The 72089-nt window shown below is 42.1% G+C and overlaps 3 long non-coding RNA genes across 3 annotated transcripts; 2 read left to right on the top strand and 1 right to left on the bottom strand.

Annotated features, from left to right (window-relative positions):
• Window positions 1-27814: 27814 nt before the first annotated feature.
• LOC139356729 (uncharacterized) lies at window positions 27815-49721 on the top strand. Its single transcript, XR_011609087.1, has 3 exons — window positions 27815-28136; window positions 46591-46731; window positions 49469-49721. It is a non-coding gene; the product is annotated as an uncharacterized lncRNA (long non-coding RNA).
• Window positions 49722-54435: 4714 nt separating this feature from the next.
• Window positions 54436-59059, bottom strand: LOC105479016 (uncharacterized). The gene is made up of 3 exons (XR_985637.3): window positions 58664-59059; window positions 56737-56890; window positions 54436-55651 (listed from the first exon to the last, which is right to left on the bottom strand). It is a non-coding gene; the product is annotated as an uncharacterized lncRNA (long non-coding RNA).
• A 635-nt stretch (window positions 59060-59694) lies between these two features.
• LOC139356726 (uncharacterized) lies at window positions 59695-62426 on the top strand. The gene is made up of 3 exons (XR_011609080.1): window positions 59695-60704; window positions 61050-61267; window positions 61899-62426. It is a non-coding gene; the product is annotated as an uncharacterized lncRNA (long non-coding RNA).
• The last annotated feature ends 9663 nt before the right edge of the window (window positions 62427-72089 follow it).

Here is a 72089-nt window from a genome sequence, read left to right as displayed (position 1 = left end):
CTTTTCTTTAAGAATGTTGAATATTGGCCCCCACTCTCTTCTGGCTTGGAGAGTTTCTGCCAAGAGATCTGCTGTTAGTCTGATGGGCTTCCCTTTGTGGGTAACCCAACCTTCCTCTCTGGCTGCCCTTAAGATTTTTTCCTTCATTTCAACTTTGTTGAATCTGGCAATTATGTGTCTTGGAGTTGCTCTTCTCCAGGAGTATCTTTGTGGTGTTCTCTGTATTTCCTGGATTTGAATGTTGGCCTGCCCTACTATGTTGGGGAAGTTCTCCTGGATGATATCCTGAAGAGTGTTTTCCAACTTGGTTCCATTTTCCCCCTCACTTTCAGTCACCCCAATCAGACGAAGATTTGGTCTTTTTACATAATCCCATACTTCTTGCAGGCTTTGTTAATTTCTTTTTCTTCTTTTTTCTTTTGGTTTCTCTTCTTGCTTCATTTCATTCATTTGATCCTCAATCGCTGATACTCTTTCTTCCAGTTGATCGAGTCGGTTACTGAAGCTTGTGCATTTGTCACGTATTTCTCGTGTCATGGTTTTCATCTCTGTCATTTTGTTTATGACCTTCTCTGCATTAATTACTCTAGCTATCAATTCTTCCACTTTTTTTTTTCAAGATTTTTAGTTTCTTTGCGCTGGGTATGTAATTCCTCCTTTAGCTCTGAGAAGTTTGATGGACTGAAGCCTTCTTCTCTCATCTCCTCAAAGTCATTCTCCATCCAGCTTTGATCCATTGCTGGTGATGAGCTGCGCTCCTTTGCAGGGGGAGATGCGCTCTTATTTTTTTGAATTTCCAGCTTTTCTGCCCTGCTTTTTCCCCATCTTTGTGGTTTTATCTGCATCTGGTCTTTGATGATGGTGATGTACTGATGGGGTTTTGGTGTAGGTGTCCTTCCTGTTTGATAGTTTTCCTTCTAACAGTCAGGACCCTCAGCTGTAGGTCTGTTGGAGATTGCTTGAGGTCCACTCCAGACCCTGTTTGCCTGGGTATCAGCAGCAGAGGCTGCAGAAGATAGAATATTGCTGAACAGCGAGTGTACCTGTCTGATTCTTACTTTGGAAGCTTCCTCTCAGGGGTGTACTCCACCCTGTGAGGTGTGGGGTGTCAGTCTGCCTCTAGTGAGGGATGTCTCCCAGTTAGGCTACTCAGGGGTCAGGGACCCACTTGAGCAGGCAGTCTGTCCCTTCTCAGATCTCAACCTCCGTGTTGGGAGATCCACTGCTCTCTTCAAAGCTGTCAGACAGAGTCGTTTGCGTCTGCAGAGGTTTCTGCTTTTTTGTTGTTGTTGTTGTTGTTGTTGTTGTTTAGCTGTGCCCTGTCCCCAGAGGTGGAGTCTACAAAGACAGGCAGGACTCTTTGAGCTGCTGTGAGCTCCACCCAGTTAGAGCTTCTCAACGGCTTTGTTTGTCTACTTAAGCCTCAGCAATGGCAGGCGCCCATCCCCCAGCCTGGCTGCTGCCTTGGAGCGAGATCGCAGACTACTGTGCTAGCAATGAGGGAGGCTCCGTGGGCATGGGACCCTCCCGGCCAGGTGTGGGATATAATCTCCTGGTGTGCCCGTTTCCAGGTGTTGTGTGTCTCAGTTCCCCTGGCTAGGAAAAGGGATTCCCCTCCCCTTTGCGCTTCTCAGGTGAGGGGATGCCTCGCCCTGCTTCAGCTCTCGCTGGTCAGGCTGCAGCAGCTGACCAGCACCAATTGTCCGGCACTCCCTAGTGAGATGAACCCAGTACCTCAGTTGAAAATGCAGAAATCACCGGTCTTGTGTGTCGTTCACGCTGGGAGTTGGAGACTGGAGCTATTCCTATTCGGCCATCTTGCTCCACGCCCCCCAAGCCAATTTCATAATATTTTGTAATTTTCTATATATTTTTTGGTTTACTGTTTATTTCTAGTTTAATTCCATTGTGGTCAGAAATATACTTTATATTATTTAAATAATTTTGTATTTATCAAGACTTATTTTACAGTCCAGTATAAGGTCAATTTTGGGAGAAATCAATGAAATAGAAAACTAAATGCTGAAAGTTTATTCTTTGAAAATATTTTCCGACTCATTCTTCTTGTCTTTTTTTCTTTAACTTCTTAGATTCCGTGAAAAATTTCTAGAGTGCTATGTGCATTCAAAACAATTGTTTATCCCATAGTTATTCAGTGTCACCCTCTATAAATATCAATTAGCAGAGGTAGGTTAATTGCATTGTTGAAATCTTCAACAAAATGATGGGTTTGTCTATACCTCCTTTTAGTCTATTAATTTTTGCTTCATGTAGTTTGAAACTAGGTCATTAGGTGCATAAACGTTTCTTAAATATAGTCCCATATTTATATTTTAAAGAAGTCAGGTATTTTTGTTTGTTTTTTGAAACACAATCTCACTCTTGTCACCCAGGCTGGAGTGCAGTGGCGCGATCTCGGCTCACTGCAACCTCCACCTCCCGGGTTCACGCCATTCTCCTGCCTCAGCCTCCGGATTAGCTGGGACTACAGGTGCCGACCACCACGCCCAGCTAATTTCTTGTACTTTTAGTAGAGACAGGGTTTCACCGTGTTAGCCAGGATGGTCTCGATCTCCTGACCTCGTGATCTGCCCGCCTCAGACTCCCAAAGTGCTGGTATTACAGGTGTGAGCCATCGCACCCAGCTAGGGTTCAAGTTTTAAAGGATGTGTTAGACAATATAATATTTCTAGTAGAATCTGTATCATTTGATGTGATTTTTAAACAGTTTTATTGAAACATAACTCACACAATAAAATTCGCCCTTTTAAATTGTATAATTCAATGCTCTTTAATAAATTTACAGAGCTGTGCAAATATCACCAAACCCAACATTACCAACCTTTTCATCAGTTCAAAAAGATTTCTAATTTCCACTTGCAGTCAGTCCCCATTTCTATTTCCAGCCCCAAGCAACCACTAATCCATGTTCTGTGTCTATAAATTTGCCTATTCTGGACAATTCATGTAAAATGAATGATATAATATGTGGCCTTTTGTGTCTGACCTATTTCGCTTAGCATAATGTTTTCAAGGTTCATCCACACTGTAGTATATATCAGTACTTAATTCCTTTTTATTGCCCAATAATATTCCATTGTATGTGTACACCTCACTTTATTTATCCATTCAGCAGCTATTGGACGTTTGGATTACTTGCACTTTGAAGCAAGTATGAATGATGCTGCTATTAACATGTATGTGCCAGTTTTTGTTTGAACATGTTTTTATTTCTTAGGAACATACCTGGAAGTGGGATTTCCGGGTCATTTCCTTTTGAAGAACTGCCAGGCTATTTTCCAAAGCAGCTATACCATTTTGCACCCCCAAAACAATGCATGAGGATCCCAATTCTCTCCCATCCTTACCAATGTTAATTAGTTCTCTTTTATATTAGAGCTACCCTACTATGTATGAAGGGATATTTCATTGTGGTTTTGTTTTGCTGTTCTCTGATGACTCAGGATGTTGAGCGTGTTTTCATGTGCTTATTGGCCATTTATGTGTCTTCTTTTTAACTTTTATTTTAGGTTTGGGGGTACATGTGAAGGTTCATTAGAGAGGTAAACTCATGTCATGGGGGTTTGCTGTATAGATTATTTTATCGCCCAGGAATTAAGCCTAGTACACAATCATTATCTTTTCTGCTTCTCTCCCTCCTCCCACCCTCCACCCTCAAGTAGACCCCAGAGTCTGTTGTTTCCTTCTTTGTGTTCATAAGTTCTCATCATTTAGCTCCCACTAATAAGTGAGAACATGCAGTATTTGTTTTTCCTGTTTCCGCATTAGTTTGCTAAGGATAATGGCCTCCAGCTCCATCCATGTTACCCCAAAAGACATGATCTCATTCTTTTTTATGGCTACATAGTATTCCATGGTGTATATGTGCCACATTTTCTTTTTACAATCTGTCATTGATAGGCATTTAGGTTGAGTCCACATCTTTGCTATTGTGACTAATGCCACAATAAACATTCACATAAATGTGTCTTTATAGTAACGGTAGAATGATTTCCATTCCTCTGAGTATATACTCAGTAATGGGATTGCGGGGTCAAATGGTAGTTCTGCTTTTAGCTCTTTGAGAAAACCACTGCTTTCCACAATGGTTGAGCTAATTTACAGTCCTACCAACAGTGTATAAGTATTTCATTTTCTGTGCAACTTCGCCAGCATCTATTATTTTTTGTTTTTTTAATAATAGTCATTCTGACTAGTGTGAGATAGTATCTCATTGTGGTTTTGATTTTAATTTCTCTAATGATGAGTAATATTGAGCTTTTTTTCATATGCTTCTTGGCCACAAACTATGTCTTCTTTTGAAAAGTATCTGTTCAACAAAGTCCTTTGCCCACTTTTCATTGGTGGTGTTTTTCTCTTGTAGATATGTTTAAGTTTCTCATAGATGCTGGATATCAGACCTTTGTCAGATGCACACTTTGCAAAATGTTCTCCAATTGTGTAGGATGTCTGTTTTCTCTGTTGATGGTTTCTTCTGCTATGCAGAAGCTCTTAAATTTAATTAGATTCCATTTGTTAATTTTTGCTTTTGTTGAGGTTGCTCTTGCTATCTTTATCATGAAATCTTTGCCCATTCCTATGTCCAGGATATTATTGCCTAGATTGTCTTCCAGGGTTTTTATGGTTTGGGGTTGTACATTTAAGTCTTTAATCCATCTTGTGTTGATTTTTGTATACAGTGTAAGAAAGGGGTCCAGCTTCAGTCTTCTGCAAACGGCTAGCCAGTTATCCCAGCACCAATTATTGAATAGAGATAGTCTTTTCCCCATTATTTGTTTTTGTTAGCTTTGTCAAAGATCAGGTGGTCATAGGTGTGCAACCTTATTTTTGGGCTCTCTATTCTGTTCCATTGGTCTATGTGTCTATTTTTGTGCTAGTATCATGTTGTTTTGGTTACTGTAGCCCTGTAGTATAGTTTGAATTCTGGTAATGTGATGCCTCTAGTTTTGTTCTTTTTGCTTAGGATTGCCTCGGCTATTCGGGCTCTTTTTTGGTTCCATATAAATTTTTAAATTGTTTTTTCTAGTTTTGTGAAGAATGTTTTTGGTGGTTCGATAGGAATAACATAGAATCTGTAAATTGCTTTGGGCAGTATGGCCATTTTACTGATATTTTGTCTTACTATCCATGAGCATAAAATGTTTTTCCATTTGTTTGTGTCTTCTCTGGTTTCTCTGAGTAGTGTTTTGTAAATCTCATTATAGAGATCTTTCACTTCCCTGGTTAGCTGTATTCCTAGCTATTTTATTATTTTTGTTGCAATTGTGAATGAGATTGCCTTTCTGATTTGGCTCTCAGCATGGCTGTTTTTGGTGTACAGGAATGCTAATTTATGTATATTGATTTTGTATTCTGAAACTTTGCTGAAGTTGTTTATCAGCTGAAGGAGTTTTTGGGCAGAGACTGGGTTTTTTAAGATATATAATCATGTTGTCTGCAAATAGCAATAGCTTGACTTCCTCTCTTCCAACTTGGATGCCCTTTCTTTCTTTCTCTTGCCTGATTGTTCTGGCTAGGATTTCCTATGTTGAATAGGAATAGTGACAGACAACATCCTTGCCTTGTACTGGTTTTCAAGGGAAATGCTTCCAGCTTTTGCCCATTCAATATGATGTTGGCTGTGGGTTTGCCGTAGACGGTTTTTATTATTTTGAGGTAAGTTCCTTCAATGCCTAGTTTCTTGAGAGCTTTTAACATAAAAGGGTGTTGAATTTTATTGAAAGCCTTTTATGTGTCTATTGATATAATCATATGGTTTTTGCCTTTATTTCTGTTTATGTGATGAACCACATTTATTCATTTGTGTATGCTGAACAAACCTTGCATCCCAGAGATGAAGCCTACTTGATTGTGATGGATTTACTTTTGATGTGCTGCTGGATTTGGTTTGCAAGTATTTTATTGAGAATTTTGTCATCAATGTTCATTGAGGATAATGGCCTGAAGTTTTATTTTTTGTTGTGTCTCTGCCAGGTTTTGGCATCAGGATGATTCTGGCCTCATAGAATGGGTTGAGGAGGAGTACCCCATCCTCGATTTTTTGGAATAGTTTCTGTAAGAATGCTACCAGCTCTTCTTTGTACATCTGGTAGAATTTGGCTGTAAATCCATCTGGTTCTGGGCCTTTTTTGGTTGTTAGGCTATTTATTACTGATTCAATTTCAGTGAGTGTTATTGGTCTGTTTAGAAAATGAATTCCTTCCTGGTTCACTCTTCGGAGGGTGCATATGTCCAGGAATTCACCCATCTCTTCTAGATTTTTCCAGTTTGTATGCATAGAGGTGTTCATAGTAGTTTCTACCAGTTATTTCTATTTCTGAGGGATCTGTGGTAACATTCACTTCATTATTTCTAATTATGTTTGTTTGGATCTTCTCCTTTATTAGTTGTTTTCATTGTTTTTTATTAGTTTTTTTATTTCATTAGTTTTTCATAGTTCTTTATTGTTTTTTGAAAAAAAAAAAAACAACTCCTGGATTCACTGATCTTCTGAATGGTTTTTCATGTTTTAATTTCCTTCAGTTCAGTTTTGACTTTGGTTTTTTCTTGTCTTCTGCTAGCTTTGGGGTTGATTTGTTTTTGATTCTCTAAATCTTTGTGTTTTGATGTTGTTAATTTGAGATATTTCTAAGTTTTTGATGTGGGCATTTAGTGCTATGAATTTCTCTCTTAATACTGTCCTAGCTGTGTCCCAGAGACTCTGGCATATTGTGTCTTGGTTCTCATTAGTTTCAAATCTGCCTTATGTTATTTACCCAAAGTCATTCAGGAGCATGTTGCTTAATTTCCATGTAATTATATGGTTTTGAGCAATTTTCTTATTCTTTACTTCTATTTTTATTGCACAGTGGTCCAAGAGTGTGCTTGGTATGATTTCAGTTCTTTTGCATTTGTTGAGGATTGTTCTATGTCCAAGTAAGTGGTCAATTTTAGAGTATGAGACATGTGGCAATGAGAAGAATGTATATTCTTTTATTTTGGGGTGGAGAGTTGTATAGAGGTCTGTCAGATCCATCAGGTCCAATGTTGAGTTCAGATCTTGAATGTGTTTGTTAATTTTCTGCCTCAATGATCTAATACTGTCAGTGGAGTGTTGAAGTCTCCTACTGGTATTGTGTTGAAGTCTATGTCTCTTCATAGGTGTCTAAGAACTTCCTTTATGAATCCAGGTGCTCCTGTGTTGGGTGCATAAATATCTAAAACAGTTAGGTCTTGTTGAATTGAACCCTTTACCATTATGTAATGCCCTTCTTTGTCTTTTTCTCATCTTTGTTGGTTTGAAGTCTGTTTTACCTGAAATTAGGATTGCAACCTCTGCTTTTTTCTGACTTCCATTTGCTTAGTAGATTTTCTTCCATCCTTTAATTTTGAGTCTATGGGTGTCACTTCATGTGAAATGTGTCTCTTGAAGACAGCATACCATTGGTTTTTGCTTTTTTATCCAGCTTGCCACTCTGTACCTTTTAAGTTGGGGGCAGTTAGCTCATTTACATTGAAGATTAGTATTGACAGATGTGAATTTGATCCTGTCATTGTGTTGTTAGGTGGTTATGTTGACTTGTTTGTGTGGTTGCTTTACAGTGACATTGGTCTATGTATTTAAGACTGTTTTTGTATTAGTTGGTAGCAATCTTTCATTTCTATGTTTAATGCTCCTTTCAAAATCTCTTGTAATGCAGGTCTGGTGGTAATGAATTTTCTCAACATATGCTTATTTGAAAAGGATCTTATTTCTTCTTTGCTCAGAAAACTTAGTTTGGCTATATATGAAATTTTTGGTTGAAGATTTTTTTCTTTAAAAATGTTGAATATAGGCCCCCCAATCTCGTCTGGCTAATAGGGTTTCAGCTAAAAGATCTGCTGTTAGCCTGACAGTGTTCTCTTTGTCAGTAACCTGCCCCTTCTCTCTAGCCGCTTTTAACATTCTTTCTGGCATTTTAACCTTGGAAAATCTGACAGTTATGTATCTTGGAGATAATCTTCTTGTATAGAATCTTGCAGAAATTCTCTGTATTTCCTGAATTTGACTATTGGCCTCTCTAGCAAAGTTGGGGAAGTTTTCATGAATGATATCCTGAAATGTTTTCCAAGTTATTTCCTTTTGTCCTCGCCCTTTCAGGGATGCCAATGATTTGTGTAGATCTGGCCTCTTTATGTAATCCCATACTTCTTGGAGGTTTTGTTCATTCATTTTTATTCTTTTTTCTTTATTTTTGTCTGTCTCACTTCAGAGAACTAGTCTTCAAATTCTGAGATGCTTTCTTCAGTTTGGTTTATTCTGCTGTTAATACTTGTGATTGCATTGTGAAATTATTGTATGGTGTTGATCAGCTCTGTCAGACCTGTCAGGTTCTTTTTTATACCACCTACTTCGTCCTTCAGCTCCTATATTGCTTTATTGTGATTCTTACTTTCCTTGGATTGGGTTTTGCTGTTCTCCTGAATCTCAATGATCTTCACTCCTATCCATATTCTAAATTTTATTTCTGTTATCCCAGCCAGTTCAGCCTGATTAAGAACTCTTGTGGGAGAACTGGTACAGTCATTTTGAGGACATACAAAACTCTGACCATTTGAGTTACCAGAGTTCTTGCATTGGTTCCTTCTCATTTCTGCATATGGGTGTTCCTTTAACTGCAATATAGACTGAGTACAGTCAATAGACTTCTGGATGTTTTCACCTGGCTGAGGCCTTGTGCAGGGTCTCTATTTGAAGCTGATTTCTTGTCTCTGGTTTCAGATGGGGGTATGTTAGTGAGGCATTTTTTATGTTGAAGCTTTGTGGTGTGATCCAGTAGGTGGCATTTAGGCTTATTGGTCAGTTGGTAGACTCACTCAGTTGTGTAGCTCTCTGTGTTTCCCCACAGTTGCAGCTATGTTTCCTCTCAATCCTCTGGAAGTGTGGCTTCCTCTCCCCCTTGAGCGCTGACTGTAGATCATGGCTTGTCACTCCTGGGCTGCCCACTGTAACTCTGGGATGACCTCAGCATTTATGATCCTTCCCCAACTCAGAGGCAGCAGAGGAAGAGACCTTAGTAGTGGTTTTGACCAAGGTCTTTTTCCTGTCTCCTGAAGGCTCCACCCAAAAGATGGAAGATGAACTGACCTCCCTTCTTAAATTGACTGCAGCCTATTGGAGGTATGGATAAAGCACTTAAGGCCTTTGTTCCTTCATTAGTCTGAGGGCAGCAATGGCAGTTCTACTGCAGAGACAGTGGCCAAGAAGCCTTCGGTTGCCCCTGGAGGCTCTGTCCAGGGAGTTGCTGAGGTGCTACTGGCTCAATAGCTCTGGCAGTGGATGGCTGGAGGCCCTGGAGAACCTGCCCAGTGAGGAGATATGGGAATAGGCACCCATTCAGTCTGGCCAGTTTTCCATAGGGCTACTGTGGTATGCTGGAGTCCCTCTCCAGTTCCTAGTTGCCTTAAATTTTCCAGTATGTGGAGATATCATCAGTGAAGGCTGCAATACAGCAAAGATGGTAGCCTGTCCCTCCCTCTGGAAGCTCCATCCCAGGAAGGTATGGGCCTGGTGCTAGCCCAAATGTGCCTGCAGGAGGTGGCTGGAGACCCTGATTAGGAGGTCCCACCTAGTGAAGAGGAACAGGATCAGGAACCTACTTTAAAAAGCACACTGGCCATGTTTTCATAGAGCATCTTGCTGTGCTAGGGGTCTGCTTCAGCTCCCAGTCACCTCAGATACTCCAAAACCACCCAAACAGCAAAGACAGAGGTCCACCCTTTCTCTGGAAGCTCCATCCCAGTGAGGTTTGAATCTCTGTTAGCCAGAGAACACTGGTGAGGGTAGCTGGAGACCCTGGTTGGAAGGCCTCACCAAGTGATGGGGAATGGGATTGGAGACCTGCTGGAAAATGCAGTCTGGCCATGTTTTTGTAGGGAAGCTGTGTTGTGTTAGAGGTTCTCTTCAGACCCTGGTCAGCTTGGACTCCCCAAAGCCCAAAGGCTGGAAAGGCTAAGTCACTCAAAAAGCAAAAATAGTGGCCCACCCCTTCCCTGGGGAGCGCCATCCCAGGGAGGTGCAAAGCTACTATCGGTGGCTGGCTGGAACTCCAAGGCAGTGGGTCTTATCCTGTGAGATGGCCATGGATGTGGAGCCTGCAGACTAGCTGATCAGCCCCCTGGATTCAGCCTCTTTCCTAGGGGTATGTATGGGGTCCAACCTCCTGCTGTGCCTGAGTTTCAGCTACTTTTGCTGGGAAGCCCAGATAGCCTGAGTATCCAAGGCTTCCCGGTCTCTGCAAGTGCTGAGTGGCTGCTCTGCCAAGACTCCATGTAACTCTATGTGTCAGACTGAAGGGCCTGGTGGAGTAGGTTCATAAGGGGATCTCCTGACCTAAGGGTTGCAAAGATCCACGGGAGAAATGTGGGTTCCCAGGGTCACACATTCACTCATTACTTCCCCAGGTAGGGAAGGTTCTCTTGGCTCTATATCCCTCTTGGGTGGGCCACCATCCTGCCTTCTCCATTCTCCATGGGTCAAGTTGTTTCCTTGTTTAGTCCCAGTGCTAGTACCTAGATGTTTCAGTTGAAGGTGCTGTATTTACTTGCCCCTTCCATTCCTCTCCATGAGAGCCATGCACACTAGCTGCTTCTAGTCAGCCATTTTGGCCACCTCCCCAATATGTGTGTCTTCTTTGGTGACATGTCTACTTAGAACTTTGCTCATTTATAAATAGAGAAATTTGACCATTTATTATTGAGTTGTAACGATTCTTTATATAGTCTAGATACAAGTCCATTAACATATATACATTGGCAAATATAATCTCTCATTCTGTTGACTGCTTTTTCACTTCCTTGGTGTTGTCCTTTAAAGCACAAGATATTTTAATTTGATGAAGTCTTATTTATTCATTTGTTCTCTTGTTGCATGTGTTTTTGGGTTACACCTAAAAAACCAAACTGCCAAACCCGAGATCATAAAGATTTATTTCTAATAAATCTCTGTCTGACACACAGAGCTAAGTGGAGTCTTGGCAGAGCAGTCACTCAGGCACTTGCAGAGACCCAGGAGCCTTCCCTCTGGCCTGGAGGGATAACTTTGCCCTGAAGAGCTGTTAGGCTAGTTTTTTTTTGTTTTTTTTTTTGTTTGTTTTTTCCTAAGAATTGCATAGTTGTAGCTGATACATTTAGGTCTATTAGCCATTCTGAGTAAATTTTGTGTATATTACTTACAAATCCTACAAATGATGTTTTGTAAACAAAACTCATTTGTGAACTGGGAACTGCCTATAACACATGACCTTATGAATAACACAAGATTCACCTTGACATTAATTGTGATGAATAGAAATATGTCAAACAACTGCCTTGGTGCTTTTGTTTTGGGAAGCAGGCAAAGAGGGTTGTTCTTCACAAAATATACTGGTAAATGTGTGCGTTAGTAAAATGGACCATTCATTCAGGTGTAGGCACTTTTTAAAAAATAGGCAGCTGGGCCATAGAAGCTGAATCTCCCTACAATATTCCTATTTTGTATGCCTGTTGGCTATGCCCAGATTTCATACAATTTACATGTCTGTATTATGACATTTCTACAGTCTTCTAATAAGCACTATTGCTCCTTAGTGAGTAGAAATAACATAAATTACTAATGATGTCTGCATTTTTGATATATAAATCTGACACTGTCAGATGTTTTTGTCCTAGTTTTGTTGCACTGAAATATCACAAGATTATTCAAGCCTACTGCCTTCCCTCTGACCTGGAGGCATAACTTTGCCCTGAAGAGCTGCTATTTCTCTTTTTCTTTTCTTGTATTCCAGAGGCAATTGCTGTTAGTACAAGGTCTTGGGAAATGGCAAGCAGAGTATCAGGGGACTTATGAACTGCAGGAAGCTGTGGGGAAGCCAGGAGGCACAGCATTCAGGAAAGCATTTTCAATCAGAGCATGGGTTGGTACTAAGAAAGTGGTGTATTGTTAGAACCATAGTTTTGGTGCCAAAGCACAGGTCATTGTAGGTTGGTAAGTCAAAAGAAAGGGAAGGTGCCATATGGAGTCCAAGAAGGTCTGTATCCAAGGACACCAGCCAATTTGGAGGAAAAAGTCCATGTGTGAAGTCTAACGAAGCACATGGGCTATGGTTGGTGTACCGAAATCCAGTAAATACATCAGAGAGGTTTGTGTAATCTCAGCTTTGGGAGGCCAAGGCAGGTAAGTCACTTTAGCTCACAAGTTCGAGACCAGCCTGGGCAACATGGCAAAACCCCATCTCTACAAAAAATACAACTTAGCCAGGCATGGCGGTGCATGCCTATAGTCCCAGCTATTTGGGAAGCTGAGATGGGAGGATGACTTGAGCCAGGAGGCGGGGGTTGCAGTGAGCCAAGATCGTGCCACTGCACTCCAGCCTGGATGATAGAGCCAGACTTTGCCTCAAAAGTAAAAGAGAGAGAAAGAGAGAGAGAGAGAGAGAGAGAGAGAGAGAGAGAGAGAGAGACTGAGGTAGTGAGGTCTGTTAGCATGTATAACCATGGGAAGAACATGGAAGGTACTCAGACTGGCCTTGAGGGAAACAGGTAAGGAGCAGAGTTCAAAAAAAGCAAGAAACAGCAATTTGGATCATAGAACCACAGAGCAGCATAACCAGCATTATGGCTGTGAGTTTCTTAAGGCTGGGAATTGTGTCTTTTCATTTATGTTACTCCAGTGCCTAAAATGGACCTGACATAAAACAAGTGCTCGGTGCCTGCTGTGGAATTAATGAATACATCAATGTTTGTAACAGGATTGAAGTTGTCTGCTCCTAGGCTTAGTTGTTTTTGTGGATGTCTAAGGTTGTTGGGTATGCACAGTTCTCTAGAGAGGGAAAGGACTCTGCAGATGACTAAAGTTGGAGACCATAGCTTATGGGGTGGGCTGAGTTTGGTCCATTGAAGAGTACTCACTCTCAATACCCAATAGTCAGAAACACAGTAGTTAAGATAAAGAGGAAATGCAGTAAGGTGCAAGTTTGCATAAATTAGGAAAAGAGTCAAGAAACGATAACAATTTAGGTGGCCTGACCAAAGTTATACTAATGAGCTTCAACAATCAGCTATTCACAGAGAGTCTGATTTGAAACTTACGTTATGGGGAGTGGCATATTTTCGCTATCTCTGCCCTCTTAGAGCACAACAGAGAGCTTCAGGGGAGCTGAGACAGAGAGCTAATCTGTTCACTGAGTGTGTAGGATGACCAACACAAAAAAATTCCTGTGTTCCTTGCAAATGTAAGGATTTAATCAGAGAATTCTCAACCCTGAAAATAACAGACCAGAGGATGATTTGAAACCAGTGTCAGGAACACCCTAGTCCCAGGGACTGTCTACTGCTCATCAGAACTAATTGATTTAATCCACTGAGAAGAAATGTTTGAACTCTTACGGTATTATAAATAATATCATATTTATATTACATAAGCGTCTGAGCATGACAATAAAAACTCATGGTTGGTAGGAGCTGTTAAGAGTGATCTCACTGGATGAAGCAGTCCAGCCTCTGTCTGAATATCTCAGTCATGAGGAGCTCATTACTCCCTAAAAGCTATAAAATGCTTGTTCAATTAGTAAAACAAGGAATTGAAAAGCAAAAGCAAATACAGTAACAACAACAAAGACAAATTTTAAAAACCAAGCTTCTATGACAACACATACTTGCCTCAATTGAACATAAGAATGACATTACAATTCACTATGAACTTATCAGCTTCTCCAAATGCTAATCACACATTCTCTGGGAAAACCTGTGGATTTACAAGTAAACAAAGTAAGTTGTGAGTTGAAACCTGAACACCCTGACATTTAATATGGGGAGAAAGTTTAAACTTCTAAGGTTACTCAACAGATATTTCGTATTCTGTCAAAAAGCAAATTATTGACAGGCATACTCACTGTGCTTCACCATATTGCATTTCACAGAGACTGCATTTTTTACAAACTGAAAGTTTGTGACAACCCAGTAACAAGCAAGTCTGTCGGCTCCATTTTTCCAACAGCACATGCTCACTTCGTGTCTCTGTGTCATATTTTGGTAATTCTCATAATAGTTCAAATTTTTTCACTATTATTTTGTCTGCTATGTTAATCTGTGATTATTGATCTTCGGTGTTACTATTTTAATTGTTTTGAGGTGCAAAAACCACACTGTTATAAGATGGCAAACTTAATCAATAAATGTTGTGTGTGTTCTCACTGTTCTACCAACTCACCATTCCCCTGTCCATCTCTCCCCTTCTCCACAGGCCTCCTTATTTCCTGAGATGCACCAATATTGAAATTAGGCCAATAATAACTCTACAATGGCCTCTAAGTGTTCAAGTAAAAGGAAGAGTCACGTGTCTCTCATCTTAAATCAAAAGCTAGAAATGATTAAGCTAAGTAACTAGTAAATGATTAAGCATGTCAAAAGCTGAGATAAGCCAAAATCTATGCCTCTTGCACCAAATAGTTAGCCAGTTAGTGAATGCAAAGGAAAAGTTATCAAAGGAAATTAAAAACACTACTCCAGTGAACATGTGAATAATAAGAAAATGTCACAACCTCATTGTTTATATGGAGAAAGTTTCAGTGGTCCGGGTAGAAGATCAAACCAGCTGCAACATTCCCTTAAGCCAAAGCCTAATCCAGAGGAAGTCCTTACCTCCCTTCAGTTCTAAGAAGGCTGAGAGAGGTGAGAAAGCTGCAGAAGAAAAGTTTGAAGCGATCAGAGTTTGGTGTTTATAAGATAAAAGTACAAAGTGAAGCAGCCAGTGCTGATGTGGAAGCTGCAGTAAGTTGTCAAGATTTAGCTAAGATAATTGAGGAAGGTGGCTACACTAAACAACAAATTTTCAACGTAGATGAAACAACCTTCGTCTACATTGATGAAGATGGAAGAAGATGCCATCTAGGACTTTCATAGCTGGAGAGAAGTCAATGCCTGGCTTCAAAGCTTCAAAGGATGGGCTGACAGTCTTGCTAGGGGCTACTGCAGCTAGTAACTTTAAGCTGAAGCCAATGCTCATTTACCATTCTGCAAATCCTAGGGCTCTTACGAATTATGCTAAACCTGCCCTGACTGTGCCCTGTAAATAGAACAATAAAGCCTGGATAATAACACATTTTCTGACAGTGTGATTTACTGAATATTTTAAGCCCACTGTTGAGACTTACTGCAAAAAAAAAAAAAAAAAAAAATCAATTCCAAAATATTACTCATTGACAATTCACTTGGCCATGCAAGAGCCTGACAGAGATATATAAGGAGATTAGTGGTGTTGTCATGCCTGCTAATACACCAACCATTTTGCAGCCCATGTACCAAGGAGTAATTTTGCCTTTCATGTCTTATTATTTAAGAAATACAGTTTGTAAAGCTCTAGTTGCCATGGATAGTGACTCCTCTGATGGATCTGGGCGAAATAAATTGAAAGTCCTCTGGAAAGGATTCACTATTCTAGACACTATTAGGAACATTTGTGATTCATAGGAGGAGGTAAAAAATGTCAATGTGAACAGGAGTTTGGAAGAAGTTTATTCTAACTCTCACGGACGACTTTGGAGGGTTCAAGACTTCGATGGAGGAAGTAACTGCGGATATGGTGGATGCAGCAAGAGAACTAGAATTAGGAGTAGAAACTGAAGATGTAACCAAATTGCTGCAATGTCATGATAAAATTTGAATGGACAAAAGTTGGTTCTTATAGATAAGCAAAGAAAGCGGTTTCTTCAACAGGTGCTAGAGAGGATGTGGAGAAATAGGAAAACTTTTACACTGTAGGTGGGACTGTAAACTAGTTCAACCATTGTGGAAGAGAGTGTGGCAATTCCTCAAGGATCTAGAACTAGAAATACCATTTGACCCAGCCATCCCATTACTGGGGATATACCCAGAGGATTATAAGTCATGCTGCTATAAAGACACATGCACACGTATGTTTCTTGTGGCACTATTCATAGTAGCAAAAACTTGGAATCAACCCAAATGTCCACCAATGACAGACTGGATTAAGAAAATGTGGCACATATACACCATAGAATGCTATGTAGCCAGAAACAAGGATGAGTTCATGTCCTTTGTAGGGACATGGATGAAGCTGGAAACCATCATTCTCAGCAAACTATCACAAGGATAGAAAACCAAACACTGCATGTTCTCACTCATAGGTGGGAATTGAACAATGAGAGCACTTGGACACAGGAAGGGAAACATCACATACCGGGGCCTGTTGTGGGATGGGGGGAGGGGGGAGGAATAGCATTAGGAGATATACCTAATGTAAATGACGAGTTAACAGGTGCAGCACACCAACATGGCACATGTATACATATGTAACAAACCTGCACGGTGCACAAGTACCCTAGAACTTAAAAGTATAATAATAATAATAATAATAATAATAATAAAAAAGAAAGCTGTTTCTTGAGATGGAATCTACTCCTGGTGAGGATACTATGAACATTGTTTAACTGTAAACAAAGAACTTAGAATGTTACATAAGCTTAGTTGATAAAGCAGCAGTAGGGTTTTAGAGGATTGACTCCAATTTTGAAAGGAGTTCTCCTGTGGGTAAAATGCTATCAAATGGCATCATATGCTACAGAAAAATCTTTTGTGAAAGGAAGAATCCATCAATGTAGTAAACTTTATTGGTCTCTTATGTTACCAAATTGCCACAGCCACCTTAACCTCTAGCAACCACCACCCTGATCAATCAGTAGCCATCAACACTGAGGCAACACTCTTCACTAGCAAAAATATTAAGACTTGCTGAAGGCTCAGAAGATTATTACCATTTTTAGCAATAAATTAAGGTATATACATTGTTTTTATACATAATGCTATTGCACACTTAACAGACCACAGTACAGGGTAAACATAACTTTCATATGCACTGGAAAACCAAAACATTCATATGACTCATTTTATTGCAAGATTTGCTTTGTTGCAGTGGTCTGAAACCAAACCTGCGATGTTGTTGAGGTACATCTGTATTTCTTAGAACCTTCTAGGCTTATTACATATCTACCATTTAAATTTAGCTTTAGCAATTGTTGAATTTGAACTTCAGTATCAAGTTTCTATTGAATAATAAATACTTCAAAAGATCCTGGAGAGAGAATTTGAGATTTGGAATTTTTAATAAAAGCTACATCTGCCTATTAATCATGTGTCTTGAAAGCTTGGAATAAAAGAATAAGTAGTGTGCGTTATTTTTCACGTGCTTTAAATATTTCAAAGTATTGTTAAAGCATATCATTTCATAATTATATGGCATATCATCTAATAATTCATAACATTATCATAGTTAACCCCTCTATGCCTTGAATTTCTCATCTATAAAATGAGAATAACAGTATGACCTCAGTATTGTAACGATTAAATAGCTAATACATGTAAAGCAATTTCAACAAATTCTGGCATCTAGTAAGTTTTCATTGTGTTATTATTATAATACTGTCTAATATGTGTCCACACACAACACAATTTGGAATATCCTGGTTAAATTCAGGCATGTGAAAAATGCATGTTTTCAAATTAATAGCCTGCATTTTATTTGCATGTGCATTTGCCATTTTATGATGAACTCAATCTAGAGGTGACAAGTCAGGATAGAGGATACACAGCACAGTATTGACGGCATAGACTCTAGAGTCTTACAAGCTGGGTTTATATCTCACTTCTGACACTTAGCTGAGTGAACTTGGGCACCTTATTTAATCTTTCTGTGTCTCATTTTTCTCAGCTGTAAAACGAAGGTCTTAATAGTATCTATCTTCTAATGTTATGGTAAAGATAACCGAATTAATATACATAAGATATTCAGAGCAGTGAACTCCATATAAGGGTTTACTACTATTATTTTTATTATGTCTACTATTATTTTTCAGGGTCTACCTTCAAGTAAATAAAAGTCATATATCAAGATATTTAAAATAAGCAATGAGACTAATTCTAAAGCCAACCAATTTTGACCCCCGAATATCTGTATCCTTTTTGTTCATTTGGTTATTCAAAAACAAGGCAAGTGTCTCTCAGAGAAACTATGTAAACAGTGCCCTTTTTTCTTTTCCTTCTATAAATAAACCTACTTCAAGTTGGGATATTTATTTGAGATTTTCTATCATGAGACAAAGTAGTATTATCAGCTCCCAAGGGAGGAGGAACTTGAGGTTTATCATCAGAGACGATAAAAACCACAAAAAGCAGCATTCTCATTACAGAGAAATTTGGAACAAGTATACTCAGATTCCTAACCCATTTAAGGGGTGTATTTGCTGAAAAATCAATGCCTAAGCCTTGGGGATTTCAGTGCCTGCAGCCAACTCTGGAGATTGAGATGAGTATCTGAAAACCCATCACAGATCTTCCTTGACAACTTTTTCTACCTTTTAAATATATGAGGACCCAATCCTCAACTTCTTCTTTTTGTAACTACTCTCCCTGGTACATTTCATACACAGTCATGGCTTCAACACTCTCCTTCATGCCAATGACTCTTAAACTGCTATCTTCAGTCTTTCTCCTGAGTACCAATCCTATAATTTCCATTACTGACTGGGCACTTCCTCCTGGAGTCCCACAGCACTTTACATTTTCAAAATGAATTCATTATCTTGTTTCTAACACTTGTTCTTTCTCAATAATTCCCACCATCATTTAATGACCAAATTGGCTCAGCGAATTCATACCCACCCATGGACTCTAGGATGTTCAAAAAGCAGCTTCCACGCACTGAACTATTGCTTCAAGGACTCTCTCCAAACTCCAAAACCTCTATCTTCATATCACAGACCAATTTTTTTTTTTTTTTTTTTTTTTGAGACTGAGTCTCACTCTTTTGACCAGGCTGGAGTACAGTGGTGTGATCTCAGCTCACTGCAGCCTCTGCCTCCCGGGTTCAAGTGATTCTCCTGCCTCAGCCTCCTGCGTAGCTGGGATTACAGGTGCCCACCACCACACCTGGCTAATTTTTGTATTTTTAGTAGAGACAAAGTTTCACCATGTTGGCGAGGATGGTCTTGATCTCCTGACCTCATGATCCTCCCGCCTCAGCCTCCCAAAGTGCTGGGATTATAGGTATGAGCCACTGCACCTGGCCCAGACCATCCTCTTTAAATATGGTTCTAGGTCTACCCACTTTCTGGTCTAAATGAGGAATTTTGAACTCTAGGATCTACTGAGTGCCATGAAAACTCAACAGGTTTTATAATTCTGAAATTCCTTCTTGAAATTACATGCAAAATGCCATGAATGTAGGTAAGTTCATTTTTCTTAGTACTTGAATTGTATTATGCTTTGCAATCCATCTGTGGTCAATGGACTGTTGACTCACCAAACAGATTCACTACTCAAAACAAATTATTGACTCACACTTTTGAAAGATATGTCAGTCCTTATATATACACATGGGCACCCTACTGTTCTTCATAAAGAAAAATAATGATGGTCAAATGTGGCAGACTGCCACGGTTACTACTTGAGACCGTCACTACAACAGTTTCTACTGTCACTACTTGAGACCGTCATTACAAGATTGAACAAAGGGACGAATGCAGAAATAAAAACCTAAGACAAAAGCAATCTGTTTTAAAGAAAGGGCCAGGGGAAGAAGAGAGCTCACTGCTTCCAGTGAGCAAGGGCAGCCCCCGAGCTTCTACAGCCCTTCATATTTATTGGGTAACAAGAGCAAGTAAGAGGAGGTAACGACTGGTCAGCTGCTTAATTGATCACAGGTTCATATTATTACTAACAGGCTTCAGATGTACCTAATCACAAGAAACATTGCACTTGGGGCATGACTACCCTCAGCATTCCTTCTGGGTGGCATACACAGTTTGTCAGTTTGCCAACATTCTGCGTTTATGAGAACAGTTTGCTGTTTACTCATATAGCCTCCAGTGGTATACTGAGTTAATCATGACCCTCAATCTTTCAGCCTCCAACATCAAATCTCTGCCAGGAATCACTGGCCACAGTGCAGTCATCCTTTGGGACCATTACCAGTTCCTCTGAGCACCAGGCTTTAGGGCCTTCTCTGTCATACCATTCTTCATGAAATAAGATGTCTGGGATAACTTTAACCTCATCTTCACCCAGGGAGTGGAAGACAGATATGTCTTTATCAGTGTGAGTTCACCGTGACATCCTCTGGGCTCTGCAACATACCAACCAATGTCCTTACGTGATAAGCAGCATTTTGAGTGGCCTTGGAGTAGGATCTATTAATACTTAAAACACAAGCTAATATCTTCTCCTGTGCTGACATCTCATGGACCCCTGGGCAGCACTTAATTATCTATTTCAGAACTGCCCCCAAATCAATTGTAAGAGAATTTAAGAAACTCAACATGGAGATTCCAGATACAATATCATTAGTCATGCAGTCTATGTGATAGTGAATGTATTAGTTTCCTCTTGCTACTATAACAAATTACCACATACTTAAGGGTTAAAATAACACAAATGTATTGTCTTCCAGTTCTGGAAGTCAGAAGTTCTAAGGTGAAGATATCATTAGGGCTGCATTCCTTGTGAAGGCTCTAGGACCAAATCTGTTTCCTTGCCTTTTCCAGTTTCCAGAGGCTGCCTGAATCCCCTGACTCAATGGCCCTTCTTTACTCTTCAAAGTCCATCATTCCAATCTCTGCTTCCTTCATCACATGTTCTTCCTCTAACTTTGACCCACCCCTCTCCCTCTTGTAAGGATCCTTGTGATTACATTGGGTCTACCCGGATAATCCAGGATAGCATCCCCATTTCAAAATTCTTAATTGAATCACACCTAAAAAGTCCCTTTTGCATTCACGGGTTCTGGGAATTAGGACGTGAACATCTTTTGGGAATGATTATTTTTCTCTACCATAGTGAACAAGGCAGCAGTCTTTTTAGGGTAAAAGCCTTCCCTTACTTCTGTTACTAACAGTATTAAAGATATCTAGGTTTACCAGTTACTAACCTCAGCTCACTTTCTGCTTTTTCACCCTGACATCTCCAATACTGACCCCTTTCAGAAACGTGATTTTTTAATAGGTGGAGGATGATGCAGTGTTTTGGCATATTTCTCTCTGCCCTGACCAAATCTTGCTCTGACTATGCACGGTCTCACTGGTAGGACCATATACCTTCCCCAGGTGAATCCTAGTCTCTCCTCAGCTTATTTATTACAAAAGCTAACCTGGATAAAATGTAATACCTGATTTGGTAGGTGGGCCCAGTGTGCTAGACATGTGTAAGAGCAGAAAGTAGATTGGTGTAGTTGCAACACAGTCAGCAAAAGGTAGAATGGTTTAAGATGAGGTCAAAGAGCAAGCCATGAATATCTGAGGGCTTTGGACTTTACTCTGCTTGATGTGGAAAGCTACTAAATGGTTTTTAGCCAAGAACTCCCCTTTCCAATCTATGGGAAGCATGGGAATAGAGCAAGGGTGAAATAATAGAAAACAGTAGACTATTGCCAGTAAGTGAAAGATTTTTTTTTTAGTATGTGATGAGAATGTGTTGAAAAACTGAGCACAGGTATGAAATAAAAATATTTATATCTATAAAGAAACACCCTGGCAGCTGCGAGGGGAAAAGACTAATAGAGGTAAGGTAGGAGGTCAGTGGAGAGGCTATTGCATAGTCCAGGGGAAAGAAGGTGGTAGATTGGTTTGGGGAGTTAGCAGCAGAGCTGGTGAGAAAATAGGTAGAAAGCACTCGGAAGAGAGAGCTTTTTGATGAGACTATTGTATTTTAAGAGCTTTTTACAAGGACTGATAACATAATCTAATTTAATCCTTCTAAAACACATATGAGTTAGACACTCTGATCTTTCTCATTCAGATGAATAAACTCAGACTCACGTACAACAGTTTCTAGAACATACAGAGACAAAGCCAGGATTCAAACCTACCTGGCACCAAAGCCCACCCTTTCCATCATAGTTACACTGACTCCAATTCTAAAACAGATACACTGAAAACTAACCCAGCAAGGGTTCAAAGTTTAAGTGAATAAACTAGTAGAAAGTTGGTAGTCATATTGACTGCTGTTAGGAAAGAGAAAATATTTAACAGAGGATGTCTGGGGTAACAGTTTATATCAATGAGAAAATATTCCAGAAGAAATTGGCATAAAATTAATTGGTTGATTAAAATTTCTAAGAACTTAGGCACTCTGCAAAGAGAAATCATATTATTAGGAAAAATAAAGTCCATACAAAAGAAAAAACGTTTTCTCAAAAAAATTCTCAAGAAACCTGCTAAAAAAACAGAACTTGCTGGGCTCACCCCCGTAATCCCAGCACTTTGGGAGGCCGAGGTGGGCAGATGACCTGAGGTCAGGAGTTCGAGACCAGCCTGGCCAACATGGTAAAATCCTGTTTCTACTAAAAATACAAAATCAGCTGGGCTGGTGGCACATGCCTGTAATCCCAGCTTCTTGGGAGGCTGCGACAGCAGAATCACTTGAACCTGGGAGGCGGAGGTTGCGGTGAGCCGAGATCACGCCATTGTCCTACAGCCTGGGCGACAAGAGTGAAACGCCATCTCAAAAAAACAAAAACAAACAAAAAAACCGAACTCAAACATTTAACTTAAGGAAATTAGCAAAAGATGGCATATAATAATATATAAAATGCTCATCACAATACTTCTATAAAAGAAAAATCATGAACACAACCTAAATATTGACCAATGTGGAATAATTAAACAAAATTTATATGTATTTCCATATAATGGAATATTACACAGCCATTGGAAATTGTACATTCAAATATACTGAAAGCTATGGAAAATGTTTGTGCTATAATGTTAGTTTTTTATGATGAGACTGACGTGCTGCCCACTGTGCTGAGGGTGATGATACTACTTTTTAAAAGATACAAAATTAAATACAAAAATATCTATTTTGTGAAGATACAGACACATATACAGATATAAATGAAGAGAGAGACACAGAAAGAGAACAGTAGAGAAGAGAGGGCGAGAGGAAAAGAGCATGAGAACATAACAAAATACATCAAAGTGAAACATTTATTTGGAAGATGTTAAGCATCTTTTTGTATAATTTTTATTCATAAATGTCTATTATATTCATAATGAGACCTTCACATAAATAAAGTTAAATAATAATATCGTGAAAGCAATGCTAAGAGGGAGGTTTACATAGCTTTTGGAAAGTGAGCTCACTTTAACACAGAGATTCACACAGGTTTGAACTACTGCATTCATGCGAACATGGGAGCTGCCTGAGCCTGAGATGGTAAGGTCCATCCTATCAGAATAAGTGGTGGTCTTCCTGAAGTCAGTCCTGCTTGCTTTTCTCCACAGTCCAGGCTGCTTTGCTCCTAAAATCATTTGGCATAACCCTACAAGTTTACAAACTCACTTACGGTGCTCACTGTACATTTTCATTATGGTTTATTTTTTCTCATTGTTTTGTAGCTGTGATGCCATTTGAGTAAACAATCAATCAAATGTCAACAAATTTATCTTCTTGGGGTTTTCCAACAACCAACCTATAGGGCATGTTCTTTTTGGTCTTCCTGGTCATTTAGCTGACTACTCTGCTGGGGAACAGCCATAACAGGATAAGACTGACCCTGGTGGCCATCACAATAACAGGCACCAGGGTCAGTCCTGTCCTCCACACTGCAATGGGTTATTTTCCCAGCAACCTGAGGCTCTTAGACATCTTCTGTATGTCCATCACTGACCCAGTCTGCATTGAACATTCCACATATATAAGGTCAGTATCTGCTTCACCTTCTTTAATATTACAGGGTTAGAGATTTACAAATAAAACTAAGAAATGTACCACATGCCCTACAAGAGGGGATGTCAAGTTTTAGTACTTCAGTCATCCTTTTAAGAGTGCCTTATCCATTCTTATAACTTTAAAACCCCTATGTCTGCAACTCTCAAATGTATTTTTCCAATCTATACATCTCTCCTCGGCTTAAGACTTAGAGATTTGACTGCCTCTTTGACATCTCCTCCTGAATGTCTAGTAGGCATTACAAATTTACTACGTTCGAAATGAAGCTTTTGGTTTTCCCTGCTCTTTATCTGATCCTCTATTCATCTTCCACCAATTCTCAAACCATATTCCACATTCAATTCATGACCTAATTTTCTGAAGACTATCCCTTCTACCCTACCACAAACCTGAGCAAGTCACTAACGGTCTTTGCTCAGATTCCTATAATATTTTTCCCATGGTGGCCAGGTTCAGGGGCCTGTAACCCCAGCACTTTGGGAGGCCAAGGTGGGCAGGATCACCTGATGTCAGGAGTTTGAGACCAGCCTGGCCAACACAGGGAAACCCCGTCTCTACCAAAAGTATAAAAATTAGCCAGGTGTGGTGGCAGGCACCTGTAATCCCAGAAACTTGGGAGACTGAGACAGGAGAATTGTTTGAACCCGGGAGGCAGAGGTTGCAGCGAGCTAAGATTGCCCCACCGCACTCCAGCCTGGGCAACAAGAATGAGATTCTGTCTCAAAAAAAAAATAAATATATATATATATATATATATGTATATGTGTGTGCATGTGTATTTATAATGTGTGTGTATATATGTATATATATTATATATATACACATATATATACATATATATATTTTATATATACATATATATATATTTTTTCCCCCTCACAGCTTTTTCTGATTCTGCTCTTAACGTCATTCTAATTCATTTTCTACAAGGTAGCCAAAATGATATTTCAAGAATATCAACCAGAAATCACATCACCAACATCAACACCAACACCAGCACCACCAAGGTACATTACAATCAAATTGTTTAAAAAGAAAAACCTCTGATAAACAGAAAATATTGAAAGCAACCATATGAAAAGACATTATATACAGAGGAACAAGGATAAGAATTATCACAGACTTCTTGTCAGAAACGATGCAAGCCAGTAGGCAACGGAATGATATATTTAAAGTTCTCAGGGGACATGGTCAGCCCAGAAATCTACATCCAGTGAAAACATTAAGCACTTTGGGAGGCCGAAGCAGGTGAATCACCTGAAGCCAGGAGTTCAAGACCAGCCTGGCTTCAGGTGATTCCCATTTTTATAATATTAAAATACAGCAATATTAGCTGTAATTTAATGAGCCAAATACTGTTAAAGCACTTCCCCCAAATCATCTCATTTACTCGTCAATAACAAGTTTGTGAATTTACTATGAGCTCTCATAGAAGGCATTTGGATGTCCATACTTAGGCGTATGGGCTCTGTCCTGGAGATGAAGTTCAGAAACACTTTGACTGTTAGTAGCCTTATTATCTCACAAGCTTAAGTTAGTGAAATTTAGCATGATTGTAACTGAGCTATGTTCCGGCTCTGGGGGAACTCCAGATGATTCCTGAGGTTATTGTTCCTCCTGTCTGGTGTCTGCAAGCCTCTCAAGCCAGGCAGATAATTCCTTATTATAAATGGTCAAGGTACCTGCATTCCACCAATCAGAGCTCCAGCTTCCTTCCTTTTTGTGTGCATTCCAATCCACAGTGACAGAAATAAGAAAGGCTAGGGCTCAGAATGGGGAAGATTGACTAGAAAGAGGAAGGAGGGAGCTTTTTGGGCAATGGAAGTGTGTGTGTGTGTGTGTGTGTCTACATATATAAAATACAACATATGTAATATATTATATGTATTTTATTATAATAATGTAGCCCCAATAAAGTTGATTTTAAAAGTATGCTTCTTACCTTAGGTCGTAGGGTTCTATATAATCTGGCTCCTGCCTCTGTCTCCAACCACTCCTGTCTCCTGCCACTCTCCATCTATCTCATACTGGTCTTCTCTTTGTTCTGTTTCAGTCACAGGAGGTCTCTCTGTTTGACAAAGCAAGGCTTTTCTTGCCTCAAGGACTTTGCACTTGCTGTTCCTTTAGCCTGGAGTGCTTTCTCCTCGCTCTTCCTATAGCTGGCTCATTCTCATCTTAAGATTAATCTCAAATATTCCTTTCTTTCTTTCTTTTTTTTTTTTTTTTTTTGAGACGGAGTCTCGCTCTGTTGCCCAGGCTGGAGTGCAGTGGCTGGATCTCAGCTCACTGCAAGCTCCGCCTCCTGGGTTCACGCCATTCTCCAGCCTCAGCCTCCTGAGTAGCTGGGACTAAAGGCGCCCACCACTGCGCCCGGCTAGTTTTTTGTATTTTTTAGTAGAGACGGGGTTTCACCATGTTAGCCAGGATGGTCTCGATCTCCTGACCTCGTGATCCGCCCATATCGACCACCCAAAGTGCTGGGATTACAGGCTTGAGCCACCGTGCCCAGCTACTCAAATATTCCTTTCTCAAAGAGGTTGCCTTTGCCATTTTAATATAGCCACTCCTTCCCCCATACCTCTCTTCTTAATGCCTTGCTTGGCCTTCACTATCATGAGGATGAACGTGTAAATATAGATCTTCCAGACACGACCAAACGATTTTGAGATTCTGTTTATCAATAATTTGTTACTTTTTAATGCTGATTAGTATTCCATTATATAAATAAACCACAATATTTTTATCCATTCACTGTTTTTGATAGAAATTTGGGTCATTTCCAGTTTGAGACAATTACAAATAAAACTACAATAAACATTTGTGTGTTTGGGGGGACACATTCTTCATTTCTCTTGCAACGTTGTCACGCAGAAAAGGCAGATATTTGCAAAATTTCTCATGTTACAGGACACTCTATTATTATATTCTGAACTGCCAAGTACATTTGATGGGAGATGATTATCTTTAAATAACATTAAACAAATAATAATATTTGAATATCCAAGAAACATCCAGATTGTAATGGCAAAAGACAGAATAATGTATAGACTTGGTCATTTTTCCTAGAAACATGACTTCACAGTTTTAACTGTTAGTATAAACTGATAGTATAAACAAGCATTTTAAAGATCACTTCGAAAAGTAATAGTGTTCCATATGGCTATCTACAGAAAAATACATAGATTGTGGTATATTCATACAATGCAATATTAAATAAGATGTGAACAAACAAAAGCTACATGCAAAAATATAGATAAATTTTACAAACATAAGAGAGATCATGTGATATTTCAGCTTCACCTTATATTTTTTCGCCAATGGTATACAGCACATAAAGTTCTCTATTTTCAATTAAAGAAATGGCACATCTATAGGCACTAACAAAGAGGTAGCTCTAAACAGTCATATTATATCACATGACCCTTCACCCCCCACCACATATTTTGGACAGTAGATGTGTGTCTGATCCAAGAGCAGTCAATCCATAATTAAAGCAAACCCCTGTAATCCATGCTTAGTAAAGTGAAAACCAACACAAGCAATTCGCGCCCAGTGGACTCCATGCTTAGTACAAACACTAGAAATAATAACAAGCTCTGTCTTGAGAAGTTTCATAGAGAAGATGTTTCTAAAGGGGCCTTAAACAAAGGACAAAAGAAACATATAAATATAACGGAGGCTGAAAATGAAATATATTGACTCACATCAGTAAACTAGCAAAAGGGAAACACAGTATACTTCAGAATAAAGCATATAACCAGGAATAAAGAAGGGTATTTAAAATGACAGAAAGGTCAATTCTTTGAGAAGCTATACCTAAGCCCAAGTGTGTATGTACTTACTAAAAGAGCATTAAAACCTGATAGACCTGAATGAAGAAACAGATAAATCCACAATCATAATAGCGATTTCAACATCCTTTTTAATCGTTGATAGAACAAGAGGTGATGATAGCTTTAAAAACTACTACAGAACACCAAAGGCTGTGAGTATTCCAACTACCAAACAGTAGTGGAGCTTTCATTCCCAGCAATGGGCTGGTGATCCAGTTCCAAAATGCTTTTTAGAGTCTGTTTCCTAGCACTGTTCTCAATATTTACTATCTTAAGTGAGGTTCCTCAGGAAGCAGAGTCAGATAGAGATCGGTGTTCCCCAGAGACCCATCCCTGGAACATCACCTGTAAAGGCAGTGAGAGAGGTAGGGTGGGGCAGACAGAGACAGTGCCGAGCATCACTCCACCGCGATGGAGCTGTGACAGAGGCCTCTGCTGGTCCCACATGGAGCTGCAATGACTCTTCAGAGTTGTCTCAAACTGAGGCAGTGGGACTGGGCCTTTTCTCTGTCACATCACCCAGGCATTGGAGAGGAACTGCTTCAAGTAAGAGTGTTATCTTAAGCAAGACAGGTCCCTTCAGCTGAGGGCAATTCTTAAAGGGGACTTTGCTACGAGCTGGCAGGGAACTGCCTCAGTTCTGAGGGGGACGTGGCCAGCACATCACAGCAGTCACTACAGAAAGATCTGAAGTTTAGTTTTATTATGTTTGAAATGCCTATTAAACACCTAACTAGAAATGTTAAGTAGCCAATTGAGTATAAGAACTTGGAGCTCAAGAGAAAGGGCTGGGCTAGAGACAAATGTGTAGTCAACAATATTTGGGTGACACTCTTAAAACCTTAAGTCTAGGTGACATCACCAAGGGAATTCAAAGAAAAGCAGTTCAAAACCTGAACGCTGGAGCACTTCAAAGTTAAGAGTGAAGGAAGAGTAGGAGCCACCTAAGGTAAATGCGAAGGAGGAGCCAGTGAGGCAGGAAGAAAGCTGAGAGTATGGTGACCAGGAAGCCAAGTACACAAAGTGTTTCCAGAAAAGAGGAACAATCAATGATGTCAAATGTGGCAGACAGGTCAAGGGAGATGAGGACTGAGACTTGACTATTGGATTTAAACATGTGAAAGTCACTGGCCATCTTGACAAGAACAGTTTTGGTAGAGCAGTGGGGGTGCAAGCCTAACTGGAGTGAGTTTACAAGAGAATGAAAAGAGAGGAATGGAAAGCATTAAAAATAAATAAGCTACCGGGTGTGGTGGCTCACGCCTGTAATCCCAGCGCTTTGGGAGGCTTAGGCGGACGGATCACCTGAGGTCAGGAGTTGGAGACCAACCTGGCCAACATGGTGAAGCCCCATCTCTACTAAAAATATTTTTTAAAAAAATTAGCCGGGCTTGGTGGCAGGCGCCTGTAATCCCAGCTACTCGAGAGGCTGAGGCAGGAGAATCACTTGAACCCAGGAGGTGGAGGTTGCAGTGAGCAGAGATGGCGCCACTGCACTCCAGCCTGGCGACAGAGCAAGACTCCGTCTAAAAAAAAAAAAAGAATGAATAAGCTTATTGTGGCATTTGCTCTAAAGGGAAGCAAATAAATGTGATGTAGCCGGAAGGGGAATGAGGTTAGAAAGGAAGTTTTACAAAGATAGGATAAATAACAGATGAAAATAATTAGTCAAAAGAAACAAACTGATAATGTGGGAGAAAGGGGATAATGCTATAGTGACGGCCTTGAGTGGAGGATAGTGTGTGAGATGGAGCATACTTGGAAGGGTTGGTGTAGTTAGGGGCATAGACACCAGGTAGGAAGGCAGAACATATGGCAGTTAGTAGTAGTTGTGCAAGTTCTTTTGATTGTTTCTCTTCAATGTTGGAAGCACTAGGATCAGCTGAAAGTGAGGATGGGGAGGTGTTGGAGATTTGAAGAGAGAATAGAGTATACAATCATCTTGGAGAGTGAGAAAGTAAATGGAAGAGAGATATAGTATGATAGGCAGCATTAGGCCCACTTGAGGTTTGTGGTCATTAATTTAAAATGGGAGTGATAAGCATGACTGTGTTTCTCCACTGCAGCTATTCACTGAAAAACGGGGATATCAGTGCTTTTCTCCATGGGGTTGTTGGAGGATGAGAGGATTAAACATCTTAGTATAGGTAACATGCCTGGCACATGATATCACTTAATGAGTGTTAATTATTATCCTGTAGAGTATATTGTTATCTTGTGTACATATCCCTATTTTGATCACAAATAAGTGGACTCATAGAACTAAAGGTTAAAAATCATCCAGTCCAACCACTTACTTGATAACCTGAATTTCATCTGCATCCCCATTCGGCCTTTGTCTGAGCTGCTTAGGGTAGGGCACATATTCTGTTCCAAAGCAGTCACTTCATCTTTCGACATCTCTAATAACTGGAATGGTCTTCCTTCTATTATAGTGAAATTGGCCCTGTGGTAATTTTCGCCAAAACTTACCCACTGGGCCACAATGAAGAAATCATCCTTGTCTATGGGTCTATCTCTCCTACAAACGGTCCTCTTCATGTTTGACTGTAGAGCAGACAGCATTCTATGCAGCCAGTCTCAGCCCTTTCAATGCACCCTCCAACCTTTCCTTCCTTATCAGTATCATTTGCATTTGCAAAATTTAAAAAAAAAAAGTCTATTTTTCAATACTTTCACCCCCTGGAGCCACATTCTCGTTAAACTGTCTGACTTTGTTACCTTGCTTGTTTCTGCAGAGAAAGGTGGATAATCTGCTTTTTTTCTAGTCCAGAACAATTTTCCTTTACTGTGTTTTGTAGAACGCTATAAGATTCTAATGATTGTTTCATTTAAACATGGTTTAACAAAGGCAAATAATTTTGAAAAACTGTAGTCAAAATTGCACAGTTTTCTCATGTTGAAATAGCTAACATGTACTATCAATTCCCAAAAAGGTAGCTGTAGTGCATTTCCTAAATGTATTTGTTAACAAAAGCATTTTGATGTTGTTGCTGCTCATTTCCTGGAACTAGCATTCCACAGAATAATCTTTGGGACACGCTCATTCAGAAAAACATCTCCTAAACTAACACATGACATATAAAATGTTGGCTTATATTACATTTATTATAAAGTTATATCAATATGCACAATCATAAAACTAGGTGTTAATGCCACTCCTTATGCTTATAGTTTTTATATAAGCAACTATAAAACCAAATCAATTCATAAAATAAATATAAGTAAAACAAATGAACTTCAAATTGATCAATTACGTTAATGTGATGTGTAATATTGCTTTGTTTAAACAAAATCACCAATGCAGAGTTTATTGATAATGACATAACGTATTATTATTAACTTGGTTTTTTATTTTGTACATGATAAACTTGCATTTGAATCAACAATATGATTGCTGATCATTTCAGTTTTTTGAAAAGAAACTCATAACCACAGATTTATTTTTGGATAGATCAATTTAAGGATTCACTTCCAAATAAAATAGTATAATTTTAAAAAACTTTTTAACAAAAACAATACTTGTTGCATATTTATTTTCTTCTATTGAACTGTAGCAAGTTGGTATGAACAAAGAATACAAGTAAAACATTTAAAATATTAATACCATATGAATGTACTCACTATATGCATAGATTCTTTCTTTCTCTTTCTTTTCTTTCTTTCTCTCTCTCTCTCTCTCTCTCTCTCTCTCTCTTTCTTTCTTTCTTTTCTTTCTTTCTGATGGAGTCTAGCTCTGTTGCCTGGGCTGGAGTGCAGTGGAGCAATCTCAGCTCACTGCAACCTCTACCTCCCAGGTTCAATCGATTCTCCTGCCTCAGCCTCTTGAGTAGCTGGGATTACAGGTGCTGGCCACCACGCCCAGCTAATTTTTGCATTTTTACTAGAGACGGGGTTTCACCGTGTTGGCCAGAGTGGTCTCGAACTCCTGACCTCGTGATCCACCTGCCTCGGCCTCCCAAAGTGCTGGGATTACAAGTGTGAGTCATCGCACCCGGCCGGATTCTTTCAAGTCTGACATTTCTATTCTTCTGTCACGTGGTCATGATGGCAGTTCTCCCAGCGCTTTTACTTTCTTGACCTAGTGCAAAACCTTCATTCACAGGACACTCTAGGATATTATTTAGCCTTCGCTTGGCAGAAATATGATCATAGATGCAAACTCAGGCACTAAAACTGGGTGACCATAGTCAGTTTTTAAGATAATTATCTACAACCCAGAATATTTTTACATTATTCCCAGAAATTACTATAAAAGTGGAACCAACAATGGGAAAATAGAGACGAGGAGCTGCTGAAATGTCCATAACGATCTTTGTAGACAGAGCGGATTGGCATCCTCTCTTTTTTTGCACAGGGATGAAGAGAAACAGCTCAGCCAAAGTCTCCAACCCTCCCTTCTATAGTTTTCTACCCACCAACCTGCCCAAAACAAACAGGAAAGAAAACTGTCAGGTATATTTTTACATTGCTCACACCAATGTGTTTCTTCCATTTGAATCTGTAAGGCTTTTAAATCTATTATTGTAGAAGAAAAGCTTTTCCTCTCCTTCAAGGGAATTCAAGTTCAGACTCCCGGGACTGGTAAAGGATTCTGGATTTGGGGCAGGAGAAGATACATAGGGTGATTTTTCTCCTTAGAATTTAAGCTATAGTTAGGGATAAAATCTAAGCTAATGCTAATCTAATCTGAACTCTAACCTGCATTTGCAGGTGTAGGGAGTGTGATCTGCCACGTGACACCCCAAGTTACTTTTTCACAGTGCCCTGTCCCCTGTACCAGAGTTGGCTCCAGCCTGGCTCTTTCTCCCTGCTTGTCTCTCCTCTTTCCTCTAGGGGCCCCCTAAGTCCTCCTCTTCTTCTCACCCTTCACCCTTCCTGCCCACGGAGGAAGAAATTCCTCTAGGACCACGTTTCTGCGGAACTGGGAAGTGGTGGGCTGGCATGAAAAAGAAATGAAAGGAACCTCATCTCAAGAGAAGCTCAACTCCTAAGAAATAACATGCTTGGTTTTTTGTCTTCCAACTCTCGGATGATAACAAACATACTAGGACGGTGAAGATTACAAAACACAGAACATGGTCTCCAGGTCCACACTGATGATTTTTAATGATAAAAAAATGGCGGGCAACTCTGGTCCAGCTAAATGGGAATATGTCTTAATGGTTTTCTCTGGAAAGTAACCTCTTTCATTTACCTGCATTTCCTAATCTGAATATCTCTAAGGGGTCAATATTCCACTGAAGTCAGGCATGGAAGAATTCTTGTCTCTTCTTGAAGAAAAAAGAAGGAAAGATAAATAAAACTGCACTCTGGGACTAAGAGCATGCAACTCAGATAATTCATACAAGGCATGCTCCAAATTCCTTTCTGTATAGCAGTGTCCACAGTTTTTTCTTCTCATTTTTACTTTTTAATTTCTTAACTTTTTTCTCAGTTGTTCAACAAACATTTATTAAGCCCCTTTCATGTGATGGGCTCTCTCCTAAGTGTTTCAGGATTTCAAGATGAAAAAGATTGGTCCCTGTCTTCAAAGGACTTTCAGTCTAGAGGAAGCCACAGACAGTAAACTATAAATAGCCAAGTTAACAAATAATTTGCAATACATAATCATTCCTTAACTTGTTCGGAGCTTGTATGCCCATTTTTATTTCTGTTATTTTTTATTTTCTATTATAATCTCCGCAGAGCAAGGCTCACCCTGGCCTGCTCAGATTCTGCAGACCTTGCCTACAATCTTTCAGAGAAGGGCATTCAGCATAGCTGCTTTTCATAATGAAGATATGGAGCTTTATATAATGACAACTGATCCATCTATAGATTGCAAGCTGTTTGTGCAGGGCCTGTGTCTAATTGTCCATTTTGTATAGCAGCTAATCCACTGGGAAAATGCCTTAAGTGTTTAAAAAAAAAAAAAGTGTAGCAATACTCCCCTGCTGCCACCTGGTGCTTTATTTACACTAAGTGACACTCAGAATTGTAGGTAAGGCAGCTTAAAATCATTTATCACACTCAACTATAAAATGAAATCCCAGCCCCTCAACACACACGCAAGCACATACGAATACATACTGATCACACATACATACACTCCTTCATTCCCTCCATCTCTGCTAGCCCAGAGCAGACATTTCTTCATGTTTTGAAGATATGCTACCATGATAGCCAGAATTGAATCTTGAGAACTATGTTCAGTTAAGACTAGAGAATAGAACTAAGACAGTGTAACTGAAAAAAATTTCTGCTAGGCCGGGTGCGGTGGCTCATGCCTATAATCCCAGCACTTTGGGAGGTCAAAGCAGGTGGATCACCTGAGGTCAGGAGTTCGAGACCAGCCTGGCCAACATGGTGAAATCCCATCTCTACTAAAAATACAAAACATTAGCCGAGCATGGTGGCATGCACCTGTAATCCTAACTACTCGGGAGGCTGAGGCACGAGACTCCCTTGAACCCGGGAGGCGGAGGTTGCAGTGAGCCAAGATCCCACCACTGCACTACAGCCTTGGAGACAGAGTGAGACCCTCTAAAAAACAAAACAAAACAACAAAAGAACATGTAACTTTCTTCTTTCTTCCGGATGACAAAATTGTGTGCTATAATGATGAGCCTAACTGTGTAAAGAGTTAATGAAGCAGGCCGGGCTCATCAGCCGTCAGTTCATTCATCATGAAATATTTTTGAAGACCTACGGCGTGACAGGCATAATTCAAAGCTCTGGAGAATCAGTGGTGAACAAGAGGAATACCTTCTATGCTCAAAAGGAAGCTATATTCTAGTGTGGAGAGTGCTGTTAAGCTCCTAAACACATTTTTAAAAATCAGGCAGGAGTAAGGGTTAAAAAATAGGTAAAATATGGGGCTGTGACTCAGGCCCTGCTTCTGTTAATGGAGGCAGGGATGGTCCCTCAGAGGAGGTCACATTTGGGACTTGAGGCAGTATTGATCATGAGGAAGACAACTGTGTTAAAATCTAAAGGAAGAGCATTTCAGGAAAAAAAAAAAAAGACAGCACAGGCCCCAAGAGGAGAAAGACTTTGGTGTCTTCAGGGACAGAGGGAAGGCCTGGGTGGCCAGAGCAATGTGAGATGAAGGAGGGGTGGGTGGAGAAAGACTGACTGGTGAGGCTGGGAGGGTTGGAGCGGGAGTGCCTCGAGACTAGGGATTTGATTTGGTTCTGTAAGCAAAGGCAAAACCACTAGAGGGATTTCAGTAAGGGGACAACACAATCTGTGCTGCTCTTCTGAATAATCATTCTGGAGGATGAATTCCAGGGGGAAGAGTAGAAGTCCAAGACCAGTTAGGAGGCTATGGCTGGCTGGGCGCGGTGGCTCACGCCTGTAATCCTAACACTTTGGGAGGCTGAGGCAGGCAGTTCCCAAGGTCAGGAGTTCGAGACCAGCCTGGACAACATGGTGAAACCCCGTCTCTACTAAAAATACAAAAATTCGCCGGGTGTGGTGGCACATGCCTGTAATCCCAGCTACTCGGGAGGCTGAGGCAGGCGAATCGCTTGAACCCGGGAGGTAGAGGTTGCAGTGAGCCAAGATCACGCCACTGTACTCTAACCTGGGTGACAGAATTGGACTCAGTCTCAAAAAAAAAAAAAAAAAAAAAGAGGCTAGGGCTGTCATGTCATCCAGGTGGAGAGAGGAGAGAGGGTAGTTACAGTAGCAGATAGTAGAGATGGAAGAAATTGTCAGCTTTGAGATATATTTTATAGGTAGAGTGAAGGGGTTTTTGGAAGACCTAGACATGGGGATATAACTGAAAGAAGAAAAGTAAATAGGGCTCCGAGAGCAACTAGGTAGACAGTGGTACCATTCACTAAGGTGGGAAAGGCCAGGGTGGGGGAATATATCTAGGAGGAGTGGGGAATAAATAGTTCTATTTTGGCCATGTTAGGTTTGAAATATCTGTTAGATTTCCAAATGGAGTAGACAGGTAGATACTAACTCTGGATCTCAGGGAAGAGGCCCAGGTCATATGTGTAAGAATTGTCAGCATGTAGGTGGCTCCTAAGGCCATCCTTGTTCACCTTACTCTGCCTTAGCTCTAGATAATATATTTTCCTAACACCTCTGTCCCAACTTCCCTGAAAGGCATGTTCCCATCAGCAAAAATCTCAAAGACTGAATGGAATGGTAAAAATCTGCCATTCTAAAGAACCAGCTCCATGCACATGCATAAGACAGATTTGCAAGGCCTCTTCCATCAAACCCCTCATTTATCCATGATGAGTTTGGGGTGCAGAGAGGTGAGAGACCCAGTGGTGTCAATGCATAGCATTACCAGGGCTTAAACCTGATGTGTTGGTCCACAGCACAGCATCCCTTCAGCAATCCTGTTGCTGCCAGGATGGCCTGATTATATTAGGGCTGTAGAATATGAACAAAGTCAGGTATGTGCACATCCCATGACTAAATTTAAAATTACAATTTTAATCTATGGGGAGGGCTCATTCTTTATCATTCAAGGGTGAGTGAGAGTCCCAGGCATGGTATAGAACAAACAGCATGCAAAGTTTTAAAAATAATAATCCTTCTGAGGACCAATGAGCTCAAGTCTATCTCCAAGGCTCCTCTGAGCCCCGCTTATCTTTAATTCATGGTTAGTGACTGTGAACAGGCATTGAGGCCCCAGGTGCCCTGGCAGTCTGCATCAACCCTTTGTGAATAACTGCCACAGAAAGGTTAGGTACCACTTGGTTCCTGCAAAGCACCACTAGAGGGCTGCAGACACTAGCAGTGGCTGGTACAGGCGGCCACTGAAACCGAATTTGAGAACCGTGCCATCGCCTAGTGGTCCAACCCTCCCTGTAGGCTGGGGAAATTAGAGCCTCAGAAATATTAAGTGGCTACCCCAAGGCCTCCTGGCTGGTTAGTGGCAAAGTCACAATTCCACCACAGTTCCTCTGATGCAAAATTCAGTGTGATATAATGGAAGTCTATGGGTTTTAGAGCCAAGAATCCCATTTTGCAGTGTCTTATCTTGGGTGCTCAGTGAAATTTCCTAACTTCTCTGAACTTCAGCGTCTTGATCTGTTTTATGGGTGATGAGTGCTTCTGCTGTACCGTGTGTTCTGCTGGTACGTTGCCATAGTTGAGGGGCCTGGCACTTAGTGAACACTCAGCCAATGCTGTGGCCTTCACCTCTTTCTGCTGAGGCCAGGTTCTTCTCTGAGATCGCTCAACCTCATGAAGCAACTTTCAGGAATGAATCCAGATGATGCAGTCTGGTTACAATACTTTGCTGCATGTTGGAGTACACACAAAGAGAACTATGTCTTGCTTTAACAGACACAACAAACACAACCATAGGAGGGGTGTGTGTGTGTGTGTGTATGTGTGTGTGTGTGTGTGTGTATATATATGTGTGTGTATATATATATATATAGCTTTAGTTGAACAAGGAAGCATGGGAAGGAAAGGGGCTTCCTTGCTCTGTCCTAGGGTTTAGATTCCCAGCATGTCCTTTCACGCACCCCCTTTCAATGGATGTTTGTTGAGTGCCCATTGGGTGACCTGGGCATTTGGGGAGGACACACATGAATCCTACCCTCAGCAAGAAACACAATTTCATGCCAGGCATTTCCCTGTAACTGTATCTTACCTCATGGATTCCCACGATAGTCAGGCTAGTGATTAAGTCCTTAAGGATTCATCAATAATCCCTCATGATTTTAGAGATGAGAAGACTGAGTCCCTGAAAAAGTTAGATAACTTGTCCAAGGTCTTTCAGAAAACAGGGAGAAAGAAGCTCTGGAGTATAAGCCCAGCTCTGCCTGAGCTTTCACAGCACTGCCTGAGCCCTCTTTCCGGAGGGGTAAGGACTGAGGATGTGGGAAGTGTCGCAATAAGAAGGCTGCTGGGAATTCTGAGCAGCGGCCCCGAACTGAGGGGATCCAAGATGGCTTCAGGGGAAGCTCATATTGGCCTGGGGAGGTGGGAAGAAGAAATTCCTGCCACAACTGTATATGTTAATCTGATGCATCGAAACATGGTGTGTTTGATGGATGAAGAAGAACACACACACACGGTTAGGGCTGGTTGAATTCCATAAAAGAATTCTTCCTGAAAGGAAGTACGGTCAAAAGCTGAAGTGAAAAAATCTAAAGTTAGAGTTGTAACACCAGTATACCTCACTACCAGCTTGCCCAGAAAATTAATTTCATGTTGCATTGTTCTATTTAAAAACTCTGGCTGAAATGTCTTCACAAGGTAAACAACGGGAAAGGGTCCAGGAACTTCCTAAAGCATTTAACACAGCCAAAGGCTGACCTGACCTAATTGGTGGGAAGTAGGAGGGAGGCCAGGGAATCCCAGCTCCCTTCCGCCTACCCAAGGCCTGGCTGACTGCCACTTAAAAATACTAGCCCAGTGGCCACGTGCGGCAGCTGCAGGGCCGCCCCCTCCTGGGCCCTTGAGGTGCTGCCCACCAGCAAGTTAGTCATTGTGAGCATCTTCTGAACATGAACATCCAGATGCTCTTCCAAAGCAGTTCTAGAAATAGCCAGGCACCTGAGTAAAGCCTGACACAGGAAACATCTTTCCATCCAGTACCAAGCACGCTCCTCCAGGGGAAGCGGAGAGGAAGTCATAATTAGAATCATTCATTCATCCAACAGAACTGAGCCTCCAGCAAAGAGCCAAATGTAATTTTTGACTCTGACTGCACATTGGAATCACCTGGGAACTTTTAAAAATACCAATGCCGCAGCTCCACCCTAAAACAATTAAGTAAGAATATCTGGGAGTGAAGCCCAGGCCTTTGTATTTTTTAAAAGCTCTCTGGATGATTCTTACGTGGTTGAGAACTACTGCATTAAATATTATATACAACAAAAAAACAGAGTCACGACCAGGCCTCAAGGAGCTCACAGTTTCACAGAGCCATACAGTTTGCAATATGTTTCTTCCCGCCGGTGACCTTGGTTGATCGTCACAACCAGTCTGGAAGGGTGTAGTTGTTGCCTGTTTTGCAGATGAGGCAGCTGAGGCTCAGAGAGAGTATACAGTTGCCCAATATTGCACAGCAGGTAGGCAGCAAGTGAGCACAAGAACCAGGTTTTCTAATTCCATGACTCCTGCTCTCACATCACAGGGTAACACATAGAGGAATCGGACTGAGGAGACGCTCAAAGCACTTCATAATTACAGCATGGCAAGAGTCAAGAGCCAAAGGAATAAATCGAGGAGAGTCTTAGGTGGACCTACCTGCCCTAACTAATGTCCACCAACCAGCTGATGTCCATTAGTGTTCCTAAAACTGTGCCTGCATTGATCAACTGCTTGCTCAACTCTTCTCATTAAGAATTTTCTAGGCAACAGAACCTTGTGGATAGAATTTTAAGCAGATACTTAAAATATCACCTTGCCAGGCTCAACAACTGGCCTTCGGATATGCTAACAACCCCTAAGAAAAATACAATTTATTGCATAAATTCTTAGACTGTGAACAGTAAGTACTTAGTACAGTATGTCAACTGATTTGTTGGCCATTAATTAATGGTCAGTAGGTGTTAGAGGGAGAGCCCATGCTAGTAAAAAGAAAAAGGGAAACAGGTGCAGCATATGGCTAAGCAGTGGGCCAGAACTCAGAGGCTTTGAAATCTAATTCCCTTCTGGGTGGTTGTTTAGCCTTATGTAAATCCTTCCCTCTTTAGATTACATATACAGTTTTGCCTACCCCGAAGCGGGCTGTACATTCCCATGGCCTCAGAGATATTTAGTCTGGTTTCCCAAGTGCTGGTCCTTTGGGAAGCAGGAATTACTCTTCTCAAACAGATTTTCTACCCCTGCCCTTTCCCCTTCGGCAACTGTGATCTGGCTCTCCTCTGTCTGCTCTCCTAACCCCTTTTCTTCCTCACTCCTGGTGTTTGTTAAAGGGCTGTTTCCCTGTTCGCCACTTGGGAATCACCAATAAAATGCAGCCCTCCCACTCTGCAGATGAAGAGACTGACATCCAAAGAGAGACCCTGGCCAAAGCCACATAGACAGTGACAGAGCTAGGACCAGCCCAGTCGCCTGGTCCCACCCCTGTACTCTGTACTCTGTCAGGACAGAAACAACCAGGACCATAAAGCATTTGCGAGTGTAGGTTCCATTCCCAGTGCTAACTAGAGCAACTCACAGTCACTGAACTCAGCTTAGTGGCCTCTGGGCATGGGTCCAACCTTGGGCAAAATCACAATGAAAGGAAATGTAGTCTGATAACCCCTTGCCTCTTTCAGATCAAGAAGAAAGTACTTAGATGGGTTACTAATGTATGTTACTAACACCTCAGTATACGCAAAATCCATATCTGTTTTTTAAAAGGGGATCCACTGGGAGAAGAACCCAAATAAGTAACTCTCTGATAACAGCATTTATGCTCTGTGATATCTGGATTCAGCTGACCTTCTTGGTTCCTTCCATAATAGTAGTAAGTAATAATAATAATAACTTACCTACCATTTACGGAGCACCCAATATATTCCAGGGGCTGTGAAACAGGCTTTATGTATCATTTAATGCTCATGTGAAGCAGGTCTTACTTTCTCCTTACATAGTTGAGGAAAGTGAAACTCAGAATGGGTAATAACATGCTCATGTTCCCACAGTTTATAAGCACCTGAGCCAGGGTCAAGTCTGGGTCTTTGTACCACATACATAAACCCCTCCTCAGAAGGCCTCAGTTCTAAACAAACATCCAGAAATTTTGGACATGGCAGAGGCCATACATAGATCCAAGGATGCACAAGAGAGAGAAATATCAGTCCTCAAAGGCTGAGCACTCTGCAGTCACCTTTGAACTGGTTGCCCATCCAACCCCTGGACCATTCATCTTACCCTTAGTCAAGAAGTCAGTGAGGCTGGGCGCAGTGGCTCATGCCTGTAATCCCAGCACTTTGGGAGGCCAAGGTGGGCAGATCCCAAGGCCAGGAGATTGAGACCATCCTGGAGGCTGTGAGGGAAGCATGCAGCTTGAGCACTGTCTGGCCCAACACTGGAGGGGAGCCTGATGGCTGTGACATTCGTCAACTGGTTAATTTCAGAAAGGCATCCATTTGCACCAGTTGCTTAAAAACCTCTTGGCCCTCAGGAGACATTCAACCAATCACAAAGCAAGGCAGGGAGTATTTCTGGTAACCACATTCAATTGGGTGTCTGTCTGCTGCTTGATTGGTTGTATAATTTCAGGAAAGCAAAGGACAGTGGATAACAGAGTTAAAATGAATGATCTTATTTCTTTTAAATTATTATTTTTATATTTATGACTCACATTTGTCCTTAATGCACAAGTGCCCTATTAACCTATCATGATGATGATGGTCATGATGAAAATGACTGCTGTTGCTCTTTACATGGTGAGAGATGCTTGGCTGTTTCTGACAAATTCTCCCCAGGTGGCTGCATCTTGTGTGTGTGTTTGGAGGAAGGGGAGAGGGAAAGTCACCACAGGTCCAGGGTCTCCTCCTGAACTCAGTCAGTTCAAGTTCAAGTCTCAAGTGAGAAATGTCTTATAAAAATGATTGGTAAACCAGAAGGCAAACACATTCACATAGACAAGGAGAGATTTCCCACCAGTTCCCAGAGTTGGTGTTGAGGAATGGGGCACTTCCTCCTAGTTGTCAGTTCCCCTCATGAGAGCAAACGCTCTACGATTACAGATTTGAAATAAAGAGCATGGGATGTTCTTAAGAAGCCATTTCTCCTCGTTGGGGTGAAGATGAATGAAGAGAAAAGCAGTATGATTATTTCAATCAATGCATAAAATGGATATGACAAAATACTGCTCCCTCTTATGATAAAAACTCACAGCACACCAGGAATACAAGGGAATGTCGTCACTCTGATAATAAGTATCCACAAACAAAACTAATCATATTAAGTGGAAAAATACTGAACGTTATCATTTCTATTCAACATTGTACTGGCCTGTGCCATATAGGGTTAATGTCAGAAAAATAATTAAAACGTATGGCAATTGGAAAAGAAAAAATAAAATAGTAATTATTTGCAGTGACATGATTGTGTATGATGACCCTTCACAGCCTCACTCTATAGTTAATTCTTATCGGGACCTCTCAATGTGGCAAACACTGGACAACAATGATCTCACTTGGTCCTGCACTGGTTATCTCTTTCATTTTACTGGTGGTGAAGGAGAAGCCTAGAGAGGGCAGTGCCCTCATTCAACTCCAGGTCTGTCTACCTACAAAGCTGAAGCTCTCAATTGCCCCCTTTGTCCCATCTCTGTAGGTTTAGAGCTACTTAAAGAGTTAGCACTGTGTGTCTATACTCAAAGTACCTCCTCCCTCTGTAATATTGAGCACTTCTGACTAATTTTTGCTTACTCGTTCCTTTTATAGTCTCTTTGTAATCCACCAGTCTGGCTGCATTTGAGAGTTTATATGCTTGTTTTAAACTCAATGGTTTATTAAAGTTAAGAATGAAGACTCAGTCCAGAAAAATAAAATATATATATTCATACACACACACACACACACACACACACACACATATGCAATAGTAGAAAGAAGTTGGGGATTATGGTAAAAGGGCAGGTAGGTAGGAGAGGGCAGAACATAAATCTGAAGAGGCTACATTCACTCATTCAACAACAAATAAGTGTGGAACATTTACTGTGTGCCAGCTACTGAATGCTTAGAACTGAATAAAAAGATGAGGTCTCAGTCTTAGCGCCATCTTCTTGGAAACCTCTGTGCCATGACAGCCCAGTGGAGGAAGAAGTGAATGTGCAGGCTGAAGCGCAAAAGAAAGATGAGGCAAAAGTTCAGGTAAATCACTAGTCTGTGCACCAGTGGAGGCCACGGGAGTAGAAACATGGAATGGCAGAGGCCGGAAATGCTGGTACAAGTTGTTGAAATGCAAGCTACTGTTTAGAGCTTCTCTCAATGGATCTAGAACTTCGTCGCCATCTGATCACCAAGACTACCTCTGAGACTCACCTTGCTCATAACAAAAACTGTCCATGTTGGTCCTCTGCCCCAGACCTGTAACATCCTGGACTATTTCTGTGTTCACTTGTGGCTGAGTGCAACAACCATACAATAAATCACCTCTTTTTCTGTCTTAGCTGAAAAATTAACAAAAAACTAAAAAATAAAAAGATGAACAGGACTAGGCTATACCCTCAAGCTTCCTGCGGTGTAATAGGGGTAAGAGTGGGAAATAGTTATGATCGAATGGGTATTTTGGAAGCAAAGGAAAATGCATGACCTGACTCTGCCAAAGTCCCTACATAGGGAAGCAGGGCTAGGAAGATTTCATTTGCCTTTAAAAATTATATATAATATCTTATATTAGCTCATTAATGGCATCATAAGATGAAAAAAAGTTCATTTTTTAAAGTCCATGTCTAGGACAAAAAGTCTTAACACAAATATTTAGAAATCGGCTTATAAATGAATAATGAAATATGTTGAGGTGGAATAAAATATAATAATAAACTAACTGTATTCGTCTGTTTTCACACTGCTGTAAAGAATACCACCTGAGCCCAGGTAATTTATAAAGAAAGGAGGTTTAATTGACTCAGAGTTCCACATGGCTGGGGAAGCCTTGGCAAACTTACTATCATGGCAGAAGGTGAAGGAGAGGCAGGCACCTTCCTCACAAGGCGGCAGGAGGGAGAAGAGAAGGGGAAACCGCCTTTTATAAAACCATCAGGTTTTATGAGAATTAACTCGCTATCACAAGAACAGCATGGGGGAAACCAACTCCATGATCCAATCGCCTCCCACTAGGTCCCTCCCTCTGCACCTGGGGATTATAATTCAGATTACAATCCAAGATGAGATTGGGGTGGGGACACAGAGTCAAGCCATATCACTAACATTTATCAATTCAGGCACCAATCTAAGTTCTTTACATGTATTTACTCATTTAAACCTCACTAGAATCCTAAGGGATAAATATCAATACTATTCCCATTTTACAAACTAAAAATTGACTCACAGATTGCTACACACGGCCAAATAACACTTATTATCTATTATGTAACTGATCCTAAAATGAGGTAGCAAGGAGTAGAGGAAAGAGAACAAACTTTAATTAGAACAAGGCTCTGCCACAGTTAGCTCTGTTGATTTGGGTTTTTATGGGTAAAGTGAGTGGGCTGGTAGATAACTTCTGAGGCTCTTTCAATTTCAAGCCTTGAAAATCCTTCTTAACTTTATGTTCTATGGGAATAAGGTAAGGAAGGACAAGAGATGAGCAAAGGTGAGAAGCAGACTGAAGCCACCAGGGCTTTGGAAAGTGTCGCTGGAACTGCAGCAGAGTTAGTACACAATAGAACCGATGCCCAGTAGGTGGTGAGGAAATAGATGTTGAACAAAATGAATGTATGAAGGGAATGACTAGTGAAGGAAAAATAAAATCTTCAGACATGGAGAAAGATTGACGCCATATAATATAGCAGAAAAGAATGTAAGCACACTGTGTTTATAATGGAACCCCCAGTGGGACTGCAGAGGAGGAAGCATGACAAACCTGTGGTTTCATGGCAGGGTTGTCAGGAGCATGAGTTCTGGCATCAGACTACTTCGAGTTCAAGTCCAGACTCTGCCGCTCTTCACTGTGGCCTTGGGCAAGTCACTCAACTTCTCTGTGCCTTGTTTCCCTTATGTATAATTCAGGAATACTATTAGCACTTTCATCATAGAGTTGCTGAAAGATAAATTGAGATAATATACATATAGCCCTGGCACATGGTGAGAGCACTATTAATTTAGGCATTGTTATTAATTCTGAATTGGTATGAGTGAGACAGACAAGTAGGAAATATTGGTTGCACCAGTATTGGTATCTTCTCATCATATCCAGCCTGATTTCTCCTTGAAAGAAGTTGTGGCAGGGGCAAAAGGATGATGTAAACGTTTGGTTAATGAGATCACTTATAAACATGGAAGGAAATAAGACCAGGCATTGTGGAGGGAGGGGGTTGAGGCATTATATGGATTGATGCATAAAGGGCTCCTAAAAAAGTCAGTGAGGCCGGGCGCAGTGGCACATGCCTGTAATCCCAGCACTTTGGGCGGCCAAGGTGAGCAGATCACGAGGTCAGGAGATTGAGACCATCCTGGCCAACATGGTGAAACCCTGTCTCTACTAAAAATACAAAAATTAACTGGGCGAGGTGGCACATGCCTGCAATCACAGCTACTCAGGAGACTGAGGCAAGAGAATCTCTTGAACCAGAGTCGGAGGTTGAAGTGAACCGAGATTGCACCACTGCAATACAGCCTGGTGACAGAGCAAGACTCCATCTCAAAAAAAACAAAAACAAAAACAAAAAACAAACAAACAAAAACAGCGAACTAGAGCTCTCCGTCTCCTCCAAGGGCAGGTCCAGAAGAAATGAGCTTGCTTCCAAACAGGGGGGAAGACTGTCCTAATAAGAAATTAAGAATAGAGTTCTAAAGGAGGAAGAAAGGTGCCTATTTCCTACTTTGTGGAGCTTTATAATGTAAATAGAAACATGTTTTGGACCTTTACATACATTCTTATCCTACTGAAATAAGGACTTAACTAAGGCGAAGGGTGAGTTGGAATGAATTGATATTCCAAGCCTCAGGTCTAACAACCTAGTATTGTTGGCATTCTTTTTTTTTTTTTTTTTTTTTGAGATAGAGTCTTACTCTATTGCCCAGGCTGAAGTGCAGTGGCGCGATCTCAGCCCACTGCAAGCTCCACCTCCCGGGTTCACACTATTCTGCCACAGCCTCCCAACTAGCTGGGACTACAAGCGTCCGCCACCACACCCAGCTAATTTTTTGTATTTTTTAGTAGAGACAGGGTTTCACTGTTAGCCAGGATGGTCTCGATCTCCCGACCTCGTGATCTGCCCGCCTCAGCCTCCCAAAGTGTACAGGCGCGAGCCACCGTGCCCTGCCACATTGTTGGCATTCTTGCCATAGCTTTGGTTCTACTTTGTCAAATTCAGCCCCCACTTACCGAGCACCTACTGTGTGCCAAGCACCCTCCAAGGCTTCACACTTGTTTTATATTCTAGACCTCCTAGTTGGCCTTTCTGAAGCACCATAATTGTCTACATGGGCATGCAACCCCCATTCAACCTTAATTCGTCTGCTCTTCTCCAGCAGCTGATTTCTGACTCACAAACTCATACTCAAGTCAGCCATAACGCTGACGTACTTCCCTAGTGTGTGCGCTGAAGGATGGGTTGGAGGAGGCGACAGTGACACTGGTTCAGACATTAAAAGCCTCCTTAGGGTCTGGGCCTCCACCCTCGCACCTAGCGACCGGGGCCACAGAGATCATTAGCACAGTGCACTGATTTCCTTCTATTCCTCGGGTGCTGAGAAATGGAGGTAAATTAAAGAGAAGACTCGTATAAATAGGCCCCTTTAACAAGTGATCATATTCACACCCAGGAACCACAATAACAAATCAGAACAACAGAGAAACATAGCGCGCTAATGAGACCGGAAGGCTGTTTCAGTGTCTGGGCTCTGCTCGCTTGTGTTTTGAAAGGGCGAAGCAACTCAGTTGCAGGAATGTCCTGGGGGAGAAAATTCCACCAGGACGGACTATTATCAAGTTGTCACGGAGGAGGTGGGAAAAGGCTGCCAAAGACAGTCTGATTCGTAGACTGCTCTCAGAAGGAATCAGTGTTGGTTCTGATCAGAGCTCATCCTCTTTCATGCTGCCTGATTTTTTGAGAAATAATGCCCAGGGTAACACTGCGTCATTGCAAACTCACCAGCCAGCCCCAGTCAGAGCTAGAGACCCAGCAGGGGAGAGCAAATGTAATCTGACCCTACCACCTGCTGGCTGGCTGGCTGGAGGGCTGGCTGGAGGGCGGGTAGGGAAGGCAGGCCATGTTTGAGAATCTTTGTTGAGGCTTTGCTTCATCCTCCTCCCTCCCCCATCCTCCCACAGAATTGCTTATTCCTCTGGCAAAACCCTGATTCTCAGCGCCAAGCTTCTCCATGCATAAAATAAGGATGATAACATTTGTTTTCCACTTTTCCAGTGTCTTGTGAGACGTCATCGGCTAATATTTATAAAGCATCTCAAACTTCCTCAGTGAAAGGTGACAATCTGTAAGCACCTTGAACTGCCATTGACAAGTGACATTTATTGAGCCTGGACTTCGGATCAGACCGTGTACCAGGTAATTTATATACATGTTATTCCATTCAGGCCTGGTACAACAGTCTGGCAAAGTAGATGTTGCTATTCCTGTCTGGCAAAGAAAAGGAAACCCAGAAATGTCAAGTAACCTTGCCTAAATGCACACAGGTAAAGAGTCACGATTGAGTCTGATTCAGATTTCCCAATACGTGGCTCAGCCTCTCTCTTACACTTTGCTTTGAATCTTCTTGGATTGTCTGTTCATCTATCCAATGAGCCACTATGTGCCAGGCATTCTTTCCCTATCTTTCATCATCTACCCTTTTCTATGTCTCTGTGTTTACCTATCTGTTTCTATGCGTCTTTCTCCAATTTTTGTCTCTGATACACACACACACACACCCTGAGCCAGGTGGAGACCAGTGTTCTCATCCTATAGCCCAGTTACGGGTCACCCAGCTTTTCTGGGCCTACGCCACAAGACTTATTACCCTCCCCTAGCAGGGGCAGCCCCATCTCTTGGCACAACTCCCAGGGGCCCCCATACCTGGCGCTGCTGAGGGGCCCAGTTCATCTACCTGAAACTGAGTGAGCTTTCCTTGGCAAATTCTGAAGAAGTTTTTTCATTCATTGTTTGCTACAATTCATTTGACAATAAATCATATATTGCTTTGTGGCAGCTCTTCCATTGTTGCCTTAAACAACTGTTCAGCACTTAAATTTTTTTCATGTTTATGTCTTGTTCCTGGAAGCAAGAGTCGTGTCTTATGTCTCTGTTTCATCTGCAGTCCCCACATGCTTGACACGTGAGAGGCATTCAAGAAACATTTGTTGATTTTATATTCAGCTTCCTCCCCTTCCTGGGAATGGGTCTGCCTAATTACCCTTCCTGACAAATTCTGTGCTTTGCTATATATTTCTATCTCCCCATACCCCATCCTTTCTTTCTATTTTTAATTTTCTCATTCCTTCCTCTCCTCAGTTAACTAAGCAGAAGTCATGGAGTTATGTGTATTTGTTAAATTATCTTCCTTGGGTCCTGTAGGTGGAAAGAAAACCAGATTTGGAGTCTGACAATCTGAGTTTGAGTCACTATGTGACAACGGAGTTTACTGGCTGTATGACCTCAGCCTAACTACTGAACTCTTCTGAAAATCCATTTCTCCCACAATTATTATCTCCAGGTCTTCCTCATCTCAGACCATGCTCCTAAAAGCCTTGCAAAGGTCATCAATGTCCTACCTACAGCCAAATCCAATAGACTATTTTCAGCCTTTCTGTTTTGGCCTCAGCACATTTGTCTTTGTTTATTTATGTATTTATTTTTTGCAGAGACAAGGTCTCACTTTGTTGCGCAGGCTGGTCTTGAATTCCTGGGCTCAAATAATCCGCCCATCTCAGTCTCCCAAAGTGCTGAGATTACAGGCATGAGCCACTTCACCTGGCCCATTTGTCCTTATTGACCAGTTTTCCCTTGTCTCAACACTCTTCCCCCATGCCATCGCCTTCATCTCATGTTCTTCTGACTTCTCTAGTTGCTGCTTTTTTTCATTGTTATCATTCTTCTTACTAAAACATGAGCTAACCTTAACTGATGCTTACTATGTGACAGAATTGCGATGAACTTTCTAAGTACTGCTCCACAAGGTAGGTGCTATTATTGCCCTTGTTAGAGATGAAAAGACCATGGCTCAGAGAGGTGACCTAACTTGCCCAGAGACATATGGCCAGAACATATTCTCTCAACAGAACAACATGCTTCTTCAACTCCTTTATGGGTTCTCCTTCTCTTCTTTTTACTTTTGAAGTTCCTTGGAGCTCTATCCTGGGCCTGTTTCTCCTCTGTCTACTCTCCCTGGCAATCTCAGCTACTTCTTTGTCTTTAATAACCAGCCACCTGGCAATAGTTCCATATTGCCATCTTCAGCCCATGCTCCTCTCCTGAGATCCAGATCTTTGTCTTCAACTACTTACTGGACAGTGACATGATGTTTCCAACATGACATGTCTTAAACTGCATTAGTCATCTCTCCCTCAAAACCTGCTTTTCCTCTCAGGCTTCCTACCTCAGTAAACTCACACAAGCCATCCACCAACTGCCCAAGTGAGAAAGCTCAATGTCGTCTTCTTTACCTCTCATTCATCCTTCTTAACATGGCTTCCAAGACCCTTCAAGACTTGGTTCCTTCCTCTTTCCAGTTTCATTTCTTCTGATTCATCCCTGACATTCTTCATCCAGCTGTGATCACCGCAGTGTGATTCCTAGAGTAAGGCAAATTCACTTGCTTGCTTTCTCTGACTTTCTCTGATCTTCTCATGTCTGGGTCTTCAATAAATTGTACCTCTAGCTGTAACATGCTTGCATCCCCTGCCCCTCACCTAGCTCATCTTTACTTACTATTCAGTCTCATCTTAAATGTCATGTCTTTTGAAAATACTTGCCTACACCATCTTAGGTCTTCCTGCTGGCTGTGCCCAGCTACCCTTACGTACCAAAACATAATCCCGTCACATGGCAATTACTTTTCAACTGTTGATACAGTCTTGTCCGTTGTAGTATCTCGAGTATCCAGCACAATGCCTTGTGCATAAAAGGCTCTCAAAATATGATGAACAAATGAATGAATTATAGTTAGCTAAAACTACTTCTCAGTATTATTAGGTAACTGTGGAAATTACGAGATAATATGTGTGATTATACCTTGTAAACTGTAAAATTCTAGAAGACACTCCATAATGATAAAATTATGCGTGGTTGATCTCCCACACTTTTCCAGATTCCTCATCCTCTTTCTGGACCCACTATCTCCTCAACAGCCAAGAGATCTTGATGTATCAAAGTCCCATCAGGGGACTCCAGCTGAGATTTGCCCCAGGTTCTCTCACTTTGAGGCTCCTTTCTGATCCAGGAGCTACTTAGGTAAGTTGTCTTCCATATCATCCATCAGTTCCAGGCTGAACTTGGCTCAATCAGCAGCTACTGCCAAAACCACTCTTCCATACCTATACCTCTGCTCTGGTCGAATCCAATTTGGTTCTTTAAGCTGATTCTCCCCACTCACTTTACCCTCTAATCTGCCAAGACACTTAGTGACTACCTTTGCACTAAGGATTAGCCTCTTGCCCTACCACCCCAATGGACCCTCTTGCTTTCACTTGCTACAGAAACTTTACGAGAGATGGACATCCTAGCCTACAGTTCTCCTGGCCATAGAGAAGCTGATTTGGAGAAGATTAAGATGTTGATACGTTTTTAAAGCAAATCCTCAATGAGTCGACTACTGAGTGAGGGAGGTTGACATGGGTATGAGAAAAGGGAGACAAGGAGAAACAAGGAGTATCTATGGAGCTACAAGATTTGTTGTGGGAGGAGGAGCATGAATTCGATCCTCCCTAGTGATGCACTGTTCTCTCAGTGACAGCCCATCTCTCCAAAAGCAGGGTAACTTCTCTGGCTGGCTCCCAGAGAATGGGTGTCCCATTCTCAACCAGCATCACCTAAGACACACTTGGAAATAGGGTTGCTTATCCAGAACCATCCCTGAGTTTAGAGGCCCAAATCGGGGATAATCTCAGTAGTTTTTTTAATCACCACCAGGGGTATGTTTTGGAAAGTCAATCACTGTATCAGTTAGTGGTTTCAAATTATAAAATCAACCACATTTGCAACAGCGAAAACCTCTGGTTCATTCACATAAAGAGAGTGTGTAGACGGGCCTTCTTTTCTACTTCAACACCTGCTCCTTAGACTCACCCCTTTTGTGACTTCTTGAAAAGTGCCTTGGGTGTTCATTAACCTGATGTAACCAATATAAATATGTTAGAGGAAAGCACTCAACATGATCTGTCCTGGACCATGCTTGCCAGAGAAGGACAAGCTCTTAATACCATAGGAGATTGTTCATCTAAAAAATCTAAACACTGGAAGCATCCAGGGACTGTTTATAAACTAAATTTATTTTCTTTTTTTAGGCAACACGTTCATGTGGAGTTAACATATCTAAATTCCAGAGAAAGTGCTAATTGGACATCCAAGGTGAACAGTCCTCCCTTACCGTCCCTGAGCTCAGGCACCTTCCCTTCCCTCAAGCCCTTAACGTCTCTCTCCCCTAAAGGCTCTCCTTCCCTTCTGGCTTCTGGTGCAGCACCTCTTTCTACCACACACCTCCATCCTCAGCCCAGCACAGCATTGCTTCAAAAACACTCAAGGTGCTAAACTTACCTGCACCTTTGTGTGTTTTTACTGCGTAATTTAAGGAAGTGACAGAACTGTCATAATGTGTGAGTTTAAGTCTCTGAGTTTTAAATTCAACACAGAAGAAAAACAAGGGGCTCATGAAGATGAGAAAGGTAGCAGACACATTTTGTAATTTTTCAAGGTATTACTCCTGGAGCCTTATTTTTTCCTCCTCCTGAAATCCTTGCATAACAACTAGATAGAATGATGAGCAGTGGCACCTTGGAAAGCAGCCAGTCTCACAGTATTAGAGAGATAATATAATTTTAGAACTGGAGGGGACCTCAGACCTGATTTAGTCCAACATTCTCATGTTAAGATTAGGACAGTGGGGCCCAGGGAAGTGTTGGGATTCGCTCAAGGTCACATAGGGGATTTGGTTGAGCAAAAGCCCTCTGGGCACCCAAGGCCATACTATCCAGATTCAGGCAGGGCTTGACTGGCAGCAACGGGGCCTGTGCAGAGAGCCAGACGGAGGCAGTGGTAAAGAAAATGAGGCTGCAGGGTGCTGGGGGAAAAGAAACCAGGAAGGATCGCAGAGGAAGATGCCTTTGAAGCACAATTTCAAACTAAGTGGTCAAGTTTGCAACATTTGGAGGATAAGGGTTACCAGATGGGCCTGGGATGGGCAGCAATCAGGCACTGGGGGATTCACCGGGAGTCAAGGCAACCATAAGAAGCTGAGTCAAAGACACTGATGTATAAACCACATAGGGCTCTCCATACAGTGGCTACAGCTGCAAACTCAAGGACAGTGTGTTTAAATTGACGGGTGTGGGGATGAGACTTTTGGTCAGGGCCAGGCGTGGTGGCTCATGCCTGTAATCCCAGCACTTTGGGAGGCCAAGGCCGGTGGATCACGAGGTCAGGAGATCGAAACCATCCTGGCTAACATGGTGAAACCCCGTCTCTACTAAAAATACAAAAAATTAGACGGGGGTGGTGGCGGGTGCCCGTAGTCCCAGCTACTTGGGAGGCTGAGGCAGCAGAATGGCGTGAACCCGGGAAGCGGAGCTTGCAGTGAGCTGAGATCATGCCACTACACCCCAGGCTGGGTGACAGAGTGAGACTCCATCTCAAAAATAATAATAATAATAATAATGATAATGACTTTTGGTCAGCATCAGTCACCTCAGCCAGGTCCCTGAATCACAGGCAAACCTAGATGAGTGGTATTATTGACAATGATAATGGGAGGATGAATGGTGGCTATGACTGCCTACTGCAATCAACCTTTAGGATGACCAGAAATTCTGATTTGGCCAGCATTTGGCCCAGATAGCAATGTCCCCAAGACACAGTGATCACTGTGAACAGAAGCAGCTTCCATGACAAAGGCCACATATACAGCCCTGTGATCGAGGAGACCACTTTGTCATGGGTCAGAGCTCAGGTTAACGCAGGCCTTTGGGGGTGTGGGGGATGGAGACAGTGAGGAGAGCACAGAGCTGGAGAATGGAGAGAACCGAATTGACTATTTTCAAATCTTATGGATTCAGAAGCTGTCAATGGGGCAGTAGCAAAACATTCGTGCCACTGATACTAAAATGGCAAATCTCTCAACAATTTTACTGCCAGTATATTCAGAAGGTTTTGTCACAAATCTTGAGTAAGTGACTTAACTTTGCTATGTGTCAGGCTAAATCAATGCAATGCAAAAACATCTGGATGAAAATGAAGCATCTCTGTCAGTTGTCTAGGTGTTTTGTCTACCTGACATCAAACAGCTGGATTCTTGTAAACATTTGGATGACGCACTAAATTTTTCATTTTTCATTCAGATCACAAAATCATAGACTCTCCAGCTTGGCAGGAACTTAAAGGTCATCTAATCCCTGATATTTGGCATAGCCTCAAATGACCTATTTTGTATTATCATGCAAATCAAACACTAAGATAGGGGTATGTGTTCTGTTTAATTATACACATTGTATCTTATTTTAAAACATGTTTATTTTAACAGTTGGTTCTCCTTGGCTGTTTAATTGAATTGTAAATAAATCATTTACAGGGGAAACTAGATTATTATATGTATAAAAATACAATGAAATCCTGTAATTAGGCCAGACCTGATTTACAAAAAAAGAGAAAAAAACTATAGGTGTGTAAATGCATGTGAACTTTGGTGCTATGTTCAACACAAAACCAAGAGGCTGTGTGAGTTACCGTCACTCATAGAGCTACCTACTTAGTTTCACAAGGAGAGCAATTTGCAAAGAAGTTTGCTTTACCTCTTTTTCACTCCTTACTTATTCCTGCCATTTAACAAGTTCACACCAGGTGTCTGTTTCTAGACTAAGACAAGCAAAGTAAGGGCAAAGGACTGTGAAATTCATTAACTCCAGAGATCTGTTTCAGCATCTGAATCTTTCTCATCCAGATGGCCAAGGCTTCATCCCACCCCAACCCCCTTTCATATTCAGAGAGTTCCTTTAAAAACATTCACCCAATCACAGCTTCATACAGAACACAGCTAAGGAAGCTTTCTTACCCATAGATTCACCTCCTGGTCTAAAGTATGTGTTTAATTTCTCTGCATGGAGTTTTTCATTTTTTACAAGTTGTTCTTTGAGCTATTGTCTCATTTATACTAGTAGGCAGCATAGAAATGGGGACAGCCAAATTAAGATATAGGAGCAAATAGGGAGTATTTTCCAAAACTAGATAATGTGTGCACGCTGAGTGAAAAAATGATATTCCAGGGAGAAAAAGTTAGAAGGTCCAGAAAAAGGAAGAAAGGGTGAAATGAGATGGTGAGTCAATGAGACAGGGAGATCTACGAGGACTGTTCTGGATAGCAGGAGATGTAGAAAGGAAGATTCTTACATTTGCAGTGATGAAAGCTTATAATGGGCAAAGGGGAGGCATAGTAAATCAATCAGTCAGCCAACCAGCAGCATGTGTCGCGTGCCCACAGTGTACACAGCATTCTTGCTACTAATAACTGCAGGGCGTTATCGAGGTTGTAAAAGACCTTCCAAGATGAGCTTGAAAACTAGTGGAGGAGAATATCACAGAAAAACCACACCTCACTAAACTTCAGGGGAAACCAGAATCATATCGAATAATGAAGATGGCTATTACCTAGGCAGGCATCAATACAGCCACATGCACAAAAAATAACTCAAGCAATCTAGCTAGTATAGGTTTAATATATATGTATGTCAGAGTTAACATTTATGGAGTGCTTACTATGCAGCAGACATTGTATTAAGCACTTTATACACATTACATCTTATATACGGGAGATGTGGACAAGCCTAGAAAATCTAAACATCATGTAATAGGCCTGTTCATTTTGGTATGAAATGAAATAAATGAAAGGATATGGGTAGAGATGTAAACACAGACTCCAGCATTCAAGGATTTGACATAACTAGCTGTGACTATTCATGGGCAACCCTTAAAGTAAAGGGGTTAAGTTGTAATTTTCTCAGATTTGGATTGACTTATGGTGGGCAATGACTCTCCTTCAGCTTTGGGTAGAGAATTGTTCACTGCTACTGTCTGCATCTCAGTACACCTTGATTGTTCTATGTGCTTCATTGAGCTTGTCATTTTTTTTTTTTTTTTTTGAGACGGAGTTTCACTCTTGTCACCCAAGCTGTAGTGCAGTGGCGCAATCTCGGCTCACTGCAAGCGCCGCCTCCCGGGTTCAAGTGATTCTCCTACCTCAGCCTCCCCAGTAGCTGGGATTACAGGTGCCCACCACCATGCCTGGCTAATTTTTTGTACGTTTAATAGAGACAGAGTTTCGCCATGTTGGGCAGGCTGATCTCAAACTCCTGACAGGTGATCCGCCTGCCTCGGCCTCCCGAAGTGCAGGGATTACAGGCGTGAGCCACGGCGCCTGGCCAAGTCATCATTTGTTTGAAGTTACGCGTTTCTGAATTATAGGGGGACAGTATAAACTACTGTTTAACCAACAGTTTGAAGATCTGCAAATGTCTTCAGAAGTATAAATATTCATAAACGGAAAGCGTCTCCTGACTCTAGAGAAATGCAGAAGTACCCCATTGGGTATGAGTAAGTTCTCCAGAGTCTCTCTTTAATCTAGTTCTAGGGTAGGATAGAGGTGGAGCCAGGAGGGTCTGTGTCTGCAGTTGTGTCAGTGTTACCCTTCTTCAGCCTCCTGCACGGTGAGTGACCTCCAAGGATTATTCAGGGTTTGGGAATAGAGAATTGTCAAATGTATTTTAGGTGGTCCAACCTTTTCTCAAAATCCTCTTCAAAGGAAAACTAGCCTCTTCCTCACCATTCCCTGCTGTGCTGAGGAAGAGGACCGGCTGCTCCTTGACGGAGGGTGGCCATTTCTATACCACAAGAGCCTACTCTGCCCTGTGACCGGATGCCTGGCCAACCCCCGACATTAAGGCAGCAAGCAACCCCAGTACTGCACGGAGTTCCACAGCAACAGAAATGATAATTAAATAGGGCAATGGGTTCTCTTGGGAATGTGAACTGGGAAATTCCAAAAAACAGTCAATCAGTATCATGAGGAGCATCAGGAAGGACACGGAAGAGCAGCCGAGGCATGCTCGCAGTGAACAGCACGGAGATGAAGGGCCGCCTCAGTGTTAGATCCTTCCAGTGTCCATATAACATTTCACTCACCCGGAGGCCACTGCTGCCAGATGCTCCTGTGATGTGCCTCTCTCTCATTGCCACACGTATGCTGCAACAAGCCCCCACTGACTAAGGTAGCCTGAAGGCGTGTCAGCTCCTGGAAAACAAAAAAATCACTGTACTGTCAGAGGTAGTCACTTAGTCAGTGCTACTCAAAGCGTGGTCCAAGGACCAGTGGAATCCATCACTGTTCCAGTGTGCAGAAATGAAGCACAGAAACAGAATAAGCATTTGGAAATCTTTAAATAGGAATTTGACCTTGCCCCAGCATCCAATTTTATGTCTGTTAAATCTAACAATAAAAAGTTGAGCTTGCATTGCATAAGTCTATGGGAGTTATTTTCACTTTATTTTCCTAATAATTTATTTTTATTGTGTTTTACAAAAGCATCGGTCAGTATGTGAAGGACTGAAAACTGTCAAATATTTAAAAACTGGTGCTTCACAACAGACAGTTTGAGGAGCATTGATCTAGTCCCCTGTTTACAAACGTGAATTCTTGACCCATTCGTGGGTAGTAATCCGTTGAGGAGTCACGAAATTAATTTGTGTGGATACCAGCATTAACAAAAGAATAGAATAAAAAGTATCAGGGTACATTGCATGAATTCAGGGTTAAATACTTTTCCGTGAAATTTTTATATTAAAAAGTATACGCAAATACATGTACACATACACACTTCTGTATTTTTGCATGTATATAAAACAGAAAAAGGAACCTGGGATGCCCATGTTTTGTTGTAAATGATACTTCTGCTTTTCCAATAGTTGTAAGGAAAACTTCTGCACATCTTTGGAAAACTATGTGTTGTCCATCGCACACCCTTCTGCTATCTTTTATCTGATTTGGATTCTATGGGAGCTATTTCACAACTTTGTAAACTGTAAGTAGCTGATAGCATTGCAAAATAATTGTTGTCTGTAAACATTCAAGTTCTGTTCCTTCTGGTAGAGGTTCAATTGACTCCCACTCCCTCTGTGGAAAAAGTCAGTTTTGCCCTTTTTTTGTGCATTCATTTCAATATTCTTGATCTATACATGTTCTTTGTATTCTCTTTTGAGCCAGTTAGTTATAATATCTGCCTAGTTCTCTCACTGATTGAGTTATACAAAATCTCTAACACATGTTCGTGTTCAATCTGTATGAGTCATGATTCTATCTTTTTTTTTTTTGAAAATTACCTTTTAACGTAGGTCACAGTAGAGTTTTCATGCATCAGGTGGCAGTGTTTGTTCAAACTTAGGTCAACTGATGAAATGGGATACCTCAACAGGACGGCAAGCCTGGATCCCTAGCAAGGCAGAGGGACTTCCTGGTTTAACTTTGTGCTGTTGCCTAGAGGAATCAAAAGGAAGGGGAGAATTTTATTGTGAAAGACCACATGCCAGCAATGATTTTAATTGCTGCTCTGTAAGATCCCTCCCACGCCTTGTTCCCATGATGTTTGAAATACACATCTCTTTTACTACAGCTCAGAAAAATCTGAAGATACAAATGAATGTGGACTACGCAAATTAGAAGTACAAGGTCTCAGACATAGCAAGAAAGAACACCAGCCTGAGAATCAAAAATTTAGGTTCTAGGCCCAACTTGATCCCTAATTAGCTGTATGATTTGATTTTAAGCATGTTGACTTAGCTTCTCTGGGCCTCGTATTCTTTATCTGTACATTGATTTACCTTAAGCTGGTAGCTTTCCATTTTTTTTCAGGCACAACAACTTTTCTTTTTTTCAAAAGAAAGCTTGCACACAGTTTTAATGTGCAAAACAAGATAACAACTCTGGTTTAGTAGGGTGTCTGCTTGGTTTCAACTCCTCCACTATGGTGGCCTCTAACCATAGGGGCCCCTCAGAACTGTGAGGATTCCATGATGCACAGTCTGAGAAGCATGGAATCCAAGAGCACTAACACTCTTCCTAATGCTGCGACGTTTCAGTCAATTACTTTGTCTCTGGCTTAAGAACATTCAAAATCTTTTCCAAGTTGTTCCACCCTTTCCTTCCTTGCCCCATCCCCACCCTGTTGACTATCTCCAATTTTAGCTCTGACCTTTAGAGTCCTTGTTCTATCTTCAGTTCCTTCAACTGCTGGGATCCACCCCATAGCTTTGGTCCAAAACTGAACGTATGGGGTGTATTCCACTGTATTCTAATGATCTGTTTAATTATCTGCTTCCCCCACCAGACTGAGTTCCCTAAGAGTGGGAGTCTTGTCTTCTCACCTTTGTCTCCCAGGTCCAGTGCCATGCCTCGCCCTCTTCTCTATTCTCAGTACACACTGTCTGAGTTCTCTCCTCTACCCTACCCATGTATGTTCTACTCAGATCTCTCTCCTCAATTTCAGCCTCTCATGTACAACTACTTTCCAGACAATTCCACTTTGGGTAGCTCATAGGCTCTTCAAAAGCAACACATCCAGTTCTATAGCTTCCATTCAGAATCTTCACCTTCTCCTAAAGTCCTATCTCAAGGAAAGATGCTGCAATCTACCTGCTACCCAAGCCAGAAATCCTTGACACCTTACTTTCTTTCATTTCCACTTCCACATCCAACCCTTTAATTCCACCTCCTACAATTTTTGAATCCAGCTACACTTTTTTTAGAAATGGAGTCTTGCTATGTTGTCCACACTAGATTTAAGTGATCCCCCCGTCTCAGCCTCCTGAGGAGCTGAAGCTACCCGTGTGTGCCACAGCACCAACGATCTACATCTTTCCATTTCCACTACTGTTGCCCAGGTTAAGATCACATGGATAATAACAGATCATTTTGATGGTGCTTCCAAGGTGCCAACTGTTGCAAAAATAATAATAAATCCCTCTTCATACATTAGATCCTTCAATGTGCATATCTGCTCTGGTTATTACTGTAGCCCCATTTTACCATTAAGGAAACTGAAGTTTAAAGAGAATAAATAATTTACCCAAGCTGGTAAGTGTTGGAGCTGAGAATTGAGTCCCTTTCTCTCCAATGCCAATACTCTAGCCCTTAACTGTAATATTACAACTGAAATATTAACTGATGTTGTATCCCTACTATCAGCTTTGCCTTCTAAGTCTTTTCTTCCCATTCTACAGCCCAAGGATTTTTAAGAAATAGTAATCTTACTGTGTCCGGAATTTATTCCTTCTGGTGGGTTCTGTTACAGTTCTTAAAGATAGTGTGTCCGGAGTTTGTTCCTTCAGACGTTCAGATGTGTCCGGAGTTTCTTCCTTCCGGTGGGTCCGTGGTCTCACTGACTCCAGGAATGAAGCCACATACTCTTGCAGGGAGTGTTACAGCTCTTAGAGGGGCGAATCCGGAGTTGTTTGTTCCTCCCGGTGGGTTCGTGGTCTCGCTGACTTCAGGAATGAAGCCGCAGAGCCTGGCGGTGAGTATTAGAGTTCATAGAGCTCATTCGGATGCAAAGAGTGAGCAAGATTTACTATGGAGAGTGAAAAAACAACGTTTCCACACGGACACCGCCCCCAGCGAGTTGCAGCAGCCGGCTGGGTGCCAGGAGGTGGCCAGCTTTTATTCCCTTATTTGTCCCCACCCACATCCTGCTGATTGGTCCATTTTACAGAGAGCTGATAAGCTCATTTTACAGAGTGCTGATTGGTCCATTTTTACAGAGTGCATTTACAATCTTTTGGCTAGACACAGAGCACTGATTGGTGTGTTTACAATCCTCTAGCTAGACAGAAAAGTTCTCCAAGTCCCCCACTCAACTCAGAAATGTCCAGCTGGCTTCACCTCTCATTATCATCTGTCCTCCACTTAAAATTCTTCATTATTTTTCATTTTTCCAGGGATACAATAGAAATGTGTTAATATCTCACTGCGCCCTTCATAATCTGTATCTGGTTTCTTTTCTTGCTACTCTCACCCTTGGCTTCAGTCGTACTGAACCATTTATGACGTAGGGGGCATATATTGCAGTATTTTCCATTCATCCTCAATATCTTATTTTTCCTCTGCTTGAGAAATTCTTTATTTCCCTAAACTCTTTACCCAGCCAGCTCCTAGTTATACTTCAGTTCTCAGCTCAGAAATGTTCAACTCTAAGAAACACCCTGTGACTATTGCTGTTCCCAGAGCACTGTGTATCTTCTGAAGCTACCATTGTGACTCTACATTATAAATGCTTGTGTATTTGTCCGTATCCTCCCCCAGTACAAGCTCCCAGAGGGAGACTACTTTTGATTTATTCAGCATTGCCTGTTGTCTTAACTTGCGTTCCTTAGAAGCAGACCCTGAGATGAGAATTCTTACTCAAGTGATTTATTGAGGGTGAAATTCATATGAGTGAGGGAAACTGGATAGGGCTGGAGAGATCAGTCAAGCTGTGGGTCTAGCCTCAGCCTGATTCCAGGGGGCACTTTGGAGCTTGAATGACATCACAGAGTCAGCCCACTTGAGACAAGGGGACTGCGCTTTTACTCCCATCCCTAACAACCGGACACTGGCTGCAAGCTGCCCCTAGAGTGTGTGTGTGTGTATGTGTGTGTGGTGGGGGGATGAAGGTAGCATAACCTCCCAGGCATCCAGGCATCGCTGGGGGGAGTGCTTCCCTGCTGCAGGGCTCCAGAGAAGGGTGCAAGTGTGAGTCCTTAGTAGCTGGGGGATGGGTGCTCCGCCAGACAACAGGGATCTACTACATACCCCAGCTGCTAGAAAATGTCCTACCACATCACACTCAACACATGCCAAAGAAAGAAATGATAGAACTTTTTCACCCACCTATTTCTCGTTTATTCCCAGTTGAATGATTTTTCTAGTGGATTAGATTCTCTAATATTCCCAATCTTGATTTTTCTTAAAGCCTCTCAATTTTCTTCCACCTTTCCTGAACACTAACCACTTTATAAGATTCCCAAACTTGGGTAACTCTAGTTTCTCAGCTCATGTGCTTCATTAAGTTCTAGACAAACATGAGCACGGCCATTAATATTTCTACAACTTAATTAGTTGTTTGAGGTCTGACTGGTTACTGGTCAGAATGTACACATCTTCTCAAATTGAGTGGGACTTATGGGGAGAAGGTTTCTGTCAATTACGGAAAAATTTGATTTTTAAAAAATTAATTTTGTTTTGTTTTGTTTTGTTTTGAGACGGAGTCTCGCTCTGTCGCTGAAGCTGGAGTGGAGTGGCGTGATCTCAGCTCACCGTAAGCTCCGCCTCCCGGGTCCACGCCATTCTCCTGCCTCAGCCTCCCGACTAGCTGGAACTACAGGCGCCCGCCACCACGACAGGCTAATTTTTTGCATTTTTAGTAGAGACAGGGTTTCACTGTGTTAGCCAGGATGGTCTCAATCTCCTGACCTTGTGATCCACCCCCCTTGGCCTCCCAAAGTGCTGGGATTACAGGCGTGAGCCACCGTGCCCAGCCTGGAAAATTTGATTTTTAAACCATTTGTCTAGAACAATTTACTCAAAATATCTACCTATATACCTTGGGGGTCTACCCAGAGAGATCTGTGAATTCTCTGTAATCCATGAATACATATTCCAGGCTGTGTGCTCTTACCTATGGCATTCAGCTGCCACCTGCTCAGATGGATGGACACCAGCAGCCTCCTCCCTGATTGCAAAGTTGGACCACATGGAGGGAAGACGACTTCTTCCCACAAGAAGGTTCCCTTCTGCTCAAGTGGACTGGAGCCCTGAGCTCATTCCTCAAGGAAATTTTCTCTCTGGAAGAAGTCCAACCCAAGCAGACTCAGACAAAAGGTAAGAGCCTTAAAGATAGAGATCAGGTCCTGTTCTTCTTTACATAAAAACTAATACTATCTCACACTCAACTGTTTAAAAGTGCTTTCACATATTGTATCTCATCTGATCCTCAATAAAATCCCACCTATGAGAAAACTGAGACATCTAGCAGTCAAGCGACTCACCTAAGATCACACAGCCAGCAAATGGCAGAGCTGTGATTCAAACCCAGGATCTCTGCTGCCAAATACGAAGGTCTTTTCAGAGTACCCTGCTGTGTAACACGAGACCTGGCTTACTATATGCCCTCATTAGCTTTTCGTTGAGTTGAATTACCTATGGCTTCTGTTATTCGTGTCCAGTGCACGCCTTCTTTAGATAACAAAAAGTAGATGATGGACTAGTCTGTGTCAGCTAAAGCATTGTGCCAATGAGGTCCAGGTCATTGGTTCAACTCCCAAAAGACCAGTTACCTTTGTCTCAAGATGGCAGTAAGCTTAGTTCTGCTGATACAGGCCACTGCCTTAATCACTCATTTTGCCTATGAGTCAACATCAGAGAATGGCAAAAGGATTTGGATAGAGCAAGTTCATGACTAATTCTAGAGGGACATGGGGAAGAAAATCTTACTGCTTTTATTTTTGCCCAGGAAAAGGGATAGTGCATCACTGGACTTAGCCATAGAAGGCTCTGGGTTGATACACGTGGAGTTGAATTCAGTGACTTGAGTGGATCTGACCCAGAAAGGCTTCATGAGGAGGGGGTGTGCCAGGCTGAAGTGAGAAAAAGGGCTGGGAAGAAATGACCACCTGGAAAGGCCAGTCCAGCACCGCCAAAGTCTTCAAACAGAAGGCTGCAGGGGACATTTTCTGCTAGAGATAACTTGAAGACTTTGAGGAGTAGGAAAGTGTCATGGTTCTGGAGGCTAAATTTAAAATCCAGAGCCCCAAATAAAACCTTCACTCAGGTTCTCTTCTTCCATTCCTATAACTTAGCCTATGGTGCTGACAAGGAAGCAAATACTTAAAAACTGCAGAGCTCTTATTATCAATAATTGTTATACCATTCAATGCAATAAACACTGACAGGCCTGTTTTGCATCCACTGCTGTACAACGTCCTGGGGTTGGGGTTCATGAAATCTCTGACCATAAGTTATTATCCAAAGAGTAAAATGATTGTAGTACATTATACAGATCCAGCAAAAATAAGTTCTACTTAGTGACTGCTCTGAGAGTTTAAAGGGAAAAGTTGACTATGGTCAGATTCCTTTGGAAGAACTTCTCAGGAGGGGACTGAGTTAGTCTTTGAAGAACTGGCAGGATCTGAATCTGAAGGTGGAGGGAGGTACAAAGAGGATTCATCCCCTGAATCCAGTGCCCCACATTCCTCCTTTGGGCCCACCTTACTGTTTCAGCCATTGCTATAGCAACCAGCTACGAGCAAGTGAAACCTGGCAGAGCCGTGTCTTTGGATGCAGAGAGCAGTGCTCACCTTCTGTTCCTGGTTTCTGTGCCACATCTGCCTGCAAGAACCTGCTCGGCCATTCTGATACACATGCAAACCTGAGAGTATGGGGAAGTTAACACCCAAAGGACAATACTTGATCAATGGGAGCAGACACTGGTAGATTAATACTTCCCTCTTCCACCCTGCAGGCTGCCAAGTCTGAGATGCATTCTACAGGGGCTTCATAGCCTTCTAAGTAGGACTGAGCTCTGGTTGCCCACAACGATGATCCAGTAAAGTCATCATGGATTGGCTTCTCCTTCTCCCTTCTTTCAGCCTTCACAGACCCCAAATGTCCCAATCCTTCTTCTTAGCATAACTCCCCCAATTCAACCACCTGTATGAGCCCTTTTTTGGGAGGGAACATGGACTAAAGTTAAAAATGGGCATGTTGTTTTTTCCCTATATCCCTGAAAAGTAACTGTTCCAGAGAAAGGAGAAAGCTGAACAACATGGCACAGGGAGAAGGTGCAGATTCTCTTTACTACACCTCCCAAACCCCTAACTGGCTCCCCCCTTTTGATCAATCCTTTGGGGACTTCACTTAGAGCCACCAGGGGTCTTTAAAGAGCTCCCTGAAGCCTGAGTGATGGGAAGCCTCACACCTATGTGATAGGGGACATTTCACTGAGAGTGACGCAGCCAAGCCCTCCTCTCCTTCCCCAATTCCTTCAGACATCTCTGAAAGCTGAAAGAGGTTCTTGCGTTCCCAGGCCAAGGACTGCAGGGAGGGAGGAAGCTGACCCTCAGCCTCCCTGAAACATCCTTTGTGGGACTCCCATTCCTACCACCTCTTTAAGTTCTCAGACCTCAGCACTGGGCTGGGATCTTCCCAGGACCACCAGCCCACCCAGCCCCAGAGTATATCCTTCAGAAGCCATGCTCAGAAGCTGGCCTGATCTTGGTAATAGTCCTGACTCTTTCCGAGCATAGACCATGCTGGGTTTTATGCCTCACAAGTGAAGTGTGATAACAAGAACTTGGAGAGGATCTAAAGCAACCAAAGGGCAGGGCATGGTGGCTCATGCATGTAATCCCAGCACTCTGGGAGGCTGAAGTGGGAGAGTCACTTGAAGCAGGAGGATTGCTTGAGGCCAGAAATTCATGTTTACAGTGAGCTACAAGTTGCATTACAGCCTGAATGACAGAGCAAGATCCTGTCTCAAAAAAAATAGTAAAATAAGATAAAGTAACCAAAGGGATATGAGTTTGAAAAACAGCTTTAGGCTGCACCCTTAGAGAAGTGGGGCAACTTACCTTCTCGAAAAGGCAGGAAGTGCAAGGATGCCCACTCAGCCCAGAGGAGGACACGATATGAGAGACTGGGGCAAGACAGAACTTTCACCTTGCGAAGACTGTGGAAGGCCTTGAATTTGCTGGGGAGGTGAGAGGGGAAAGATAATTGGAGAGCGTGAAGAAAGGATTGCTAAGTAGTTTTTTTCTGGCAACATTTTAAAAAGTTCAGGTAGTTTAGACATGGCTGAGGCAACGCTCGGAGAGAGTGGTGGGAGTGGGCCTTTTCTTCGCAGCAATCTCTCCAGCCCTGAGTGCCCCCGTCAGATTCTACCCTTGTACACTTGAAGGCACATGAAAGTGATAAGGAGAAGAAGGGAGAGAGGACAGCGGAGAAAGAAAGCTGAGAGAATGACACTGGTCATTGCTGTGGCACATTTCAGGTCACCACAGGCTGCCCGCCTGCAGGAATCCTCACACAGTCTTCCCGGGCCTGTAATATGGGACTCTCTTCAGGGAAGCAGTACGGCCTAGGATTAAGAACATTAGCCTTGGAGTCAGACCCAAGGGTCCCAGAGCTGTTTATTGGCTAAACAACCCTTGCTCAACAAGTATTTACCTTCTGGGGCCACTGTTTCCTCATCTAGAATGGGAGCTCCATGAAGTCTGCCTTATTCTCTACAATAGCCCTAGAGCCTCGTATTGCACCTGGCAATACATATTTGCTAGGTGAATAAATAAATCTATAAAATGAGAATAAGCTTATTACTACTCCAAAGGCAGTAAAATCATGATAAGGAACGTGGATGCTGGAGCCAGACTCCCTGGATTTGAATCTGGGCTCAGCCACTTCCATCACTGCCACTTGGCAGGTTAGTGAATCTTTCTACGCCTCTCTGTGCCTCAGTTTCCTTGTCAGTGAAATGGGGGTGATAACAGAACACCTACCTCAAAAGATTGTTGTGAGGCTTAAAAAAAGTTAATGTATGTGAAAAGCAGAAAATAGTGCCTGACTATATGTCAGTTCACTATTGTTATGAGGGTTAATTGACTAAATCCAGAAAAAATGGTGAGAATTTCATGTTTTATTCTATATACTTCTGAACTATTCAAATCTCTCTCTCTCTTTCTCTTTGAAATATAGTCTTACTCTGCCCCCTACCCCCAGGGTGGAGTGCAGTGGTATGATCTTGGCTCACTGCAACCTCTACCTCCTGGGTTCAAGTAATTCTGGTGCCTCAGGCTCCCGAGTAGCTGGGACTACAGGCATGTGCCACCGTGCCTGGCTAATTTTTGTATTTTTAGTAGAGAATGGGGTTTCGCCATGTTGGCCAGGCTGGTCTCGAACTCCTAACGTCAAGTGATCTTCCCACCTCGGCTTCCCAAAGTGCTGGGATTACAGATGTGAGCCACCGCACCCGGCCTCAAGTCTCTTATAATAAAATGTAATCAGGTATTATTATTACTAAATATTTTTAAGCAGTTAGCTCATCACCTGCTACATTGTAAGCTCTCACTAAATGCTGGCTGTTGTTGTTGTTGTTGTTATTGAAAAAAAAATCATTCTGATCTTACCAGGTCTGCCAGTTGATGATAAAGCCAAAAGTTTGTCCTCAGGATCAACTTAGAATAGGAGCAGGCAATTGCAGGCTTTAACTGAAGAAGGATCCCCAGGAAAACTGCTATTGGCATTGAATAGGATGAGAGTAGTGGGAGCTGCGTTGGTTGTAATGTTTAGCCGCAGGCTAGAGAAACAGACTTGAACAGGAGAAAAACAGTGCCTTGCAGAAGCACATACACTGAGTGTAACTGGTTGTAATATACCAGACCAATTTCTTCTTTTTTACAGTTTATTTCCATTCCTAGTCAGAGGAGCTGTTCAATTCCTCAAGAAGTAGTTACAAAACTCCTATTTTTTTTTTCAGCCCTGCCATTGGGGTTGTGGGAAAAAGAAAAACCCTACACGGGAGCCCTAACTCTTGCAGAGAGAATATGTTAAATCATAAAGCAAGATCATATATGATCACATCTCAAAGTGCGCAAAACAGGAAACTGCTACAGTAAGTTAAGACAAGGGAGACATCAATTCATTTGTTCATGCTCGCATATATTCATTTACTGACTCATTATCTAAAAGACACTAAGCACCCACTACACTGAAGGCCATAAGAGACAGGGAGCTTGGGATGGGTTCCCTTCCCCCAAGGAACCTATGCTTCATTGAGTTGGTGTCAATCTGTATGAGAATAACTCCAATACAGGGCAGAATGTGATCATGCTTTATGAGGCCACAGAGCTTGCTTGGGATGAGTGTTATCGGAGTTGCCTGGTTGAGTAGTCTGGTATGGCTTTTTGAGGGTGGTGGCACTTGATTTGGACCTTGAAGGTGTGGTATTAGCTAAACAGATGGGAGTGAAGGATGGCATCCCAAGCAAGAAGACACTAGGAGGAAGCTCACGGAGGCAGGGATGATCACAGCTGCTGTATTATTGATTCATCAATGCACTGAACAAACTTTTGTTTTGAAATATCTATTATGTGCTTGAAAGATGAGCACATCATCATTCTTTCCCTCAAACAGTTTGTAGCTTAATGGGGGAGGCAAACATGTAAAGAAAAACATCTATCACAGTGTGGTAAGTGTATTAGCCAAGGTAGGTGTAAAGTTGCATGCAGAAGGTTCTCCCGGGGAATGAGCTGGGGGCTCAGAGGGTGAGGAGGGAGCCATGGTGCTGCAAGCACAAAGGGCTGCAGAGGCCCTTTAGGAGGTACATTGGAGGAAGGGGTACAAGGGCCACTGGAGAGGGATGGGAAATGAGGTAGTTAGATGGGTAGAGATCAGATCATAAAGGCATGTTGAGGACGTTCTATGGAATTTGGGCTTTATTCAGAGGACAGGGCAATCACTGAAAGGTTTCATAGGAAAGGACATACTACATGTGCATTTTAGAAAGATAATAAATTATGACATTGTCTTATATTATTTACACTATTCAGGGCCAACTATGATTTAAACATCGAGCCTCACAATAATGTTAATCATGTCCAGAGAGATGCATGCACACTTGCCCCAAGTCAGTTGAGTAGTAAGGAGTAGAAAGATGCTCTGTCTCCAGGGCCAAACTCTTAACCCTTATACTCTGCTACTTCTGCAGCATGGAGGAGGGAGGCAAGCGGGTGGTGAGGAAAGAGGCAGGAGCCGAAGTCAGAATGAAAAATAATGAGGCCAGAACTAAAGCAGTAGGGGTGAGAATACAGAGAAAGAAACAGAATCCAGAAATGTTGAGTAAGTAGGCTCTACCAGATGTTAGGATTGATTAGATGCAGGGAGAAATGTGGAGGGAGGACTGGAATGACTCCCAGGTTCTGCTCCTCTAAGTGTGTCTCGTGTGAGGCTGCTACCATTGAGAGGAACTATAGGAAGTAAAGGAGGTGAGGAGATAATGAGTTGAGGAAGCTGTGGGACTCCATGGCAGAGATCCTAGTGGGGAGTGGGACAGACCCAGCTGGAGCTTAGGAGCCAGGAATGGGCTGGAAGAAGAGACTGGGAAATCTGATGGATTGGCTGGGGCAGGGAGGGCTGATTAGGTTGCAGGAAGCTGAGATGACAGGATAACGTATGGACTTGAATTTGAAGACTGTAAGGAGTCGCTGAGGCCTTTTGATTACGGAAGCAACATGGTCAGTAACAACTTTTCAAATGTCAAGCCTCAAACTAAAATATCCAAGAACTGACACGGAATTTTATTTCCAACCTTGCTTCCCGTCTCTGGTGAAAGCAACATCTCGGTAAGGATGGGCCAGTCCCCCATGCTCAGGGTGAAGACCAGGTTCTGGGGGGCTTAGCAGGCACTGGGGAAGGGAGCTGGTCCTTGACCGCTTTCCCCCTCGTGCCCCTGGGACATCCTCATCCTGTAGCTCTACTCCACAAGGGTCCCAGCCACAGCTCCTCGTGAGGGTTGCAAGGTCTTTCCTGGTCTGAAAGTGGTGAAGGGCTGGAACCCCTGTATTCACAAGCACTTGTCTCTTTGTTTTGTCCCTCATGTCACCTATATCCACCAGGATATGAAAAGGAATGTTGCAGGTGAAGCAGAGGTGGGAAATATTAATAATATCTTGAATATTATCCTGCCATTTAATTAAAATCGTATTTTGGGAAAACCAGTTCACAGCCCTGGACGAGGTCTAATGGAGGAGGGAGAGGACAGGAAACAGGCAGACCAACTTAGAGACTATTGCAGTAACAGCAGTGTTGTGCGGGACTGTGTAACTTACGGTGCACTTTGACTGCTCGTTTGATCCTCATAGTGTCTCTGCAAGTTGGCCTTACTAGCCTCATTTTACAGATAGGGCAACCAAGAAAAGTTAGCCCAATGAGACAAGATCATCTGGCCAGCAAATAGAAGAGCTCAGGCTTAACACCTTGGTCTTCCAATAAAAACCTTTAAGAGAAAAAAGACTCCCTTCTTCCAGTGCATTCATCACCTGCTGCACATCCCACAACACCAGGCTGCCTCTCGGGAATAAGGTGCTCTAAACATCAGAGCCTAAGCGTGCATTTGGAGGCTCTGTCTTCTGAGAAGATCCCACTGGGAAACAAGTCTGCACCACCTTAAAGGATTCCTCTGGGCTTTGGAAGGGACTTCCCACAGAGAACTGCTTCCAATCATAACACATTCAGCCTTCTGCAAGGTCCCTGTGTAACTAACTGTCGAGGCACAGTAGAAAGCCGGCTCCAAAAACCATCCTCTGTTCATGCCTAATGAATCCCTGGTATATGCTGTCAGGATTTAAGAGGCAGGTGTCGCTCCCCTGATGCTTTGAATAGGAACTTGTTCAAATCATGTAGCCTCTCTAGGAACAGTTTTTCAAGAGTGTTTTATAATTTTTCATCTGTAGCAGTAGTGAGGGGGTGGATTCAGAGGAAGAAGGAGGAAGTACTGATGGGGGAGGCAGGAAAAGAAATGCCATCCTGGATCAGAGCTGTGAACGTCAAAAGGAGAGGGGTGATCCTCACCTCAGGAGATGAGAGGCTGGAAGAGAATGGCTGTGAAGGTAAAGGAAAGAAAGAACTTAGATGTGGTAGGTGGAGCCGTCTCTGCAGAGAGACACAGAAGAGGTTTCTATTTCCCCAGGTGATAGCTAGTAGTCAAGGCTTCCTGGCCTCACCATCATCCTCTGCAGGCATCTCCACATCAACCAGGCCAGGCCGCTCCTCCTTCTACCCCCCTCAGTAACCCCCCACCCTTTCTCTAGTTTACAGAACCCAATATCTATACATTTGTTCATCTGGTTTACTCTTTCTGGATCACCCTCTACCCTTTGCTCTACTTCATTGATCAGAATCAAATTTAAGTGCTGAATGCCCTGTAAGTCTGACCTGAAACTCCAGCCTACACTGGTTCTTATTGCCTGTACCAGCAGTTCTCAAACCCTAGCATGCATCAGAATCACTCAGGGGGCATTTGAAAACACAGGTTGCTAGGACTCCCAGAGTTTCTGATTCAGTAGGTCTGGGCCAGGGCCTGCGAATTTACCTTGCTAACAAGTTCCCAAATGACCCTCGCTGATGCTTCTTGTCTGGGAACCCCTAACCTGTTCCATTGATTTAGCCTTAATCATGCACTACCCTGTGCTGATACTGTAACTGAGTATCCAGATGCAGCTATGAACATATCAAAGGCAGTGATGTGGTGGGTACTGAGCTATATCCCCCACAGGACCTGGCTAGCGTACTCAGAGCAGGTACCCAAACCCAATATAATTTATTAGTTGTTGTGAAAAGTTAGTATTGGTTTTAGGTAAAATTAGGAAGACAGTAGTTTGTCCACAGGCACCTTCCACTTTCCCTCCTCCATTTCTCAACCAACTTCTGTGTCACTCACTTTTCCTCCTCCAAGCGACCCAGGTTCCCCTAAACATAGGCTTGCCCTAAATACCCAGAGCTCTCCCATCTGCCCCTCAAAGTTTACAGGCAATTCTCATAAGAAGTTTGACTGAGGCTGGGCATAGTGGCTCACGCCTGTAACCTCAGCACTTTGGGAGGCCGAGGCAGGTGGATCACAAGGTCAGGAGTTCAAGACCAGCCTGGCCAACATGGTGAAACCCCATCTCTATTAAAAATACAAAAAAAATTAGCCGGACATGGTGGCAGGCACCTGTAGTCCCAGCTACTTGGAGGCTGAGGCAGGAGAACCACTTGAATCTGGGAGGCGGAGGTTGCAGTGAGCCGAGATCGCGCCACTGCACTGTAGCCTGGGTGACAGACCTAGACTCTGTCTCAAAAAAAAAAAAAAAAAAGAAGCTTGACTGAGAAGTTAAGAGACTGCTGAGCTTATGAGCTTATTTAAATACTGATGGAGAGAGGCCAGCAGTGGTGCTGGTGTGGGAAAGAGAGGGAATAATGGCAGGTGAGATCCACATTGCAAGAAGGATTCGCTTAGACAGGAGCAGGGACACCTCTCCCACTGTAAATGGAAAAAGGAAAATATGGGTTTAGATGCAGGAATAATGAGGCTTTAGATGCTAGGAGACTCCCAGCTCTAACATCTTGTGATTCCATGAAATTAAATTGCCACGGTGTCAGTGGCTTAATATGTCACCTCTCCCTGGCAGAGCTTTAACCTAAGGAAATGAATGTTTCAGGAAAGGCTCTTAGGCTATGGGAGGCCTGCCAGTGGGACAGCGGGGCCTTCCCAGTGGTCTTGAATACCTGTTGCCCCACTAGGCCAGGTGGGATTGGGAAAATGGGATAAATATATCCAACTGTGACAATGTAAGAACTACAGCAAGGCCACAGAGCTAACAGGTTCTGGAGCCAGATTTAGAACTCTACATCACTCAAGCCCGCAGTCATCTGGCCACCCAGTCATATTCTGACCATCTGAAATTGCAAGGGAGAGCTGGAAGTATTAGGGACAACTTCTTCCTAACCTTTGGGCTAGAGACTTGAGATGACATGCTCCATCCCAGACCCACTCAGCCCCAGCCCGTCTCTGGGGCTCTAAGAAACACCTGATAGTGACAGGAATAATAACAGCAATAATCATTTATCAAATGTCTCCTCAATTAAACTAGCGTGTAAGGTGCCTGGTACATCGTTCCAAAACCTGAATCATAGGAAGAAGTCAACAAATGCAAGCTGTCATCCTCCTCCTCCTCCTCCTCCTCCTCCTCCTCGTCTTTCTCATTATCACCACCTTCACCGTCTGCCAGTAACCACACTAGGTACTTTATATATATTTTTAAGTATATTTTTTCCTGATTACAAAAGTAACCAGTGTTTAAAAATTCTAACGAGAAATGCATAACATAAAAAGTCCAAGTGTGGTGCACTAGAAAGAGGGAAAGCACATAAAAAAGTTGCTGACCAATGCCTTATAAAAAGTCACATAAAAAGCACAGCAGACTGTCTATGTTTACTTTCTGGTTCTTCTAATACTCACTGGGTGGTCTCATTTAACTCTTCTATGCTCCAGTTTTCTTATTTGTTAAATGACAGCAATGATAGTTCTAACATCTAGTGTTCTTGGGAAATTTAAATAAGATGCTGTATACATAAGGCAATGAGCACAGTGCTCTGCACACAGTAAGAAGTCCATATAAAGCGGTTATTATTTGTATTATTTTGTAATAAATAAAATTCTCCCTGATCCACATGTCAGAAGTCAGCCATATTGGCCAGGCACGGTGGCTCATGCCTGTAATCCCAGCATTTTGGGAGGCCGAGGAGGGTGGATCACCTGAGGTCAGAAGTTCAAGACCAGCCTGGCCAACATGGCGAAACCCCATCTCTACTAAAAATACAAAAATTAGCAGGGCGTGATGGTATGCGCCTGTGGTCCCAGCTACCTGGGAGGTTGAGGCAGGAGACTCACTTAAACCTGGGAGGTAGAGGTTGCAGTGAGCCAAGATTGCATCATTGCACTTCCAGCCTGGGCAACAAAGCAGGACTCCATCTCAAAAAAAAAAAAAAAGAAAAAGAAAGAAAAGGAAAAAAGAAAGAAAAAGAATAACCCATATTCATAGCTTATTGCATACTTTTCAGCTAGATATATGTATATCTATATATACATTCTATGAGATCCAAAACATACACA

The sequence above is a fragment of the Macaca nemestrina genome, chromosome 1, assembly GCF_043159975.1.
Source record: "Macaca nemestrina isolate mMacNem1 chromosome 1, mMacNem.hap1, whole genome shotgun sequence".
Taxonomy (NCBI): Eukaryota; Metazoa; Chordata; class Mammalia; order Primates; family Cercopithecidae; genus Macaca; species Macaca nemestrina.
This window is presented reverse-complemented; position numbering and strand designations above follow the sequence as displayed.